This window comes from Apium graveolens, chromosome 6, assembly GCF_009905375.1.
Source record: "Apium graveolens cultivar Ventura chromosome 6, ASM990537v1, whole genome shotgun sequence".
Classification (NCBI taxonomy): Eukaryota; Viridiplantae; Streptophyta; class Magnoliopsida; order Apiales; family Apiaceae; genus Apium; species Apium graveolens.
The window spans coordinates 203,745,060-203,817,148 of record NC_133652.1 but is presented as its reverse complement, the minus strand read 5'-3'; the positions used below and the strand labels follow the sequence as shown (position 1 = coordinate 203,817,148).

The following is a 72,089-nucleotide window of genomic DNA, read 5'->3' as shown; positions in this document are numbered from 1 at the left end:
CTTGGAGGGGGTAGAGAAAAAGCAAGAGGGGTTTTGAATCACCATCAAAATCAGGTTTTTCATTTCTTCCTTTCTTGAATATTATTTGCATAACAAGACTATAGATACAGAGTGTACGTATGTATACATATCTTACTCAGTTTAATTGCAGAAGAAGATATGACAGATAAATAGCCGTGCTGGTTCGAGCCGTGATGGTTAGGCTAGTATACCGTTCGTTTGGTCGGCTCTACCTTTGAATATAAAGTCTTAGAAACCCCGGAAAGCTAGAAGTTGATATTATTAATACTCGCATACTAACATGTACCTTGATATTAAGCTGATGCACTCATTATTAGAATGAATATAGAAAAGACTTTAAGCGCCTCTTTATTCTACCAGATCTATTAGCCTCCTGCAACTAAACCCTAGGGATCTTTTTTTTTTACTACTAAACTAATAAACGAGGCTTGTATTTATAACAGTATACTAGCCCTAACCATGTGCAATACACACATTAATTATAACATAATATAATTAGTTATATAATAATTTTTGTAAAAATAAAAAAAATTAAAAGATAACTAAATAAAATATAATAATTATGTATTATTGAAATTCATGATACATATATTTTTTATATTCTACTTTTAATGGATTCAAATTTTGATATTTAAAATATTAAGATTTAGAATATTGTTATATAACGATTCTCATATCTTTATTTCAAAATTTTAATAATATCATCACATATCAATACTATATTATTAAAATCGAAAGATATTAAAAATATGACATGTCTACTAATATTTTAACATTTACACCAAAAATTCTTTATTTTATAACTAAAATTTTAGTGTATAAAACATAAATTCAAATTTTCCTTTTACTTCAAAACCATCCATTTTTTAGTTATTAGTGTTTCTTGAACATAAGGAATCTTATATCCAACATAAAGAATCATATATTATGTTGGCGAATGTAAGAAGGTATTTTTAATTTAATTTTTGAATATGATGTTCATTAGTTATTAACTATTAAGAATTAATTGATAATAAAATTATTTGGTCTCCGACTCGTAGAGAATTATAATTTGAATTAATTTTAGAAGAGTAATCGATATATGTTTTTTCTTATGTTTAATATTAATAATATTTTTTAAAGTTGTGCTAACTATTTTTTTATTTTTTAGGAAGGTATTAACCAAACAATCAATAATAACATATTATGTCTAAAATAACCTATTAGCTTAAATAAGATATAACCTGTGATGCATGGTTCAATTTTAATCTCTATAATGATATTATTGTTATTTTTATATTTAATTTTTATTATAAATAGTAAATTATGCAATAAAATAAATAAGTTTTTGAAATTTATGATATGAATTTTAATATTTATTTTTAAAATTTATTTATTAATTTTGGTACTTTGGCACGGTATAGCTTGTCTATATGATATTTTTTAAATTAATTATATATATTTTTGGTCCGCATGATGAACGAAAGAGATGAAAAATGATAAGCGTTAGCTTGTCTTTTGGAAAGTGTTAACCAATCAATTAACAAAATCATGATTTACTTATAATAGTATAATATAGATGGATAGATTGATATTATTATATATATATTTTTTTTTATTTTTTCTTGATTTATTAATTATATTATTATATTATAATTTGAATTAGTAAAATTAATTTTGAAAGTGTTTGGTTTCCTTCTACAAAAGAGATAAGAAAGAAGTTGACTGAAATTAGATATTAAGTTGGATAAGAATTCATAGAATTTGTAGTTATATTAGATACTTGATTTATTTTTTTAAATAAAATTATATTCGTTTAAACTTTATTTTGTGAGGTGTTGGACCGATTTTCGTCTTAAATATTGACATACATTAGATAAATATATTTTAGGTGAAATTATTGTTCTTATTATTTTAATAAGCTTTGATGGTGAGATTAAATACCATTTGCAGGAAGATGAGTTGTGGGAAACTGATAGTGTAAAGTAATATTATTTGTGTAGGGCACTCCAATGTTACATGATCATTACGTTTAAATGTTAAAATTGGATTATTAAAAATTTTAATTTGTAATTTTTGGAAAGTTCTAAAAAACTTTTTAGGCAGGTGTTAAAATTATCCTATATTTTGCTTATTATAGTAAAAGTAGTAATAATTTTTTTAGGCAGGTGTTAAGCAACCAACCAAACTATGCACAGACTAATTATACATTTATAATTTTAATATTTTATAAAAATAATTTATAAAAGACGGTAATTATATATTATTGAGATTAATGAAGTTAAAATATTTACGTATTATTTTATATGTATTATCAAAATTAAATAGTTAAAATTTTAATATGTCCTCCAACTATAGCTTATAGGTGGCTTCTCAGACATATAGAAAAATGTGAGAGTCTTGAATAACAGTGGTGTAAATGGATGATTTGGTATTATTTTTTTAATTTTATTTTTTTAATTTTTTCATTATTTATTAATAATTTTTGTTATATTATAATTTGAATTACTAAAACTAATTTTGGAAGGTTAGGAAAGAAGTTGAGTGCGATTATAAATTAAGTTGGATAATAATTCAAAGAGTTTGTAATTATATTATATACATGATTTAATTTTTTTAATAATTTATAAAAGATAATAATTATATATTATTGAGATTAATGAAGTTAAAATATTTACGTATTATCTTGTATGTATTATATAATTACTGAATGATTCAAAATTTAGATACAGTTTTGAATATTAATGACGTATCTGGATTACTTGCTACTGATTTTTTATAATATTATTTTTTTTTCATTTTTCTAGATTTATTAATTATTCTGAATTACAAAAAAAAATTGGAACGTTTTTTGTTTTCTTACAAAAGAGATAAAAAGAAGTTGAGTGCCATTAGAAATCAAGTTGGATAATAATTGATAGAGTTTGTAGTTATATCAAATACATGATTTAATTTTTTAACTAAATTATATTTGTTTAAATATTATTTTGGAAGGTGTTAACATATTTTTTAGGAAGGTGTTAACCGACTAACCAAATGAAACCATGTTTCGCTTATAATTTTGTAGTATCAAAGGTCAATGCGCACGACCCACAAAAAAATAATAAATAATATTTTTAAAATACAGAAAATTATTGCTAAAGTAGTCATTAATATATAATTTAATAATAACCGAAGACATTAGCAAGTCCGTGCACTAGCCAGAGGTTCCGAATAAATAAATAATTAATTGGAACCATATTGTAGTATTTAACAACTAAATGGACATAAATCAAATAAGATTTTGAAGGAGAAAAATAAATCTGGGATGTTATATAAAGTATCAGCACTTGGTGCATACGAGTTTATCTGAGGGACTACAGGTCGTGGATTAGCAACTGTTTCTTTTATACTCTGAGCACCTGCAATAGAAAGAAATGAACCACTTATATCTCTATATTCTTTTAAAATAATCTAATTACTTCTCACTGCACTCATCTCATGATTTTTAAAAGTCAGAGTTTCCTCACTAGGATATGTTAAATCCTGACTCTCACCTACCTCTCCTTTTATCACGTAAGGATCCTGCATATCTTGAATTTTGTTTTTTCTTTAGATCTTTTCTCTCAAATTCACTAGAAAAACTCAGAGATTTTTTTTACTACAGAAATAAGAGGTGGCTAAAAAAAGATATATGTGGTCACATGAACAGTGGTACCCACTTTTAGAGGACTAAACATGATGAAACCATCAGGATTTAAATTTACAATAATGCTGACAAGACACTATTAGTATTTAAATTAAATGCTGATAAAAAAGAGTTAGTTTTCGTACCTTGTTAGTTATTAAATCATCCTAATTTATAGGGAGTGCATCCAAAGGTTTAACTGAAAGAGCTTCAGCAAATGTTGGTGTATAATGCACTCTTCCTTCAAGATCCAAAGCCAGTATGACAGCATCAGGTGATAAGCCTGCCTTACCACTTTGAGGTAATGCTTCTTGTATGGATGAAGATAGTGGAGCTGCTAGATCACTTTGAGATTTAGGTTCTATGTAACGCCCTCCAGATCCGGGGTATAAGTCTAGGGGTTACCAGCTAATCTCCAAACCTGTACAATCTGAATAACAAATAATAAAGAAATGTATCTAAAACTCCTTAACACTAACCAGGATCTTTTTAGGTTGAAGTATGAAAATAATAACCACTAACTACTTTATTACAAACTAAATTTAAAATCTTACAACTCTCTTTATTACAAACCATTGGCTAACCAGTTTTAAACTAATTTTCATCATTTATTCAAACACACACACTAACTATCTACACTCCACCAGCTCGGGCGACTCAAAGCTTTCTTCCTGGATTTGGATCAACACTTTGGGTATAAGAGGATCCTGAGGCTTGACCCGCTTCTTTACCACTCGAGTCCTGATGGGTTTCATATTCATTCTTAACTGAAAACAATTAGGTGAATAACAACAAAAAAGGGTGAGCCAAAAATTGCTAAACAAGTCCGCAAAATATAAATAGTGTTAAAGCAGTTTAAATGAATCAGTAATCTCGGTATATCTGCAAAGATATAACCCCGCGAGAATAGAAATAAAGCCACTGCTGGCGAGTACAAATGAACTAAATTGGACACAAGTTCGCATCTATATCCTGCTGATCATGTGGCGCCCTCCAAACCCGGGTCAGAAGTTTGGGGTCCACACACACACACACCTTATTTATAACCTGATTATAACAATAATAAAGATAATAATAATATGCAGTGACCCTACTTACCAACTACCACGGACCGCAACAGGTTAAAGTATGCACACAAGCCGATCACACACTGATATTACATACTGTCCAAATCCTAACTATTCAAACTCAGAACTGAGTATTAAGCATTATTACAAACTTTTACAAACTTAAATTATCTCAAAAGATGCCTACTAGCTTAAGTCGATCAACCTGAACCCCTAGCTCTCGCGCTGGACTGGGGATCCTCGGTACCAACTGGTTCCTTCTTAACTGGAAAAGAACATAAACAACATTGCACAAATGAGCTAACTAGCTCAACAAGTCACAATGACAAAACTGAGAATAATGATCATCAAGTGAAAATGTTATGATATCAAGTGAATAATGAATTATGATTTAGAATTGGATATTATATTTTCATTTTGAAATCTAAGGTTAGGCGGCTGATCAGTCACGCACTAACCCCGAGCAAAGCACACAACACTGCTCTAACTACTGGATCTAAGGCACACACTGGCCTAACTTGACCATTAATATGGTCCGACCACGAATCTGGTCCACAATTTTATAAAAAAGCAATCCAATTCTATAATAACAGAATAAACAATGTAAAGCAATAAACAAAATCATAAACAACATTGAATGTTCGATAAGGAAATTGTTTCAATCTTTACAAGAGATCAGTATGGCAATTTCAAAGCTTGATTGTTAGGTAATGAAAGAATTGGATAACAAAGGAAACAATGTTTCAGGGTTACCAGGAATTGGCCTTTCAAAGCATAAGGTCCAATGGTTTAAGTATATAACTAATTCGATTCAGTGTTTGGTATTTAGTTTGTATGTATTTGTGGAGTAGTATCGTATATTTGTGGTTCGTATTTGGGTGTACAACAATCAATGGTTTAGAAAGAATAAGGTTTACGGCTCAAGATCAATAACTGGAATCAGGGTTTTAGGTTCAGTGCTTCAAAACACTTGCAATACAAAACAGGACTATCAACCAACTACAATATATCTCGAGAAAGTTCAGAACACCTTTCTGGTACTAGCTTGCAATACTGCACTAACTTCCAATCACAACCTCAAACAGTCAACGATATATCATTAATAAAGAAGCCTCGGGTTATAAACAGGCTTTCGGGTTTTTAAAAATGATTTTTAAAATATTTTTTGAAATTAAAATGGGTCGTTGGATCAATTTTAAAATAATAAACAGGGTTCGGTTGGCCAAATATGGCTTCAAAACAATTTTATAATAATTATCGAGTCTTGAAAACAATTTAAAATAATATTTTAAAGCTCGAAACTATTTTTCAGAATTTTTAAATCATTTTTAAATAATTAAATAAAATTAAATAATTAACTAAAATCAATTAATAATTAATTAAATCAATTAATCAATTAATTTTCGAATTAATTGACCAATTAATCAATTAAATATTAACTGAAATTAATTAACTAATTAATTCAGATTTAATTTTGAATTAAAAATAATTTTTGGAATTAAAATAATAATTTTTGGAATTTTCAGAAATTAAAAACGGATTTTTATAATTAAAATAAATAAAAAATATGATTTTTGAATATTTTTAAAACAGGAATCCTATTCTTGCAAACTCTGGAAAGTTCAGGGACTGAACTTCACCATCTTCAAAAGTACAGGGACTAAACTGAAATTTTTACAGGGGGTCGCTGGAAAACTTCGGGGATGGCCGGAGAACATGTTCCTGGCATCCTCACCCCACTACAAGCTCCAGATTTGATCTACAGACAACCAAGAATCTATTCATGCAATCAAAACACATTAATAACCCCTGAGCTGGCCGGAAAATGGCCGGGAAGTTCGCGGGTTTCCGGCGAGCTTGACGTAAACTTAAAAACACAACTCCCTTCGATTCATTAATCCTCTGTTAACGAGCTATACACCAATCGATTGCAAATTTCATAAGGAAAACAATCCACTATAATACAACAGCTAATAACCCCTAAATCAAAAAGCCCCAAATTTCAATTAAGAACATTCATACGGGTTATAAACCCTAATTTCAAAATTCGAGAATCAAACTCAATTTTGAACATGTTATTGAACTCCAAATCAGTCATTAATATATCAAAATCATCAGGAGAACAAGCTCTACAACATGCAATCATCAAATCATTCAAACAATCATCCGAACAAAAAATCATATTTTTAATCAAAATAATTCGAAAATAAATAAATTTACAGAAAATAAACCTTTGATTCTGCAGGTGTATAAATCACAGATTCTGATAGTACTCTTCAAGACCTTTGATTCGGTTACTCGAGCGTTGAAAACAAAGTTCACTAACACCTTCGAATTGTTGTTTGCTTCTTGGAAAGGTTTATGAATATATGAATTTTCTCTGGAAAATTATATAATTACTGTCTACAAATGATTTTTGATACGAAATAAAATACGGTAAAGGCTATTTATAATTACGGAAAATTAGTATCCCGTTGGATTATTCCGGATATAAAATGGTACGTTTATTTATAAAAACTAATCCAAACGGTACCGTTTTTCGTGATAATTATCCAAACTAGTACAATTTGTATTGCGGTCTTGGTCTCAGCGCCTGGTTACACGTATTACAAGGTGATAATTGTGATAGTTTAATAAAACGATCCAGTTTATCGAAAATACAGGTTTTATTGAATTACCGAAACGAATAATGTATCGAAAATGTTGCGCCGGGACCCGCGCAGGACAAACCGTACGCCAGATCGAAAAAGTTGAAACATGGAAAATGCTCAGAATATTGCAATTAGGTTAGGAAGGAGTTCTCGGAAGAGTTTCGGGTTTTAAAAACGTAAAAACGGATGACGTCGGTTGGTTCCCGTTTGTATAAAATAGTTTTTTAAATACTCGGAAAAAGATTTTATAAAATCCATATGTTTTCTATAAAATCATAAATCAACATAAAAATAATTAGGAAGATATGACAATTATCTATATTTTATTTTGGTCATATAAAAATTAAAATACTCAATTAATATTATTTTTAAACATCCAAACACATTTAACACTTAACAAATAATTCATAGAATAAACACAGAACATTCATAATAATTATTTATTATCAAAAATAATTACACGATATATCCCGGATATTACATCCTCCCCCCTTAAAAGGATTCTGTCCTCAGAAACTCCTAAGAAAATAAATGAGGGTACTTTGCTCTCATATCACTTTCTAACTCCCAGGTTGACTCTTCAACCTTTGGGTTTCTCCAAAATACCCTTACTAGCTTTACCACTTTATTTCTCAATACTTTCTCTCTTTCCTCTAGAATTTCTATCGGACTCTCTACATATGACAAGTCTGCCTGAAGCTCTATTAGCTCATATTCTATTACATTCCCGGAGTCTGGATTATACTTCTTAAGCATCGATACGTGAAAAACATTGTGAATGTGCTCCATGTGCGGAGGTAACGACAACTCGTAAGCTACTTTATCGACGCACTTTAAAATCTCAAAAGGCCCAACATATCTTGGGCTCAGCTTTCCTTTCTATCCAAATCTCGGTAATCCCTTCCACGGTGATACTTTTAGTAATACCAAATTCCCTTCTTCGAATTCCATGTCTTTCCTTGATTGATCTGCATATTTCCTTTGACGGTCTTGTGCTGCTATCAATCTCTCCTAGATAACTTCAACAACTTCTTTTGTCTGCTGTATTAATTTAGGTCCAAGTATTTTGCGTTCTCCTACCTCATCCCAATACACTGGAGATCTGCATTTGCGTCCGTAAAGAGCTTCGTAGGGTGGCATCCCAATACTGGCATGATAACTGTTGTTGTAAGCAAATTCTATCAGAGGTAAATGCTCGTCCCAACTTCCTTTGAAATCAATAGCACAAACACGTAACATGTCTTCGATTGTCTGGACCGTTCTTTCACTCTGGCCGTCTGTTTGTGGATGGTAAGCCGTACTCATATTCAGTCTCGTTCCCAGACTTTCTTGAAAACTCTTCCAAAATCTTGAATTAAATCTTGGATCTCGATCAGATACAATAGACATAGGAACTCCATGACGAACTATAATTTCCTTCAGGTACATATGGACCAACTTGTCGAGTGAAAATCTTTCATTTATAGGCAGAAAATGAGCTGACTTGGTAAGTCTATCCACTATAACCCAGATGGCATCATGATTAGCTTTTGTCCTTGGTAATCCAACTATGAAATCCATGGCAATATGCTCCCACTTCCATTCTGGAATCTCCAATGGCTGTAGCAATCCACTTGGTCTCTGACATGTATAATATCGGCTAACCCATTCCGCAATTTCCCTCTTCATATCTGGCCACCAATAAATTTCCTTTAAATCTCTGTACATTTTGTTACTCCCTGGATGGATTGAATACCTTGAATTATGAGCTTCCTGTAAAATTTCATTCTTCAACTCCGTTACTGGTGGAATCCAAATTCTAGAAGAAAACCTAAGAATACCTTGATCGTCCTTTTACATGCACAATTCTTCACCTACCAAATGATTTATGTCCTGATCCATTACTTCTTCTTGACACTTCTTTATCTTCTCTAACAACTCCGGCTGGAAAGTTATACTATACACTTTTGCTTCATCAGGCTTGCAAACTCTAATCTCCAATTCCAGTTTCTGAAATTCCTTATATATTTCTTCGGGTACTGATAACATATTTAACTTTTCCTTCCAACTCAACGCGTCTGCTACGATGTTTGCTTTACCGGGATGATAGTTAATTGTACAGTCGTAATCCTTGATCAATTCTAACCATCTCCTATGTCTCATATTAAGCTCCTTTTGTGTGAATATGTACTTCAAGCTTTTATGATCCGTGTAAATCTCGCACTTTTCTCCATATAGATAATGTCACCAAATTTTCAAAGCGAAAACTATGGCTGCTAGCTCCAAATCATGAGTAGGATATTTCTGTTTATGTGGTTTCAGTTGCCTTGACGCATACGCAATCACCTTATCGTGCTGCATCAGAACACATCCGAGTTCTTTATGAGAATCATCGCTATAAATTATGAAATTTCCTTGATCGTCGGGAAGTGACAAAACATGTGCGGTGATTAATCTTCGCTTCAATTCCTGAAAACTCTCTTCACATTTATCGTTCCATATAAACTTTTCATTCTTCCGTGTAAGCTTTGTCAATGGTGTGGCAATCCTAGAGAAATTTTGAACGAATCGACGATAATATCCCGCTAATCCCAAAAAACTTCTTACCTCTGTTGGTGTTCTCGGTCTTTCCCAATTTGTAATTGCTTCAATCTTTGTTGGGTCTACTTTGATCCCTTCATTACTGACTATGTGTCCTAAGAACTGAACCTCCTGTAGCCAAAATTCACACTTCGAGAATTTAGCATATAACTTCTTTTTCCTTAAAATCTCCAAATATGTTCCTAAATGTACTGCATGATCCTCTTCTGTCTTTGAATAAATTAAAATGTCATCTATAAACACAACAACAAACTTTTCCAAATATTCCTTAAAAATTCTGTTCATCAGGTCCATAAATGCTGCCGGGGCATTGGTTAATCCAAAAGACATCACTAAAAATTCATAATATCCATACCTCGTCCTGAAAGCTGTCTTTGGTATATCTTCTGGCTTAATTTTTAGTTGATGATATCCCGATCTTAAATCAATCTTGGAGAAGTACTTGGCTCCTTTCAATTGGTCAAACAAATCATCAATTCTGGGTAACGGATACTTGTTCTTGATTGTAAGTTTGTTGAGCTCCCGATAGTCGATGCACAGTCTCATGCTTCCATCCTTCTTCTTGACAAATAGTACCGGTGCACCCCACGGGGAAACACTGGGTCTGATTAATCCTTTCTCTAACAACTCTTACAATTGCTTCGCTAGTTCTTTCATCTCAACGTGCGCCATTCTATACGGGGGCCTGGATACTGGTTCTGTTCCAGGTGCTAAGTCGATTGCAAACTCAATTTCTCTATCTGGAGGAAGTCCTGGTAACTCATCGGGAAACACGTCTGGAAATTCATTAACTATTGGAATATCTTCAAGTTTTGCTGGCTCCTGACTTCTATCAATCACATATGCAATGAAATGTTCGCATCCTTGTCGTAGTAACTTCTTGGCTTGAATCATCATTCAGAACTTCTTTGCTTGCTTCTGGCCCTTGAACGTTACTATCTTTTCGTCTGGCGTTTTCACCATTACCTTCTTATTTCGACAATCTATCTGGGCATCGTGCTTAGATAGCCAATCCATTCCTAAGATAACGTCAAATTCTCCTAACTTAAATGGTATCAAATCTACACAAAACTTACTATCAGAAATCTCAATCTCACAATTCCCAAAAACTTGATTAACAGATACACGTTATTGATTTGCTAATTCCATAGTCATTATTTCATTTAAATACTCAACTGGGCAATTTAACTTACTAATAAAATCTTGTGAAATAAATGATCGAGTTGCTCCCGAATCTATTAACACTTTGGCACATAAAGAATTCACATTAAGCGTACCTGCCATGACATCAGTATCCTGGATAGCGTCCTTCACAGACATATCAAAAACTCTAGCCCTTGGAGTCTCATTCACTGCTGGGGTAGATCCCATAATCCTCAATCATTACTAATTGGGGTTGGTGTCTTGCAATCCCTGACTATATGTCCTGGCTTTCCACATTTAAAGCAGGTAAATCCAATGGCTGGAACCTTAACTACTGGATTCCGGATAGGCTGATCCTTGTTTGTTGGCTCTCTCACTGGCTGATTTCGGCACTCCCTCGAATAGTGCCCTTTCTGATTGCACTTGAAACAAACTACATTCAACTTATTACAAAATCCTCCATATTTCTTCCTACATACCTGACAATCTGGAAAAGTTAATCTCAACTGATTCGGCTGATTCACACTAATTGGACGGTTGCCCTGGCCTCAATCGCCTACATTTTGTCTCTTAAAATTAAAATTTCTCCCTGGCTGAAACTTGCCCTTCTTAAAATTTGGAAACTTCCCTGGTTGTGACTGACCTTCATTCCCTTCAAATTTCCTTTTCTTACTTTCTTTTTCCTTCTGTGACATCTCACTCTCTGTCTCTGCAATCATGGCCTTCTGTACAACTCCTGCATAGGTATCCAACTCAAAAATGGCTACCTTCCCTCTGATCCATGGCTTCAGACCTTGCTGGAATCTCTTAGCCTTCTTCCTGTCAGTATCCACATATGACGGCATATACCTTGACAACTCTTCAAACTTACTTTCATAATCCGCCACCGACATATTTCCTTGCTTTAACTCTAGAAACTTCAGCTCCATCTGATTCTGAACAAACTAGGGAAAATATTTTTCTAAAAACAATTCCTTGAACCTCTCCTAAGTAATAACATCCGTTCCTTCCAATGTCTTCACAGTCTCCCACCAATAGGTGGCCTCATTCTTCAAGTAATAACTCGCAAACTCAACCTTCTAATCTTCCTTCACCTTTACTAAGGCAAATGACTTCTCTATTTCCTTTAACCAAACATTTGCTTCAATCGGTTCTAAGGAAACCTTGAATTCTGGTGGGTTTACTGCCTGAAAAGTTTTGAAAGTTACCTGGGGATTGGTCTGTCTTTGTTGTTGTTGTGCCAGGTGAACTATTTGTTGGGCCAAGATTTGGAGAATCTGGGCTATTGCTGGGTCTATGGATCCTGGGTTCACATTCTGGTTTGTATCATCTTGGTTATTATTGTTGTTGTTGTTGGTTTCTTCATTCTGGGTGTTGGTGCGGGTATTTTTTCTGGGAGGCATTTTTCTGTAAAGAATCAAACAACTTATTTAGCTTTTAAATCAAATTCTTTGCATAAAAGAAAAGTTTTGTAGAACAAAAATATCTCTTTTTGAAAACAATTGTAACAGTTGAACTAAGTAAATTGCATGCTTCTTTACAGAATATAAACAATTATGGGAATAGGGTACATGGTATCACAGGGGTATAACTGGTGTAATAAATAAGGTAAAGTAAAACAGGTGCAGTAAAGTAAATGACAATACTGGAAAGGAAAAAGGTACTGATATATATAGATCAAAAGTTATAGGTAGTACAAGCGTAAAGACGCTTCGGAAGCAAAAGCAAAAGGGTACAACAAACCTACTCACTAGTCAACAGATCTAGTCTATAAATACAACCCAAAAGTCTACTGATACATACTACACACTACTGTATATACTATACAATCATAACAACTCTGATCAGCATCTCCATCTCTGGGTCTCTGGCTCATGGAAAGTCTGGACCTCCAATCTCCTCAAGCTCCTCTAGAACCCACTTAGCCCACTCCACTAGAAAATCAGGGGTGATGTCCACATGAGTAGCCTCAGCAATCCTCATAGCAGCTGCTTAACGAAACACCTGGAGCCTCTCTCTAAGTCGCCTCTTACGATGATATGGGACATGATAGGAAGAAAACTGGAAAGGTACTCCTGTAACTGAATGACCAGTGAAGCCTGAATCAGCAGGTTGGGGTCCTCTGATAGGTGGCCTCATGCCTGGGGGTGGTATAGCCTGCAATGGTACGGGCTGCAACACAGGTGGAGGTAGAATAGCCAACACTGGTGGAACAACAGGACGTGGATCTGAAGATGGTACTCCAACTGAAGGCTATATGTGATCTACTGATACGGGGATGAACGAGTCGGCCATCGCTGCTATCTGAAATTATATCGCAATATAAGAATCTCGATCCACGACGCGAATCATACTAATACCTATTATACCGTATCACCCAACCTCTCGACGTTCTATTTTTGTATTCCTTTCTTCTAATCCTAACCCTCTACCCATTCCCGTCAACCTAGGCTTGTGTTAGTAACTTATAACCTGTAGCTCTGATATCAAATCTGTGGCGCCCTCCAAACCCGGGTCAGAAGTTTGGGGTTCACACGCACACACACAAACCTTATTTATAACCTGCTTATAATAATAATAAAGATAATAATAATATGCAGTGACCCTACTTACCAACTATCACGGACCGCAACAGGTTAAAGTATGCACACAAGCCAATCACACACTTATATTACAAACCGTCCAAATCCCAACTATTCAAACTCAGAACTGAGTATTAAGCATTATTACAAACTTTTACAAACTTAAATTATCTTAAAAGATGCCTACTAGCTTAACTCGATCAACCTGAACCCCTAGCTCTCGCGCTGGACTGGGGATCCTCGCTACCAACCGGTTCCTTCTTAACTAGAAAAGAACATAAACAACATCGCACACATGAGCTAACTAGCTCAGCAAGTCACAATGACAAAATTGAGAATAATTATCGTCAAGTAAAAATGTTATGATATCAAGTGAACAATGAATTATGATTTAGAATTGGATATTATATTTTCATTTTAAAAACAAAGGTTAGGCTGCTGATCAGTCACGCACTAACCCCGAGCAAAGCACACAGCACTGCTCTAACTACTAGATCCAAGGCACACATCGGCCTAGACCATTAATATGGTCTGACCACGAATCCGGTCCACAATTTTATAAAAAAACAATCCAATTCTATAATAACGGAATAAACAATGTAAAGCAATAAATAGAATCATAAACAACATTGAATGTTCGATAAGGAAATGGTTTCAATCTTTATAAGGAATCAGTATGGCAATTTCAAAGCTTGACTGTTAGGTAATGAAAGAATTGGATAACAAAGGAATCAATGTTTCAAGGTTACCAGGAATTGGCCTTTCAAAGCATAAGGTACAATGGTTTAAGTATGTAAGTAATTCGATTCAGTGTTTGGTATTTAGTTTGTATGTATTTATGGAGTAGTATCGTATATTTGTGGTTCATATTTGGGTGTACAACAATCAATGGTTTAGAAAGAATAAGGTTTACGGCTCAAGATCAATAACTGGAATCGGGATTTTGAGTTCAGTGCTTCAAAGCACTTGCAATATAAAACATGACTATCAAGCAACTACAATATATCTCGAGAAAGTTCAGAACACTTTCCTGGTACTAGCTTGCTATACTGCACTAACTTCCAATCAAAACCGTCTACTCCTCGACTATCTGTTTCCCTTTCCTACGCCTTGCCTCTTCTGCTCACATATCATAAGCATCTATCAATATTCAACTCATATGATTCTATTCGACAAACACTTCTATCTACCCTTCGTTTTACCTAAATCCGATTAACGGATTGAAAGTTACGCTAATAACAAGTAAACATAGAACATATAGACCAACACTCAACCACCGAGTCACATATAGCACATAACACGTCAAACAGTCAATGATATATCATTTATAAAGAAGCCTCGGGTTATAAACAGGCTTTTGAGTATTTAAAATGATTTTTAAAACATTTTTCGGAATCAAAACAGGTCGTTGGATCAATTTTAAAATAATAAACAGGGTTCGGTTGACCAAATCTGGCTTCAAAACAATTTTATAATAATTATCGAGCCTTGAAAACAATTTAAAATAATATTTTAAAGCTCGAAACTATTTTTCGGAATTTTTAAATCATTTTTAAATAATTAAATCTAATTAAATAATTAATTAAAATATATTAATAATTAATTAAATCAATTAATCAATTAATTTTCGAATTAATTGACCAATTAATCAACTAAATATTAACTGAAATTAATTAACTAATTAATTCAGATTTATTTTTGAATTAAAAATAATTTTTGGAATTAAAATAATAATTTTTGGAATTTTCAGAAATTAAAAACGGATTTTTATAATTCAAATAAATAGAAAATATGATTTTTGAATATTTTTAAAACAGGAATCCTATTCTTGCAAACTCTGGAAAGTTCAGGGACTGAACTTCACCATCTTCAAAAGTACAGGGACTAAACTGAAATTTTTACAGGGGGTCGCTGGAAAACTTCGGGGATGGCCGGAGAACATGTTCCTGGCATCCTCACCCCACTACAAGCTCCAGATTTGATCTACAGACAACCAAGAATCTATTCATGCAATCAAAACACATTAATAACCCCTGAGTTGGCCGGAAAATGGCCGGGAAGTTCGCGGGTTTCCGGCGAGCTTGACGTAAACTTAAAAACACAACTCCCTTCGATTCATTAATCCTCTGTTAACGAGCTATACACCAATCGATTGCAAATTTCATAAGGAACACAACCCACTATAATACAACAGCTAATAACCCCTATATCAAAAAGCCCAAAATTTCAATTAAGAACATTCGTACGGGTTATAAACCCTAATTTCAAAATTCGAGAATCAAACTCAATTTTGAACATGTAATTGAACTCCAAATCAGTCATTAATATATCAAAATCATCAGGAGAACAAGCTCTACAACATGCAATCATCAAATCATTCAAACAATCATCTGAAAAAAAATTCATATTTTTAATCAAAATAATTCGAAAATAAATAAATATACAGAAAATAAACATTTGATTCTGCAGGTGTATGGATCACAGATTCTGATAGTACTCTTCAAGACATTTGATTCGGTTACTCGAGCGTTGAAAACAAAGATCACTAACACCTTCGAATTGTTGTTTGATTCTCAGAAAGGTTTATGAAAATATGAATTTTCTTTGGAAAATTATATAATTATTGTCTGAAAATGATTTTTGATACGGAATAAAATACGGTAAAGGCTATTTATAATTACGGAAAATTAGTATCCCGTTGGATCATTCCGGATATAAAATGGTACGTTTATTTATAAAAACTAATCCAAACGGTACCGGTTTTTGGGATAATTATCCAAACCAGTACAATTTGTACTGTGGTCTTGGTCTCAGCACCTTACACGTATTACGAGGTAATAATTGTGATAGTTTAATAAAAAGATCCCGTTTATCAAAAATACGAGTTTTATTGATTTACCGAAACGAATAATTTATCGAAAATGTTGCGCCGGGACCCGCGCAAGACAAACCGTACGCCGGATCGAAAAAGTCGAAACATGGAAAATGCTCGGAATATTGTAACTAGGTTAGGAAGGAGTTCTCGGAAGAGTTTTGGGTTTTAAAAATGTTCAAACGGATGACGTCGGTCAGTTCCCGTTTGTATAAAATAGTTTTTTAAATACTCGGAGAAAGATTTTATAAAATCCATATGTTTCCTATAAAATTATAAATCAACAAAAAATAATTAGAAAGATATGACAATTATCTATAATTTATTTTGGACATATAAAAATTAAAATACTCAATTAATATTATTTTTAAACATTAAAACATATTTAACACTTAACAAATAATTCACAGAATAAACACTGAACATTCATAATAATTATTTATTAGCAAAAATAATTACACGATATATTCCAGATTTTACAGATCAGCCAGGATACAATACAGATCTATATATCCCTATAAGGCACCGGTCATGTCCCGGTCCTTAGGATTAAGTAAAACTTAATCCCCAAAATATCATAATCAAGTCCATAACATAGCAACTGGAATAATCGTTATGCTTTGATATATTCTAATCACCAGAATATATCAATATATGTGAGTAACAATTGGAATATGAATAAGGAATTCAAAGAAAAGGAGAAATCAAGAATCGAAATGAAATATAAACAAGAGAATAACAAGTGTGTATCAGTGTTTATGAACAAGAATTAAAAGAGTGCAAACGTGATAAAAATCTGAAGAAACATCACTATTCTGAAATTAGACTAGGGGAAAAACTTTCCTTCTGCGCGACTCACTTCAATTAAATCACCTTCGTTTATCACTAGCTCAACCTGCCTTGCTGGCTTAACTTCTGTTTTAGTCATTTCGTACTTCAATTACGTCTTGAACCAACTTCACATTGTTCCTATTGTCTACCCCTGCGCTTATGATTGACTCGTATATTATATATTAACAAGCAAGACTCGATTAACCACATAATACACATAAGCACATAAGCCATATAATCATTTTTATAGTTAAAATAATTTTTAGAATCAAAGTCGACTCGCTAATCGCTTAACTGATCATTATCTGACTCGTTTCCTATTTTTCGGAATTTATCGGACTCCTCTCGGCACGCAATTTGGCTTATAATCAAATAAATAACAAGGTCAACAAATTTCTAGAAGAAATTAGGTTTTAATATTATTTTTAATGAAAAAAATTCATTTTTCTGAGTCAAAGGGCTTTCATTTCACTCGAATCGGACTAACGGTCTAATTAATATAATTTAAACACAAATAATTCAATTTATTATTCAATATAAATGATTATTACAAATTTTTAAACGCTAAAATAATTTTTAAATAATTATTTAATAAAAATCAGAACTAAAAATGATTTTTTATAATTTTTGGAATTAAAATAAATTTATTATGAATTATTGAAAATTATTTGATTAATTATCAAAATAATTAATCATTTTTAAATAATTAATAAATAATCTATAAATAAATAATAAATAGTTAAGAAATAAATAAATCTGATTTTAGAAAATTTCAGAATTATTTATAATATAAATCAATTAATTAAATAATTAATTAATCAATTTATAAAATAAATAAAACTGATTTTTATAATTATTAAAAATAAAATTAAATCCCAAAAACAGTTGTCAGATAATGGCTTCTGACAAAAACAGATCAAAACCGGGTTTTAATCCGGGTTTTGATTCGGGTAAACAGGTCACCAAGAACCCATAATCCGGTGACAATCCGGTCACCGAAAAATTTTCCGGCCACTTCAATTTAAGCCATTACAGGGATGGTTTGACATGATTTTTATAAGGTTTTCATTCCACATGAACACAACAACAAAATCCCCAAGGTTTCAGGCATTAATCGTCTCCCGGTGGTCTTCTCCGGCCAAAAACCCGAAGAACTCCAGCCACTGTGTATCAGTTCCAACGAGCTCAATTTCAGGCCAAATCACGAACCTTTTGTGCTTATTTTTACTGGAATTCCATTCTAAACTTAATTCTATACACCAATCAATTAACAAAGCACATCAACAACCCCTGAAACAGGATTCCGACCAAAACCGACTTAAAGTCCGGCCAAAATCTGGTCTTCCAAAATCGTACACCAAACTCCACGTTCGATATGTCAAAATAAAGCTCATAACATGTACAATCAAAGCCCCATACTCTACAAAACCTCAGTTATCTCTAAATTCAAACACGATCAAATAAAATTTTGCATAAACCCTAGATATAGTACCATCAATTCAAGCAATCGTCAGTAAAATTAATTAACAGAAATCGATCAGAAATCATTAGACAAAGCTATACATAACATCGATTTCAACAGATAACCCCAGAATCAAAAAGTACAAAAACGGGTATAAACCCTAGAAATTGAAAATCAAAAACTACGGATTAAAGCGTGAAATTGATATAAAAACAGAAAGAACGGATCAAAACCTGTGATTTGAGTACTCGAGCTGCTTGCTTTGGTATAAAAATCAGATCAAAATCATCGTTTTAATTCCTGACCCGACCCTGTTCTTCTCGACCCGGTTTGCAGAGAATTTGTGTATTTTTCTGATTTTTAATGATTAATAATAATTATTTAAATAAAAAATAGGCTATTTATAGTAGTAAAATTAATACTCCTAATTAAAATTAAGGCCCTAATTCTACATCTTTTATAATTAATAAGCCCCTAATTTTATAATTTTTGAGTATTAAAATTTAATTTATAGATATTTTATATATAAAATATATATGCCAAAATTTCCCAAAAATTGTGAATAATGCAAAAATACAAGGAAATGGTATAAATGAAAGTCCTATAATTTTGTAAAAATAAAAATGTGATTTTTGTGGGGTTTTAAACACCCAATGGGGCCCGGAAAAGTCATTTTTCGTGAAACGAGAAAATTGATAAAATGCCTAGATGTTTAGAATAATACGGTGGTAAAAGTCGTTTGATGAAAAATACGGCCCATTCTTTTATTTGAAATATCTGCTTTAAAATCATGATTTGGGTCGTATAACTTTTGAAATGAAAGTTATAAATGAAAAATAAAATATCTGAAAAATACCGGGACAACACAGAATGCACGTAACACACAACAATTAAGGTTTGACAATTAATTCCACATAAATGACACATTAACACACATAATTTATTATAAATATGATATAATACATACGTAAATTTCCCAGGCGTTACATCCTTCCCCCCTTAATAAGATTCTGTCCTCAGAATCTTGCTATGAAAACAAATGAGGATACTTCTCTAACATTTCACTCTCAAGTTCCCAGGTTGATTCTTCAACCATAGGGTTTCTCCACAATACTCGCACTAAAAATACAGACTTATTTCTCAAAACTTTCTCTTGCTGATCTAAAATTATTACCGGCTGTTCTATAAAAGACAAATCAGGTTGGATATCCACCGGTTCATACTTTATTACATGCCTAGAATCAGGATTATATCGCTTAAGCATCGATACGTGAAACACATTGTGAATATGTTGCATATAAGGCGATAAAGCTAATTCGTACGCAACTTCTCCTATTTTCTTTAAAATTTCAAATGGTCCAACGTATCATGGCTTCAATTTACCCTTGTTTCCAAATCTGGTTAATACTTTTCATGGCGATATTTTGAGTAATACGTGCTCTCCTTCCTGGTAGTTCATATCCTTTCTAGCTTGATCTGCATATTTGCGTTGTCTATTTTGTGCTGCATCCAATCGTTTTCGAATAAGTTCTATCCTTTCTTTAGTCTGTTGGATTAATTCTGGACCCAAAACTTTGCGTTCTCCAACTTCATCCCAATATACTGGTGATCTGCATTTTCTTCCATATAACGCTTCGTACGGTGGCATTCCAATGCTTGCATGATAGTTGTTGTTGTAGGAAAATTCAACCAAAGGTAAATGCTCATCCCAACTTCCTTTGAAATCAATCGCACAAACTCGTAGCATGTCCTCGATTGTTTGGATAGTTCTTTCACTCTGCCCATCGGTTTGCGGATGATAAGCGGTACTCATTTTAGTTTAGTCCCGAGACATTCTTGAAATTGTCTCCAAAATCTTGAATTGAAACGGGGATCTCGATCAGACACAATAGATATTGGAACTCCATGTCGCATCATAATTTCCTTGAGATACAAGTGTACTAGCTTGTCGAGCGAAAATCTTTCATTAATCGGTAGAAAATGTGCCGACTTTGTTAGTCTATCAATGATTACCCATATCGCATCATAATTTTCTTTAGTTCTCGGAAGTCCTACCATAAAATCCATCGCTAGATGTTCCCATTTCCATTCTGGAATATCCAATGGCTGCAGTAATCCACTCGGACGTTGATGTTCCGCTTTAACTCGCTGGCATGTGTAGCATTTACTTACCCATTCTCCTATCTCCTTCTTCATATTTGGCCACCAAAAGTTTTCCTTCAGACCGCGGTACATTTTTGTACTTCCTGGATGTATGGAATACTTCGAATTGTGCGCATTGCAGTATTTCTTCTTTCAGTTCTGCCACATTAGGGATCCAGATTCTTGATGCAAAGCGTAAGATTCCTTCGTTATACTTCTGGGTTGTAATTTTTTCTCCTGTTAAGTTGTCATCTTGACTCATCACTTCTTTTTGACAGCGTCGAATCTTCTCTAGTAATTCCAGTTGAAAAGTCATAGTGTAGATAGCTTCAGTAAATTCATTGGGAACACGAATTTCGATTTCCAACTTATGAAATTCCTTGGCTAATTTTTCACATGAAGTTAACATATTCAATCTTTTTTTTTCGGCTCAGCACATCTGCCACAACTTTCGCTTTTCCTGGATGATAACTGATTGTAACATCGTAATCTTTAATCAATTCTAGCCATCGACGTTGTCTCATGTTCAGTTCCTTCTGTGTAAAGATGTACTTCAGACTTTTATGATCCGTGTAGATTTCACATTTCTCATCGTAGAGATAGTGTCTCCAAAGTTTCAACGCAAATACGATCACTGCTAATTCCAGATCATGTGTAGGATATTTCTGTTCATGAGGTTTTAGCTGTGTTGAAGCATATGCAATGACGTTACCATGTTGCATCAGTACACATCCTAATCCGCGGTAGGAAGCATCGCTATAAATGATAAAATTTCCATGCTCGTCTGGCAATACGAGTACCGATACGATTACTAACCGATTCTTCAGCTCTTGGAAACTTTCTTCATATTTATCATCCCATACGAACTTTTCACTTTTTCGAGTTAACTTGGTCAGTGACGTTGCTATTTTCGCAAAATCTTTAACAAATTTCTTTAATATCATGCCAATCCCAAGAAACTTCGAATGTCTGTTGGTGTCTTCGGTCTTTCCCAACTCAACACAGCTTCAATCTTCACTGGATCGACTTGAATGCCTTCTCTACTGATAATGTGCCCTAGAAATTGTACTTCCTTCAACCAGAATTCACATTTCGAGAATTTCGCGTACAGTTGCCCCTTCCTTAGAATTTCCAAAGCAATCTTTAAGTGCTCATCATGCTCTTCTTCCGTCTTTGAATAAATCAAGATGTCATCGATAAACACAGTCACGAATTTATCCAAGTACCTCTTGAATACTCTGTTCATCAGATCCATGAATGTTGATGGCGCATTGGTCAAGCCGAATGCCATTACAAGAAACTCATAATATCCATATCTAGTACGGAATGCAGTCTTGGGGATATCTTCAGCTTTAATCTTTAATTGATGATATCCAGATCGTAAATCTATCTTCGAGAACCATGCGGCTCCTTTTAACTGGTCGAACAAATTGTCAATTCTCGGTAACGGATACTTATTCTTGATAGTGAGCTTATTAAATTCCCGATAGTCAATGCATTATCGCATGCTGCCATCTTTCTTCTTCATGAACAATACCGGTGCACCCCATGGGGATACATTGGGTCTTATGATGCCTCAGTCCAGAAGATCTTGTAATTGCGTTGACAATTCTTTCATCCCGACTGGTGTCATTCGATACGGAGCTTTTGAAACTGGTTCCGTACCTGGCCCTAAGTTAATCGTAAATTCAATTTCTCGATCTGGCGGTAACCCTGGAAGCTCGTCTAGAAAGACGTTAGAAATTCACATACAACTGGAATGTCTTTTATTTTGGGAATTCCCTTCTTGGTATCTAACACGTAGGCTATATACATCTCACATCCCTTTCGAAGCAATCGTTTGGTCTGCATTACTGTCAGAAATTTCTTCTGCTATTTTTTGCCTTTGAACATTACCGTTGCATTTTCCGCAGTTCACAATTTTACTTGTTCATGCAATTGATCTGAGCATTATGACAAGTTAACCAATCCATTCCAAAAATAACGTCAATCTCTCCTAGCTTAAAAGGGATCAAGTCTACGGAGAAATGATGTCTGGCTATTTTTATATCGCATGCAGGACTTACCCGATCTATTGGAACTTGGCCGTCATTCGCTAATTTTAAAATTAACGTCTCGCCCAACCATTCAATTTCGCAATTTAACTTATCAAGGAATTCTTCAAAAATAAATGAATGAGTAGCTCCAGAATTAATTAATATTTTTGAATTTACGGAATTCACCAAAAGCGTACCTGCAATTACACTAGGACTCTGCACTGCTTCTTTCATTGTCATGTTGAAAGTTCTTGCTCTGGGTTGATTAAGCGGCGATGGAGGAGGTAATGCCAATACTTTAGGTATGCTAGCTGTCATTGCTGGTCCTTTACAGTTCCTAGAGATATGTCCTTTCTTTCCACACTGGTAGCAAGTAACTTCTGTCTTTCGCGTTGAATATTCGTTAGAATAGTGCCCTTTTTATTTACATTTGAAACACGTCACATCCGCTTTGATACATACTCCGGTATGTTTTCGACTACACGTCTTGCAATATGGCACTGGGACTCTGTCAATTCCCTGTTGGCTGGGAGCTTGGAAACGATTACCTATTTTCTGGATACCTTGTCCTATCCTTTTAAAATTCAAATTTTTATGGGCTTGAAATCATCGCTTTCTGCTGGAGCGGTCTTGGAAACTTCCCTGTCCTCTTTCCTTTTGAGATCTTTCGCTCTCTCCCTCAAAAATCAGGGCTTTGTGGACTACGGCGGTAAACGTCGTTAATTTAAAAATTGCAACTTGTCCACGGATCCACGGTCGTAATCCTTCTTGAAACCTCTGGACTCGTTTTTCTTCAGTATCAACTTGCTCTGGGACAAACCTAGCCAACTCAGTAAATATTTCTTCATACTCCGTCACGGTCATATTTTCCTACTTCAGTTCCAAGAACTTAATCTGCATTTGATTCTTCACATTACGAGGAAAATGTTTCTCTAAGAACAATTCTTTAAACCTATCCCATGCTATAACATCTTCACCTTCTAAAGCCTTCTTAGATTCCCACCAATAATTTGCTTCTCCTTTTAACAATTAACTAGCAAAATCGGTCTTCTGGTCTTCACCTACCTTCACTAACACAAATTTTTTCTCTATTTCTTTTAACCAAGTGGTAGCCTTAATAGGGTCTGCTGTCCCATCAAATTCTGGAGGTTTAACCGACTGAAAGTGTTTGAAAGTAACAATAGGTATAGCTGGTACCATCTGGGGCTCAGGACGAGTTGGCTGTTGTAACATTTGCTGCTGAATCTGATGTTGCTCTTGCTGCATCTGTTGTTGCATCAGATGGAACATTTGTTCATGGTATTATTGGTTTGTTTTTCGGAGTTGCTGTTAGAAGTCTCAGTCCTAGTCTTTCTCTTGGTTGCCATTTGCTGATAATAAAATAAGTGATGACTTTTTAACAGTTTATTAAATAATTGATAATATGTAAGAAAACAATTAATCCTGTATTAATAAAATTTGGATAATAGTTCGGAAAAAGAAAAACAGTTTGCTTAATATAAAAACTGGAAGTATAAACAGTTAAATGAAATGATTGTTACAAGAAGTTGTAAAATAATAAAGTAAAGGTAAATGCTGTAAAACTTTAAAGACTGAAATTGAAATAAAAGAAATTTGAAAAAGTTCATTTTATATATGTGACACCAGCCTTAGGTATTAGTGCTTGGTACAAAAACTCTCGCTCTGCTGGTCCTGGCTACTACTACTAGTCAGACTACTGCTACAAGTCAAGCTGCTACTACACACATACACACTATACTAGCTGCATCTATGTACATCTATCATCTCCACTACGTTAGTCCTCTGTAATCAAAACCTCAGAATCCCGACGGTATACGCCTCAGCTCATCTCGAAGTATCTGAACCAACGTCTGTGCTAAACGAAAAATCCTATAAAACTCCGCAAAAGAAGGCGGCCCGTCATGTGTCAAAGTATCTAACTCCCATGTAGCACTCATCAACGCAGACTGTAATCCCTGTCTCATCATATAATATGGTTGTAATGCGGCTAAGGGTCTTCGGTCTCTCTGATCAAACAAGTGCATAATCTCCCTACACTGAGCTCTCCAGTACTCAGCGTCATCTCTTATCACACTGTACTCGTGATATGGTACCATGTGTGGCTGTGCAACATGTTCTACTGACTCCTGTAACTAAACCCTTGGCATCCATGCACCCTGTTGTGGAGCTCCCAACTGTAACTCTATCTCATGCTCACCCATACCCTCGACTGGAACCATCTGGAATATCTCTGGCTCTGGAGCCTATACTGGTATAGGAGGTAACACTAGTGGTGGTGGAAGCTCTGGATCAATCCCTGGTATGAACTGATGCTCTACTGGAAATAAAGGTGGAAGCATCGGCTCGAAGAACTCTAACGGATCAAACAACTCTACTGGATCATGAACTATCCCTGACACTGGTGGTGCTGGCTCCTGGGGCAATGGTGGAGGAGGTGGAAGAGGTAGAAATATATACTCTGACACTGGCAGAACCACTGGTGCAGCTGGTCATGTCACAGTCCTCTCGGATGAACCTGAATATCCTGATGATGCCATCTGATAATATACCAAAGAAAGAAGAAAGGTCACTAAATCATTTCTAGAACTAATACTTTCGCATCCTAATCTTACTTAAATCCTAACACTACTCTTCCAAGTTGACTATTCCAATCCTATGTGATCTCCCTATCCTATCTTAATCCTAATATTCTTGTTTTCAGGGACCAAACCTACAACTCTGATGCCAAACCTGTAATGCCCTCCAGACCAGGGGTATAAGTCTGGGGGTTACCAGCTAATCTCCAAAGCTGTAAAATCTGAATAAAAAATAATAAAGAAATATATCTAAACCCCTTTAACACCAACCATGATCTTTCTAGGTTGAAGTATGAAAACAAGAACCACTAACTACTTTATTATAAATAAAATTTAAAATCTTACAACTCTCTTTAATACAAACTATTGTCTAACCAGTTTTAAACTAATTTTCATCTTTTATTCAAACACACACACTAACTATCTACACTCCACCTGCTCGGGCAACTCAAAGCTTTCTTCCTGGATTGGGATCAACACTTTGGGTATGAGAGGATCCCGAGACTTAACCCGCTTCTTTACCACTCGCGTCCTGATGGGTTTCAAATTCATTCTTAACTGAAAACAATAAGGTGAATAATAACAAAAAGGGTTGAGCCAAAAATTGCTCAACAAGTCCGCAAAATATAAACAGTGTTAAAGTAATTTAAATGAATCGATAATCTGGGTATATCTGCAAAGATATAACCCCGCGAGAATAGAAAGAAGGCCACTGCTGGCGAGTACAAATGAACTAAACTGGACACAAGTTCGCATCTATATCCTGCTGATCAGCCAGGATACAATGCAAATCTATATCTCCCTATATAGATCCAGTCGGGTACCCAGGCTCTATGGCCCATCTCTAGGCACCGGTCATGTCCCGGTCCTTAGGATTAAGTAAAACTTAATCCCCAAAATATCACTATCCAGCACATAACATAGCAAACAGAACAATCGATATGCTTTGATATATTCTAATCACCAGAATATATCAATATATATGAGTAACAATTAGAATATGAATAAGGAATTCAAAGAAAAGGAGAAATCAAGAATAGAAATGAAATATGAACAAGAGAATAACAAGGACGTATCAGTGTTTATGAACAAGAATTAAAAGAGTGCAAGCGTGATAAGAATCTGAACAAATATCAATATTCTGAAATTAGAATAGGGGAAAACTTGCCTTCTGCGTGACTCACTTCAATTAAATAACCTTCGTCTATCACTGGCTCAACCTGCCTTGCTGGATTAGCTTCTGTTAGAGAAATAGACTGCTTTAGTCATTTTGTACTTCAATTGCGTCTTGAACCGACTTCACGTCATTCCTATTATCTACCCATGCGCTTATGATTGACTCGTATATTATATATTAACAAGTAAGACTCGATTAACCACATAATACACATAAGCACATAAGCCACATATTCATTTTTATAGTTAAAATAATTTTTAGAATCAATGTCGACTCGCTAATCGCTTAACTGATCATTATCAGACTCGTTTCCTATTTTTCAGAATTTATCCGACTCGTCTTGGCACGCAATTCAGCTTATAATAAAATAAATAACAAGGTCAACAAATTTCTAGAAGAAATTAGGTTCTAATATTATTTTTAATGAAAATAATTCATTTTTCTGAGTCAATGGGCTTTCGTTTCACTCGAATCGGACTAACGGTCTAGTTAATATCAATTAAACAAAGATAATTCAATTTATTATTCAATATAAATAATTATTACAAATTTGTAAACCCTAAAATAATTTATAAATAATTATTTATGAAAAATCAGAACTAAAAATGATTTTTCTATAATTTTTGGAATTAAAATCAATTTATTATGAATTATTGAAAATTATTTGATTAATTATCAAAATAAATAATCATTTTAAATAATTAATAGATAATTAATAAATAATAAATATTTAAGAAAATAATTAAATCTGATTTTTAGAAAATATTTTAGAATTATTTATAATATAAATCAATTAATTAAATAATTAATTAATCAATTTATAAAATAAATAAAACTGATTTTTATAATTAATAAATATAAAAATAAAATTAAATCCCAAAAACAGTTGTCAGATAATGGCTTCTGACAAAAACAGATCAAAACCGGGTTTTAATCCGGGTTTTAATTCGGGTAAACGGGTCACCAAGAACCCAGAGTTCGGTGACAATCCGGTCACCGGAAAATTTTCCGGCCACTTTAATTCAAGCCATTACAGGGATGGTTTGACATGATTTTTAGAGGGTTTTCATTCCAGATGAACACAACAACATAATCCCCAAGTTTTCAGGCATCAATCGTCTCCCGGTGGTCTTCTCTGGCCAAAAACCCGAAGAACTCCGGCCACTGTGTATCAGTTCCGAAGAGCTCAATTTCAGGTCAAATCACGAACCGTTATGTGCTTATTTTTACTAGGATCGATTCTAAACTTAATTCTAAACACCAATCAATTAACAAAACACATCAACACCCCCTGAAACAGGATTCCGACCAAAACTGACTTAAAGTCCGGCCAAAATTCGGTCTGCCTAAATCGTACACCAAACTTCACGTTCAATATGTCAAAATAAAGCTCATAACATGTACAATCAAAGCCCCATACTCTACAGAACCTCAGTTATCTCTAAATTCAAACACGATCAAATAAAATTTTGCATAAACCCTAGATATAGTACAATCAATTCAAGCAATCGTTAGTAAAATTCATTAACAGGAATTGATCAGAAATCATTAGACAAAGCTATACATAACATCAATTTCAACAAATAACCCCAGAATCAAAAAGTACCAAATCAGGTATAAACCCTAGAAATTGAAAATCAAAAACTACGGATTAAAACGTGAAATTGATATCAAAAACAGAAAGAACAAAACAAAACCTGTGATTTGAGTACTCGAACTGCTTGATTTGGTATAGAAATCAGATCAAAATCACTGTTTTAATTCCTGACCCGACCCTGTTCTTCTCGACCCGGTTTGCAGAGAATTTGTGTATTTTTCTGATTTTTAATGATTAATTATAATTTATTAAATAAAAATTAGGCTATTTATAATAGTAAAATTGATACTCCTAATTAAAATTAAGGCCCTAATTATACATCCTTTAAAATTAATAAGCCCCTAATTTTATAATTTTTGAGTATTAAAATTTAATTTATAGATATTTTATATATACAATGTATATGCCAAAATTTCCCAGAAATTGTGAATAATGCAAAAATACAAGGAAATGGTATAAATGAAATTCCTATAATTTTATAAAAATAAAAATGTGATTTTTATGGGGTTTTAAACACCCAATGGGGCCCGGAAAAGTCATTTTTTGTGAAACGAGAAAATTTATAAAATGCCTAGATGTTCAGAATAATGCGGTGGTAAAAGTCGTTCGATGAAAAATAAGGCCCATTGTTTTATTTGAAATATCTGCTTTAAAATCATTATTCGGGTCGTATAACTTTTAAAATGAAAGCTATAAATGAAAAATAAAATATCTGAAAAATATCTTAAAAATACCGGGACAACACAGAATGCACGTAACACATAGCAATTAAGGTTTGACAGTTAATTCCATATAAATGACACATTAACACACATAATTTATTATAAATATGATATAATACAGACGTAAATTTCACAGACGTTACATTCTTGTCGACTCCTCTCTTTATGGTCGGAATTATCCTCTTCATGTGCTTTGCTTAGACACACACCAGCTATTTGTTTAGAAGAATGAGATTTGATAGTTTTGTAGAATGCTTTAACCTTGGACACCTCATCTATGAGCTTGGTAGTGGCAGTATCATGCCATTCCTGGATAGACTTGGTTGCAATATGATCGGGATCTACCTATCTGCTACACCACTTCGAGGTGTTGGTTCTTGTGGGACTGAGCCTTTAAAAGTTGCTTCAAAATTTGAAGATGAAGGACTTTGTGCGCTTGGCGCATGCTTAATAAAAATTCTTGTTGACAAATCCCTTTTAGCATATGTTTTTTGAGCTATTCTCTGTATGATATAAACATGATCCTATGTATTTGCTCATAAGTAGCAAAAAGTTACCTCACCCTAGAATCAGTTTTATTTGTAAGTCAGAAATTGAGACTGGAATAGCTGCAGTATTGCCATCCTTAAGACTCCTAGAGATTGTGTGAGTGACTGCAGCCTGTTCTTCCTCAAATATCTCCTATTCGATCTTCAATGCTTTCTTAGCAAAGTAAGATTTGACCAGCTTCCTTTTCTTTCATTCAGGGCTTGAAGAATCAATGTTTACATCATCAATAATTGTTGTGCCATGTGCAGTTGGTAGTACAACTAGAGCTTTAGCAGAATCAACATCTATTTTCGTAACTTTGGATGAGAAGAGAGCAATGTCCTCATCGTCAGATTCTGACTCATCTAACATAAGTTTTCTCTTAACAATTTATGAAGGTTTAGAAGAATGAGAAACTTTTATTTTAGATCCACCCTGTACCGCATCAGTTTTTGAAGCTGGTGGTTTCTGAGAAGCCTAAGTCCTAATGCTTGAGGAGCATCAGACTTTGTTAGCCTCTTTCTATTTACAACAGGTTCCTGTTGGGAGACACCTGAGGTGGCTTGTGTTTGAGATTGTGTTTGTGTGGTTGATCTTGAGTTGTTTACAGGGAGATTCCCATTAGTAATTTCATGTAGCCTAGCTTTCTGCAGATCATACCTCTCAGGGAACCTTGCAATTAAAAATTCCCTCACATAAATTAGAATTCAAAAGGCACGAAGATTAATCCTTTCTTTATTTTTATTAATGAGATCAGGAAAAGCCCTTTTTTGTTATTTTCAAAATAGAGATGATCTCATTAGTAAGTATATGAGTGTTTGGAAAATAGTGGTTAAAAATTTGCTGACAAAAATGAGCATAATAAATAATATTTGGATCAACATTTAACCTATCTCCTATAAAATATAAGATAACTCTACCAAAATCAAAATAATGAGAATGTAGCAGAGATCACCCTATTTGTTGAGATATCATAGGTAAAGCATCAAAGTTGGAACTCTTGTTATTGAAAGCTTTTGTGATGCAATCAAAGAAGAAGTTCCACTCCCTTCTCAGACCTGGCCTCTCCAATTGGCTCAAATTCCTCATTTCTTTATCATACCCAAACTGAGTAAGAAACCTCCTTATCTTTTCATCGGCAATTGGAGCAGGATAATTGTCATGTAAAGGAATGTGAAGAGCATCCTTACAGTTTAAGGAGTGACCCCATTGAACTCAAAAGTGATGCTAGGAGTCCCTCCTCCCTGACCACCATCATTAAGCACACTAGTTCTCCATATAGAAAGAACTTGTGGACCAGAAATTGTTAGAGGATTTGTAAGAGAAAATCCAATTTCACTCACAGCTTGTAAATACTGAAAGATGTGATAATCAGAATTTATCCCATTTTGATCAAGAATGGCTGCATAATTCTTGTGCACAAACTTAGCCCCATCATAGTTGAATGGTTTAGTGACAACTGGAGAAGTAATTGTGAACTATTTATTAAAAAAATGTAAAAACTGATTAGGATATCGTACTTTAAACGAGAGAGAAGAAGAAGTAAGAGAGTGAAAAGAGCTTGATTAGAATAAAGTGATAATTTTAAAAACAAAAATTGATATTCTATAACTTAGTACTCTTTTACTCACATACAGTTCACTTTAGTGGGACACATAGCACAATTCTATTACTCAGTAAATAATCATGGAATAGATAGTTGGGAGCAGTAAAGACGTGCGCAGTTACACAAGGTAATGTGTTGTAATTACTGAAATATTTCCATGTACACATGCCACCAACTACACAATTTTAATCAATTGCATAAAATTACCCATTAAATCACAGTTACTATTTTAATGAAAATACTGACTTAGATATTTTTTGAATATATTCAAAAATCACCAGTGTTTAATAGTCAATCAGAGTTTGACCATTATTAGTATATAACCAACTACTGTTAGAGTTCTTCAGTCAACACATGTTTGACTGTTATCAGTACTTAATCATATTATCAGAGTTTATTCATGCACCTATTATAGAGAGAGTAAACTATCAGAATTAACACTCTATTTAAATAATATAAGGTAAATAGCATGAATACATGGCATCGTTGTTTAATATAGATATCATAATTTAAAAATATTAATACATAGAAGAAGATACCGAACTTTGATCACATATACATGTTATATAACATAATTTATTCATCAGTATTTGAGAAATATCCTGAGATCATTCTCAACTCATTCACCGGTCTTGTAAATGTAGCCTCACAAAGTGGTTTGGTGAAGATGTCTGATAATTCCTGACTTGTAGGCACAAAGTATAATTCTACTTTACCTTCCATTACATGGTCCCTTATGAGATAGTACCTTATACTGATGTGCTTTATCATTGAATGATGTATTGGATTTCCTGTCATTGCAATAGCACTTTCATTATCATAATATATAATAATTTTAGAATATTCTAACCCATAATCCAGTAACTGATTTTTCATCCAAATAATTTGTGCAAAACAGCTTCCCGCGGTAATGTACCCAGCTTCTCCTGTTAATGTTGAAATTGAATTTTGTTTCTTGCTAAACCAAGAAACTAATCTACTACCAAGAAATTGGAAGCTTCCTGAAGTGCTTTTTCGGTCTATTTTGCATCCAGCAAAGTCAGCATCTGAGTATCCAATTAGCTTAAATTTTGAATCTCTAGGATACCATAATCCAAGATTTATGGTGCCTTTGAGATATTTAAAAATTGTTTCACATCTAACCTATATGGTTCCCTTGGATCAACTTGGAACCTTGCACACAGACATGTAGCATACATAATATCATGCCTACTTGCAGTCAAATATAGAAGTGAGCCAATTATACCTCTGTAGTTAGTTATATCTACTGATGAACCAGTATTTAAATCTAACTTGGTTGCAATGGCCATAAGAGTTGTAGATGTTGAACTGTGTTGCATTCCAAACCTTTTAAGTAGATTTCTGGTATATTTAGTTTGGTTAATGAAGTTCCCATATTTAGTCTGCTTGACTTATAATTCCAGAAAATAACTTAGTTTTCCCATTATATTCACCTAATATCTAGACTGCATCAACTTGGCAAACCTCCCACAAAGTTTATCATTAGTTGAGCCAAAAATGATATCATCAACATAAATCTGAACCAACAACAAGTCCTTACCATGATACTTATAAAATAAAGTTTTATTAATGATACCTCTTTTGAACCCACTTTCGAATAAGAATTGTGCAAGTATTTCATACCAGACTCTAGGAGCTTGCTTTAATCCATAGAGTGCTTTATCCAACTTGTAGACATGATTTGGATATTTTGGATCAATGAACCCTGGAGGCTGTACAACATAAACTTCCTCATCAAGTTCACCGTTAAGAAATGCACTCTTTACATCTTGAATTTTATATGAGTAACATAGGCCAGAAAAATTCTGATGACCTCAAGTCTTGCAAGTGGAGAAAAAGTCTCATCATAGTCAATGCCTTCTTGCTGTGAATAACCCTTTGCAACCAACCTTGATTTATTCCTTGTGATAATACCCTCACTGTTAGTCTTGTTTCTGAACAGCCATTTAGTACCGACTACTGGTCTATCTTTTGGTCTTGGGATTAATTTCCATACTTTGTTTCTTTCATATTCATTCAATTCTTCTTGTATTGCTGTGATTCAGTCACAGTCTTAAAGAGCTTCATCCACTTTCTTAGGTTCAGTTTGAGATAGAGAAGAATGGTAGAGATATTCGTTCTGAGTGGCTGTTCTGGTTTTTACACCACTGTCAAGATTTCCAATGATTAAGTTAGAACTATGTGACTTAGTCCATTTTCTTGAGGAAGGAAGTTGAGTCCTTGAAGTAGATCATTACCCTTGATCGATGAAGTCTCTATATTTTTTTTGATGTGTACCATCATTATTTCCTAATGCTCCTGTTAGTCGTTAAACACACACTAAAATTACACGCAAGTATACACGTTCGCAAGTAGTATAAGATATAAATCAGGTTCGTTCCCATAGAGACTGGTTTAGGTTAACTTTATAATTTATGCACTTAAGAAACAATGTATGGTTATTATTCAATGCTAAGACGAATAACAAATTGAGGTTGTTTATAACTAAGAAATAAACTAACAATTATAACTAAGAGAATAAGAATGATTGAATTACTATATATAACAAAATGGGATTCTAACTTCATTAAATACTTCATTCAATAGCCTTTTCATTCTTAACCTTATCATGTAATGGTGATGACACTAATCAGACAACACGAAACTGATAAATGCCAACTTCCGTTGCACGAATACCATACTACCAGATATCTACAAAAGAGATAGAAGCTGAATAGACACCAATTATATTAAGACCCTATATGTCTATAAAATTTGACAACATAACGGTTTAAGCACAAGTTATCTATCTTGATTACAAAGGGCAAGTAAGATGGTTAAAATTACCTATGAATCATGCATAATAAATACATGAACCTATGCTAGCATGGCAAGTTCTAAATCCTTAAATTCACTTTCGCTTCATTAAAGATTAACACACTATCTTATAAGTTCACGACGCTCATAAGACGAATACGCATAACCAATACTAGGTTATCATACAATCACCACACACTAAGGTATCGAAACAAATCAACTAAAGAAATCCATAAATAAATCCGCTAGAACCCCACGATAATGATTTGCCCATAATCGGACTCATCATCAATGTGGGTTCCAATGAAAGCATGGTATAATAAATGTAGTCTTTATAACGAATAATAAAACAAAGTTAACACAAGAAAATAGGTTCAACAAAACAAGAAACGAGCATCCAAGATTACAACTCAAAATAAAGATTCACAAGAATAAAATAGATCGTCTTCGCCTTTGTTGAATTATGTTGTAGGTCTCTTGCCGTCTTCTCCTTAACTCTGATATGTCTCTACCTTGATATCTTATGAAAAATGAGCTTTAAATTGTTTATATAGCAGCCCCATGCAAAGTAGAAGTCTCTCTCTCAAAAGCCAAGTAGAATCAGGATTCTTCTATCCCGACACGGCACAGCCGCGCGCTGGGTTTCTGATGTTTGGGCGCGGGCGCGCGCTTTGACAGTGCGGGCGCGCTGGCTCACTGATCAAAACTTTGACTTCTTCTTTTTCCTTCTTGAGTTGAGCTCGTTTTCCAAGAGCTTTTATTCCAACACCTTCCGGACACCAAATTAACACTAAAACAATGCTAATTCACCATATTACCTGGAGAATGCCTGAAAATGCAAAAGCACTAAAAACACATTAAAACACTAATAACTTGAGTACAAATACACCGATTCAAAGCTTAACAGAGCGTAATAAAGTGTCATAAATGCCACTCAACATACCCCAAACTTGAATCGATGCTTGTCCTCAAGCATAAACAGACTCAAAGAACAAGAAATAAAAATGCATAAATGCAACTAAATGAATGCAACGATCCCCATAGAATAACTAAACCAATAAACAAGCAACACCTCAGCAAATGCAGTTATTCGCATAAAGATCAATCAAACCTCACAAATCAATCTACAAACTAAAGACGTGCGTGTGTGCAACTGCTTACATATATACTATCGCAATTAGATCAACAATCATGACTCGCTACTTATCAAAGCAATCGCAGGTTTATAAATAGAATAAAAGCTAGACTCAAAATAACTTATAACACTTCAATTCTTATATCGGAGTTTTACATGGATTCACGCGTTTATTCATAACAAAACAAAACAACTATGCTTATTTGACCGTGTAATGAGTGAGGTCCACAAAAGACTTATACAATAGTACCCATGTAGCGAGTGTTAGGTTAGCGGATCCCATACTATAAAAGCCTTAGGTCACTAGGAACAAAGTCCCCTAAGACCTTAATAACTCGAGTACTAAAGATCCCACTCGTGATCAATTATTCATAACACTCTTTTTTTCTTTCTTTTTTCAATTTCTGAACGAGTGTGTTTCGCTCCATCTCGCTCAACCCTAGACTACTCATATAAATATGAGCCGGCTACTAGCCATTTGACACCCAACCACAACAACTAGCAATGAAATCCAATTTTCTCCAATTTTTAAATATCCATGCTAATTTATTATTAAGAGAATATCAAAAATTTTAAATATAAACAGGTGATTAAACCTCGACAAACAAACAAACCATACCATGATCTAGCATTCTAGAAACCTATAAGACTTAGTGAAATACAATTATCTCTAGCATGCAAATTAATTCGATAAGCCTTAACATCACTAAATACGACATCACTACAATAACATCAATATCACAAACTAATCGGAAAATTCATCTAAGGGATCATGTTATTATACACATGCATGCAACTACATTAACAAACTATCATAAAAAACTACCAATAATAAAAAAACTACTACATGGCAAAAATATGCAAACTATAAGCACTAAACTATCATGAATATGCAACTATATGCGACTCACACAAAACATATTCCTTCAACTACTACCCCCAAACTTAAAATATTCACTGTCCTCGGTGAAGGTAATAGTAAGGAATCAGGCATACCTAATCCGAATTAGAAGCATCACCCTCAACGGGTGGAGTATTAGGTGTGTCTGAAGGCGGATACGCGGAGTCCTCACCAAATACTAGCCACTGGAATTCAACACCGATGGCTCTAAATGCAGTCCCAAGTGCCTGGGTCAGATCATGTGCAAACCGACTATGGATGTCGTGCATCGCATCCATCCTCCTCGCTAGACGCCTATACTGCGTCGAACTCAAACCAGCTCCAACCTCTGATCCTGCCGCTCCCTGCTGCTGCTGCGACGAACCAGCCTCCTCTCCTAACTGAGCTCTCCAAGCTGCTCGACGGGCCTGCGAAGAACCTCCCGCAAAAGTCTAATCTACTGGTACACCATATGGCAGATGATCATATGAATAACCAAGCCCCTTAGGATTGGGCTTCCCTCAATACCACTCTTGCATACTCAATAGTGTAGAACTGTCAATAGGAGCACTGGAAAGCTGAAGCTGCTCATGTGTGGGCCAATGAACACCAACTGCCATGCATAGCTTCATCATAACAAACGCATAAGGTATAGCACATGTGGTACCTCCTCTCAAGAATCTCAAAATCCACTGATAAATCACCATCCCCAAATCAATGTAATCGCCCTGAAGAATACCCCACAATAGACGAGCACGCTCCACAGTAATCTCATGCACATGAGAAGATGACATGATGTTAGCACAAATAAACGAGTTCCAAGCCCGTGCAAACCTATTCATGCACGCCGCAGGGAACATGGAGTAATCAGTAGTGCCCCTTTTGAACTTCCAGTGAGTCTCAGGCACACATAGAGTCGCAATGATTAGATCCAAGTTGAAGTCCTCTAGAGTCTTATCGTTCCAAGTGTCCTGGTCGGGCTTCTTCACCGGCTGCTCAATCACCCTCCTAATGGCATCAACACTATACTTTACAGTCATCCCCCTAACCACCGTGAAGCCATTCTTCTCCACCTTAGCGTTAGCATAGATCTCCCGCACAACACTCATGGGCATAACAGCGGGAGCCTCACAAAAAGGAACCCAACCCATCTCAAGAATCATCTCCAACAGCTACCATCCTTTCCTGATGGCAGAAAACCTCGCTCCTTAGCAATAGGCTTCAAGAGAAGCCTCATGTACTCCTCTTCAGCATGAGGAGTAAAAAACTTTGGCCTCACACCACCCACAGATGAAGAATCGGTGGTGTTATTGCCTATTTGCATTTTTTGTCTCTTCGGTGCCATTGGGATTAAATAAGAGAGAATAAAAACTAAGTGTTTGAGAGAGATTTGTGTTTGAGAATTTGTGAAGTGGTGGAGAAGTTTGTGTATAAGTGTGTGTAATTATAGGTGGTGAGATGACAATTAGATATGGAATAGAAGTGGGAATTGATTATGGGAATTGTGGGAATAATGGGTTTGATTGGGAGAGGGAAATTTGGGATGTGGAAGAGTAAAATTCGGTTTGGAATTGATTTTGTGGGAAAAATCCCGTTTTTTACTCTTCAAACTGTTGTTTTTTTTCTAAGTCGGGACCCCGGCGCGGGCGCGCACTTTGACAGCGTGAAGTTGGCCCTGAATTTTTTTCTTTTTCTGATTTTTTTTATGTTTTTCTTCTTTCTTCTTGCTTCCTCTAACTACTAATGTACAACAAACTTGGGTTGCCTCCTAAGAAGCGCTTCTTTTACATCGCTAGCTCGACGTAGAACCTTGAGCTCAAATGGACAATAGAACGACACTAACCACCTCGCAATTTGTTGTGTCACCATAGTAATGCTCCAATCTCTGACCATTTACCTTGAATGCTTGGCCCAGATCATTTTCAAAAATTTCCATCGCTCCATGCAGAAACACAGTTTTGATTATGAAGGGCCTTGACCATCTTCACTTCAACTTTCCAGGAAAAAGACGGACACGAGAGTTAAGCAAAAGAACTTGTTGACCCGGAACAAAGTATTTGAGTACTAGAACCCTATCATGCCACCTCTTGACTTTCTTCTTGTACATTTTGTTGTTCTCATAAGCTTAAAGTCAAAACTCGTCGAGTTCATTCAATTGAAGCATTATCTTCTTTTCAGCCGCATCCAAGTCAAGATTCAATTTCTTCAAAGCCCAATACGCCTTGTGCTCTAGCTCCACTGGAAAATGACACCCTTTACCATAAACCAACTGAAATGAAGACATTCCCAATGGAGTCTTGTATGTTGTTCTATACGCCCAAACAGTTCATCAAGCTTCAAATACCAATCTTTCCTCGATGGACACACAACTTTCTCTAAAATGCACTTGATCTCTCTGTTAGACACCTCATCTTGACCATTTGTTTGAGGATGATAAGCCTTACCAATGTGATGATTCACATTATACCTTCGCATCATAGCAGTGAACTTGCGATTGCAAAAATGCGACCCCTCATCACTGATTATGACTCTTGGAGTTCCAAACCTTATGAATATCTGCTTGTGAAGAAAATTAAGCACCACTTTCACATCGTTCATTGGCAATGCCTTAACTTCAACCCATTTTGACACATAATCAACCGCCAACAAGATGTACTGATTGTTACAAGATGAAACAAATGGCCCCATGAAGTCAATTCCCCAAATATTGAAGACCTCAACCTCGAGAAGCACATTAAGAGGCATCTCATCCCTCTTAGATATATTACCCACACGTTGACATCGATCATATTTTGAAACGAACTTGTGAGCATCTTTAAACAAGGTTGGCCAAAAGAAACCTGCTTGAAAAATATGAGATGCTGTCTTTTCTCCACCATAATGTCCTCCATAAGCCGTTGAGTGGCAATCTCGCAAGATCCCCCCCGTTTCCCTGTAAGGAATACATCTCCTGATGATTTGGTCAGCTCCTTGTCGAAAAAGATATGACTCATCCCACATATACCACTTCACTTGATATAGAAACTTCTTTCTTTGAGCATATGATAAGTCGGGAGGCATGATATTACTCACCAGGTAGTTCAAAATTTCTGCAAACCACGGTTCTTCTTCTTGCACTCCAAACAGTTGCTCGTCCGGAAAAGACTCATTTATGAATGTCTTATCCAATGAAGTAGCATAAGGGTTCTCTAAATGCGGGAGATGATCAGCGACTTGATTTTCAGTCCCCTTTATGTCCTTGATCTTTAGTTCAAATTCTTGAAGCAAAAGAACCAATCTAATCAATCTAGGCTTCGAGTCCTTCTTTGAGATGAGATATCAAATTGCAGCGTGATCAGTGAAAACTGTCACTTTAGTCCCAAGTAGATAAGATCAAAATTTCTCAAAACCATAGACAATAGCCAAAAGTTTTTTCTCCATAGTAGTATAATTCAGTTGAGCACCATTTAAGGTCTTACTAGCGTAATAGACCACATGAAATATGTTGTTCTTCATCTGCCCAAGAACTGCTCCAACTGCATAGTCACTTGTATCACACATCATCTCAAAAGGTTCATTCCAATCAGGTGCAGTTATGACGGGTGCCATGATTAAACTTTTCTTCAATATCTCAAAAGCTACAAGGCACTCGTCATCAAACTTGAAAGGGACATCTTTCTCTAGAAAACTGCACAATGGCTTCGAAATCTTAGAAAAGTCCTTGATGAAACGCCTATGGAAACCCGCATGAACAAGAAAACTGCGAATTCCCTTAACAGAAATAGGTGGAGGAAGATTCTCGATCACCCCCACTTTGGCTATGTCCACCTCAATACCCTTACTCGAAACCTTGCGCCCAAGAATAATGCCCTGTCGCACCATAAAGTGACATTTCTCCCAATTGAGAACTAGATTGGTCTCAACATACCTCTTGAGAACGTGTCCAAGATTTTGCAAGCATTCATCAAAAGAATCACCAAATACAGAGAAGTTGTCCATGAACACGTCCACATTAGGGCCAATCATATCAGAAAAGATGGCCATCATACATCTCTAAAATATGGTTGGTGCACCACACAGACCAAAAGAAACTCGTCTGAAGGGAAAATTACCAAATGGACAAGTGAAAGTAGTCTTTTCCTAATCTTCAGGAGCAATACAAATCTGATTGTAACCTGAATAACCATCCAGAAGATAGTAGTACTCATGATCAGCCAATCTGTCAAGCATCTGATCAATGAAGGGCAAAGGGAAGTGATCTTTTCTAGTGGCCTTGTTCAGCTTCCTGTAGTCCATACAAACTCTCCACCCGTGACTGTTCGTGTAGGAATAAGCTCATTCTTCTCATTTGCTACCATAGTAATTCCACCTTTCTTTAGCACACATTGAACTGGGCTCACCCATGAACTATCAGAAATAGGAGAAATGATCCCTGCATCTAGCCACTTAAGAATTTCCTTCTTCACTACTTCCTTCATGATTGGATTAAGTCTTCTTTGCTACTTGACCGTAGGCTTGCTACCTTCCTCCAGCAGAATTTTATGCATGCAGTAAGAATGGCTGATTCTCTTGATATTTGCTATAGTCCAACCTATTGCCATTTGAACTCTCTCAGAATCCTCAGAAGCTTTTCCTAATTACTACCTGAAAGGTCAGATGCAATAATCACAGGCGGAGTAGATGCATCACCTAAAAATGCATACCTCAAATGCTCAGATAAAGGCTTAGGCTCAAGAGTGGGAGCTTCCTCAATAGACAGCTTGAGGCATTTGGGAGCTTCGTTCAATTCCTCCATTCCAAGAGATTCCAAAGGCGTATCAATCTTCCTCTTCCAGGGAGAAGCATTCAAATATTGCAATTATTCTTCACCTTCGTCATCTTCACTATCTGAATTCCCCAATAAGGCCTTTTCTAAGGCATCAGATGTAACACCCCCAAATCCGGGGTCGGGGATCCGGGTTGTCACGAGTTCCATTTCCCTTAATAATACTTAATCTTACTAATCAACCAACTACCGCGTACTGTGACCCCACAATATATACACACACCACAAGTTATAGTCTCAGAGATGAATATCCAAAAATAACACAAGTCATTTTATTCCACAATTATAAGCCATGACACCTCAAAAGGGTTTCTGAATAAATTTACATATTCTTTACCATTATTACAATTCATAAGTATACATAAGTCTGGTACATCAAAAGTTGAAAGCCTAGCCTATTGGTGGTTCCTACCTCAGCTACAACGACATCAACGCCTACAGGAAACTGCGGAACGTTTCCTATCCGCTCACGAATTGGGAGCTTGGTCCTGTTCATCTTGTCTATCTGTTGTTGTGTGATGAAAGAAGAAATAAAGGGTGAGCAACAAGCCCACCAAAATAATATGTATAATGATTTACAATATATGAGCATTCTCATAGTACTCATTAAAGTCTTGGTCAAGCAGATATGAACCAAGTTTGATATCTTAACGCGACCAAGTCACAAAATATTCAGTATATATGTATATATACTTTTCGAAATTTTGGAAATCCTCTTCCATGCATAATATACACAGAGTTCCAGTCTATAACTGTATAAAGATATCGTTGCAAGGTGATCTCATATATATAACCTTGTCTCAACGTTTTTCTGAAAATATTTGTCATACATAAGATAATCATTTACTAGATATAAGTTAAAAAGATGAAGTTACAAGATACTCCAATATACTTATATCTTTTCCGAATACTACTTGAACTACCACCGTTCAAGGTATAGTCAGTTCAAAAGTTCATCACATAGATGAGATTACGAGATAAGACTTGAATATATTCAATCTTTGAAATATCATTCAAAAGAGATGAAGTTACGAGATACTTCATTAAGTCCCGATATATATATACCTATATATATATATCTCATACATTCCCTGAAAACCTCTGTCATGACAAGTATAAACAGAGTTGTTATATCCAATAAATTTGGAAAGAAGAGAATTTTTGCATAAACCTGATATCTTGCTGATCAGGCAAAGATACCATTAAGTAACCTTTTCTACTAGTAGATGGATGAATCCCCCACCGGTCATCACCCTGGCCGCATTAGGACCATGTGCCGGACCGCCACCCGGCCTCTTACGCATTGATGGACTGCCACCCAGCCACTTAGACTTTGATAGACCGTACCCCGGCCTGTCGCTTATGTCGACTCAATTAGATGGACTTACTTCCCGAACGTTGGGAAAGTAATCAAATTCTTTTATCAAAACAGCAACCTCGTTGCGAACATAAAATACACCATAGAGCCGGATCCCTCACATTTTTAAGCGAGTATTTAAATCTCCTTCGAAAGGAAGGTCTTAAATTTGAAAATGAGTTTTGGGATCCGCTCTAACCTTTAATATCATTTTGAAGACTCAAAAACATTTTAAAAAATGTTTAGAGAAATGATGATTTAGTAAAATAAATCCATCCCGATATATTAGGAAATATCCGAATAATATTATTTAAAAAATATTCCCATAAGGATAATCTTTATAAAAATATTTCAAGTAGAAGTTTTAAAACTCATACTAGAAATAAGTAATAAATAACAAAAGATATAGTTATACGAAAGTACGATCTTTATTTGAATAATTGAAAATAGTTTGATTATTATTCAAAACTATCGAATATACCTTATCCGATTCATTGTTATAGAAACTATATATATATATAAATATATATATATATATGTTATACTCGGGAATATTGACTCTCGGTTTAGAAAAATGTTCACCTTTGGGTCCCCTATACTAAGGGTATACGCAACTATTGCTTATCTCTAGCATAGGTATTATGCAGTTTATAAGCATTTAAATTGATAATAGAATATCAATATTTCACAACATGCATATATATACCATATCAACATGCTCCAATATATCGCAATATTTGCTAATAACAATCATGCACTTATCTCAAGATTATGCATCAATATATTTACATCACAACAACAGTATAACGAGTAGAAAACTTGCCTGAGCGTTCCGGGATAAACTTAATCTTAGAGTGGGTCCGGTAACCTATAAACAACAACATAAGCCGAAATTAGACCATGGTCTCTTAAAAAAACTAGTCAAAACTCACTCATACCCTAACGGTCGCTTACGGTCGTTTATACGCTTAACGATTTGCGTTAATCACTCGCGTACCCTCGGCTCCCCCAATTTTAATAAATTAACCGTTATAAATTTTAAGGCGACGCTTTCGCGAGAACTTTACTAACTGCCTTTTCACTTGACATAATTCTCTCATGTTTCGATCAATAATTTAAGGGTCTCAATTATGGTCTCAAAGTTACTCGAGGTTTCAGGGTTCGCTCGCGAAACGCCGTTACTTAAAATGGTCGTTTCTCATCGCTCGTAACTCGGATTTAGGCGAACTACATATCAAAACGAAGCTCGTAACATAAAATATCTAAACATGGCAAAGGTAAGAATCTTACAGTGAGTTAACGGGACCTAAAGTTAAGAACAAAAACAGTCTAAGGTAAATCGGGCATTACGACGACTATGTTTACATGATTCCCAAATTTTACCATTCCAAATCATATCAATCCAACTACCAATCAACAACTCAAGATACACATCTATGCTACTGATTTCAATCATAATAAGCCCAAGAATCTCAATTCAATCCAATATCATACTATCTTCAAATTCAACCAAACTACTAAATCAAACAAAGTTCAATTCATGCTTAAACATTTACACTACTACTCCTCCATTAACAATCATCAACACCTCAATTACAATCTAATCACACAAGCTTAAAACCTTATTACCTACTGATCTCTAAGGGCTTAAGAGTTTTATACCTTCCTTGGAGTTTTGAATCCATGCAAAGTCCTTTGAATGCCCATGGGAGCCTAGATCCATCCTTAATCCATCTTGATCTTACAAATAAAATCTTGAAATCAAAATTTGTTCTTCAAGTTACTATTCATCATCTTCTTTGATGAATTAAATAAAAATATAGGAACGGAATTAGAAGCTAAGATTGATAGGAAGTATGTATTTTACCTTGGAGAAGCTTAGATAAATGTCTTGCAAAATAAAAAGAAGTGGAGCTTGAACTTCATTTTTTCTTAAAAAGGGGCCGAAACTTTGAAGCTTGGAATGGGGGAGAGAAGATGAATGGTGCTTGGTTGATTTTTTTGGAAAGTGAAATGAATTTACTTGGTTGTAAATCAACCTTGCAAAATGTCTTGCTTTTGCTTTTTGATTACATCATTGCTTGCATCATCAATATACCACATGTCCACTTCTTGTGGTTTAAGGGTGTCTTAACCTTTAACCACATGTTTTAGCTTATCTTGGAAGCTTTCTTCCCATCCTACTTGCATGAGCTTGTCCCTTGGTCGCTTATTCATTTTTCAGTTCGCTTAACCCTTGTTCTCGTTAATCGGTTGACGGATCATATCAGGGATCTTATTACTTGGGCTTCTCTGAACCTTTGCAATCTTTTATATTCCTTTTATGATCCTCTCGTATAATCCTTGAATTTAAATCCTTTTAATCATGTTACCTTATATACAATTCTTTCGGTATCTGGTGGATTTTCAGGAAAAACCAAAGTTTTCGAATCTGAATTCTGACGACCTTTACATACACCCATTTACTTTGTGGAATACTAATACAATCTTAGAATTTCCATAACAGTACTCCTATATAGCGTGATCTGATAATTTTCCTTAATCAGCATCATCAGCAAAAGTTACTATTCATCCGTGTTTCAAAAATTCCAAAAATTGGGGTTATTACATCAGACCTCAGCAATTGATCAAGTTCCGAAGTCACCGCAGAATCGACCAACTCTACCTTTAAGCACTCCTCATTTTCCATAGGAAATTTCATAACATTGAACACATTAAAAGTTACATCCTGATCCAGCACTCGCATTGTAAGCTCACCCTTTTGCACATCTATCAAGGTTCGGCCAGTTGCCAAGAAAGGTCTTCCCAAAATTATGGGAATCTTCTTATCATCCTCGAAATCAAGAATTACGAAATCAGCAGGGAAGATGAGTTTATCAACCTTGACCAAGACATCCTCCACAATACCTCACGGATATGTAATAGAACGGTCGGCCAACTGCAAAGTCATATAACTCGGTTTTGGATCAGCTAAGTCCAACTGCTTGAATATTGACAAAGGCATTAGATTGATGTTAGCTCCCAAGTCACATAAGCATCTGTCAAAAGACACTTTTTCAATAGTACACGGAATAGTGAACCTTCCCGGATCTTTAAGCTTCGGAGGCAACTTATGTTGCAGTACAACACTGCATTCCTCCGTGAGAGCGACAGTCTCTAAATCATCTAACTTCACTTTCCGAGAGAGAGTACCTTTCATAAACTTTGCCTAACTAGGCATCTGCTCAAGAGCCTTAGCGAAAGGTTTGTTGATATGAATTTTCTTGAACACCTCCAGAAACTTCTCAAATTGCTTGTTAATCTTTTTCTTCTGTATCCGCTTAGGAAAAAGCGGTGGAGGATAGATCTGTTTCTCCCCTATATTACCCTCAGGAGGAGTGTGCTCAACAGTAGTCTTCCTTGGTTTCACTTCTGCTTCCTGCTGCTCTATTTCTTTTTCAGCCCCAACTTCTTTAGTCGACACTTTAGTTTGTTCGGGATTCGCAACCTTTCCAGACCTCAAAGTGATTGCCTTTACCTGCTCCTTAGCTTCCCTCTTTCCTGGCACTTCAGTGTCACTAGGGAGTGTACTAGGCTGACGATTTAGAAAGGCATTGGCAATTTGTCCAATTTGATTTTCTAAGGTCTTGACAGAAATAGCTTGGCTCTTGTACATAAGCTTCAACTCCTCTAATTCAGATTTTTCATTAGCTTGTTGCAGCTCGAGTTGCTGCCTTGGTGCATATTGTGGTTTCTGAAAATCAGGGGGTTGTACTGCTTAGCTGGATACTCCTGATAAGGCTGTTGAACCGCATTTTGAGCATTGCTCCAACTGAAATTAGGATGATTGTGGTTGCTGGGATGATAAGTGGCTGGCACAGGTTATTGCGAACACTGAAAGTTTCTCACGAACTGAGCTGATTCACTTGAAATAGCAAACTGATCAGTCTCATGGGCACCAGCACAAAGCTCACAGAACTCCATAATTAGCCAGAGTGTCCACCTTCATCGTCAAAGCCTTAAGTTGGGCAGTTATAGCAGTTGTTGCATCCAACTTCAAAATTCCGGCTACTTTTCCCTGAGTTAGTCTTTGGGAAGGATTCTGGTATTCATTAACAGCCATAAGTTCAATCAATTCATAAGCTTCATTGTAGCTCTTATCCCACAAGGCTCCTCCTGATGCTACATCGAGCATGGGTCTAGAAGTAGCACTCAATCTATTGTAGAAACAATTTATAATCATCCAATCAGGCATGCAATGGTGTGGGCACTTCCTTAGCATCTCCTTATATCAATCCCAAGCCTCACACAGAGATTCTCCAATTTGCTGAGCAAACTGAGTAAGAGCATTCTTGATTGCAGCAGTCTTCGCCATAGGGAAGAATTTAGTGAGAAACTTTTGAGCAAGATCTTCCCAAGTGGTGATAGACCCTGCTGGTAGAGAATGTAACCAGCACTTAGCTTTATCCCTCGGAGAGAATGGGAAGAGTCGCAGCTTGATAGCATCTTCAGTCACATCATTGAACTTGAAAGTGTCGCAGATCTCGATGAAATCCCTGATGTGCATGTTGGGTTCTTCAGTAGGAGAACCCCCAAACTGAACTGAGATATGTATCATCTGAATCGTGCTTGACTTGATCTCAAAAGTGTTAGCCCTGATGGCTGGCCTGATAATGCTTGACTAAATGTCATTGATTTAAGGTTGAGAATAGTCCATCAAAGCTTTAGGATTTTCTGCTTGATCTACCATCACTACTAAAATTGGCTCCTCGACTTTCTCTTCTTCTTCTACCTTCTTTTCTTCTGCAAAAACTTCCCTTCGAACCACCACAACTTCTTCCTCGGCTTTATCCAGAGTTCTCTTACGAGACCGCGAGCGCGTATGCATACACCCTCGCTAGAGTACCAGAAATAAGATAATGAAACAGATAAGTAACATTGTCCGAGTCAATGAACTTTACCGACCACTGATGGAAAGCACATAAACTAAAAATTAACACCGAGTCCCCGGCAGCAGCACCAAAAACTTGTTAGTCGCTAAACACGCGCTAAAATTACACGCAAGTATACCCGTTCACAAGTAGTATAAGATATAAATCAGATTCGTTCCCACAGAGACTGGTTTAGGTTAACTTTATAATTTATGCACTTAAGCAACAATGTATGGTTATGATTCAATGCTAAGATGAATAACAAATTGAGGTTGTTTATAACTAAGAATTAAACTGACAATTATAACTAACAGAATAAAAATGATTGAATTACTATATATAGAAACATGGGATTCTAACTTCATTAAATACTTCATTCAATAGCCTTTTCGTTCTTAACCTTAGCTTGTAATGGTGATGACACTAACTGTAACACCCCCAAATCCGGGGTCGGGGATCCAGGTTGTCACGAGTTCCATTTCCCTTAATAACACCCAATCTTAATAATTAATCAACTATTCTGTACTGTGACCCCACCATAAACACACACACCACAAGTTATAGTCTCAGAGATGAATATCCAAAAATAATCACAAGTCATTTTATTCCACAATTATGTGCCAATACACCTTAAAAGGGTTTCTGAATAAATTTACATTTCTTTGACATTATTATAATTCATAAATATACATAAATCTGGTTCATCAATAGTTGAAAACCTAGCCTATTGGTAGCTCCTACCTCAGCTACGGTGGCATCAACGCTTCCAGAAAACTGCGGGACATTTTCTAACCGCTTGCGAATTGGAAGCTTGGACCTGTTCATCTTGTCTAGCTGATGTTGTGTGATGAAAGAAGAAAGCAAGGGTGAGCAACAAGCCCACCAAAATAATATGTATAATAATTAACAATATATGAGCATTCTCATAGTACTCATGAAAGTCTTGATCAAGAAGAAATGAACCAAGTTGATATCTTAACGCGACCAAGCCGCAAAATATTCAGTATATATATACATACATACTTTTCACAATCTTTAAAATCCTCTGACATGTATAATATACACAGAGTTCCCGTTTATAACTGTATAAAATATCGTTGCAAGGTGATCTCATATATCTAACCTTGTCTCAACGTTTTTCCGAAAATCTTTGACATGCACAAGATAATCATTTACTAGATATAAGTTTAAAAGATGAAGTTACAAGATACTCCAATATACTTATATCCGAATACTACTTGAACTACCACCGTTCAAGGTATAATCAGTTTCAAAAGTTCATCACATAGATGAGACTACAAGATAAGACTTGAATAGATTCAATCCTTGAAATATCATTATAAATAATGAAGTTACGAGATACTTTATTAAGTCCCGATATATATATATATACCTATATATATATACATTTATACACTCCTTTAAAACCTCTGTTATTAAAATAATAAACAGAGTTGCAGTATCCAATGAATTTGGAAAGGAGAAAACCTTGGCATAAACTTGATATCTTGCTTATCAGGCAAAGATATCAATAAGTAACCTTTTTCTACTAGTAGATGGACGAATTCCCCACTGGTCATCACCCTGGCCGTAATAGGACCTTATGTTGGACTGCCACTCAGCCACTTACATATTTGATGGACTCCCACTGAGCCACTTACACTTTTATGGACGCCCACTGAGCCCATGTTGCTTATGCCAACTCAAATAGATGGACTTACTTCCCGAACGTTGGTTAAGTAATCAATTCATTTACCAAAACTGCAACCTTGTTGCGAATATAAAATACACCACAGAGCCGGATCCCTCTGGTTTTGAGCGAGTATTTAAATCCCCTTTAAAAGGAAGATCTTAAATATATAAAAAAATGAGTTTTGGGATCCGCTCTAACTTTTAAAAATCATTTTAAAGACTCGAAAACACTTTAAAGAGTGTTTGGAGTAATGCTGATTTAATAAAGTAAATCAGTCTCAATATATTAGAAAATATCTGAATATTATTATTTAAATAATATTCCCATAAAGAATAATCTTTATACAAATAATTGAAGTAGAAGTTGTAAAACTTATACTTGAAATGAGTATTAAATAACCAAAGATATACTTATACGAAAGTACTATCTTTATTTGAATAATAAAAAATAAGTTTGATTATCGACACCTTATTCTTTAATAAAATAAAGAATATATTTCAGTAAATTAATCGGAGTCATAGGTCTTCAAATGGATATTCAAATAATATTCATTAAATAATATAAACTGAGTCATAAGTCCCCGAATGAATATCCAAATAATATTCAATTAATAAAATATACTGAGTCATAAGCCCTCGAATGAATATTCGAAATAATATTCATTAAATAAAATAAAAGGAGTCATAAGCCCCCGAATGAATATTCGAATAACATTGATTAAATAATATAAAGTTATCGAATAAACCTTATTCGATTAATAGTTTTGAAAACTACCTCAATATATATATATAAATATATATAATATACTCGGGAACATCTACTCCCGGTTTTAGAAAAGGGTTCACCTTTGGGTCCCCTACATTCAGGGTATACGCAACTACTGCTTATCTCTAGCATAGGTATTATGCAACTAATAAGCATTTGAACCAGCAGATATATAAATCAAGAATACGAAACAGGCATGCATATATACCATATCACATGCTCCAATATATCGCAAGAATTTGCTAATAACAAATATGCATTTATCACAAGATCATGCATATACACATATATATCACAACAACAGTATAACGGGTAGAAAACTTGCCTGAGCGACTGGGGGTTACAAATGGCTCGGGACGAGTCTGGTAACCTATAAACAAAATATAAGTTGGAATTAAACCAAAGTCACTTGTAAATCTATACTTTAACCAAATTAGACTCTAACGCTCGCTTCGCACTTACTGGTTCTCTTAAGTCGCTCGAGTACCCTCGGTTCCACCATTTTTAATAAATTAACCATTACGAGTTTTAAGGCAATTCTTTCGCGAGTGTCTTACCAACTGCCTATTACACTTTACATAAATGTTTCATACTCCAATTAGTCCTTTAAGGTCTTTAACCTATGTTTCAAAGTAAGGCGAGGGGTAATGGTTCTTTCGCGAAATGTCGTTACTTAAAACGGCCGTTTCTCCTAAACCGTACATCGGAATCAAACGAACCACATATCAAAACGAAGCTCGTAACATGAACTATCTAATCATGGCAATGGTCTAAATCTAGCAGGGAGTTCTCGGGTCCTAATGTTAAGAAAAAAACAGCCTAGAGTAAATAGGACATTACGACGGCTATGTTTACGCGATTTTCCAAATTTAAAACACTCCAATTCACATCAATCCAACTACCAATCACTAACAACTCAAGATACACATCAAAGCTACTGATTTTAGTCATAATAAGATCAAGGATCTCAATCCAATCATATATTATAACATCTCCAAATTCAACTAATACTACTTAATAATTAAGCTCGAATCATGCTTATCATTCAATTTACTACTCATCCATCCAAACCATCTCCAAACTTAAACATTCAAACTTGTTACTAAAGGGTGTAAAGATTTATAACTTTCTTGAAGGGTGTAAAGTCACTAGGGAGCCTCAAAGAACCTTGATCTATCCTTATATAACCTTGATCTTGCAAATGAAATCAAGAAACACAAAGTTAAAATTTGAAAACACTATTCACCCTAATCTTTGGTGAATTAATTGGCTATGAATCCATTTGAATCAAGAGCTTAAAATCATACCCAAGCTAAGTATGAAATGTAGAATCCATAAAAACAAACCATGGAATTTATGCTTGAGTGGAGCTTGGACTTTGGATTTTCTTTCTTGCTTTTTCCTTGAAAGCCGAGAGCAAGATGAAAATGGGGAGAGCTTTTGTGTTTTTTGTAATTTGTTTTGATTTTGCCTTGGTTGGTTGATTTTGTTTTTGATTAATTACCTTTTTACCCATAAAAATTTGTGTGGTTATTAATCAACCACACCTCCTTCCCTTATGTCATGCTTATGTCACCTTTCCTATGTCATCTTGTTACACTTGTCTTCCTCTTGTTGGTGTGATGACATCATCATCCACTAACCCCTTGATTAACTCCTAACTACTTGGCTAATGACCGCTGATCTGTTATGCGGTTCGCTTAACTTTCGTTTTCGTTTATCGTTTGAGGGATCATACCCGGGATCTTATTACTTAGGTTTCCTTAACCTTTCTCAATACATTATATTCCTTTTATGATCCTCTCTTATAATCCTTGAATTTAAATCCTTTTTATCCTGTTACCTTATACTCAATTCTTTCGACATCTGGTGGATTTTTGGGAAAAAAATCAAAGTGTTCGGATTTGGATTCTGACGATATTTACATACACTTATATACCACATAGAGTACTAATAATATCCCAGAAGCTCAATAAAAGAACCCCTTCATAGTGTGGCATGAAAAGTTTTCTTAATCAGCATAATCAACAAAACACTATTCATAAGGGTTTCAAAAATTCCAAAAATTGGGGTTATTACACTAATCAGACAACACGAAACTGATAAACGCCAACCTTCACGAATACCATACTACCAGACATCCACAAAAGAGATAGAAGCTGAATAAACACCAATTATATTGAGACCCTATATGTCTATAGAATTTGACAATATAACACAATATCTTATAAGTTCGCGACGCTCGTAAGACGAATACGCATAACCAGTACTAGGTTATCATGCAATCACCACACACTAAGGTACGAAACAAATCAACTAAAGAAATCCATAAATAAATCCGCTAGAACCCCACGATAACGATTAGCCCATAATCGGACTCATAATCAACGTGGGTTCCGATGAAAGCATGGTATAATAAATGTAGTCTTTATAACGAATAATAAAACAAAGTTAACACAAGAGAATAGGTTCAATAAAACAAGAAACGAGTATCCAAGATTACAACTCAAAACAAAGATTCACAAGAATAAACTAGATCATCTTCGCCTTTGTTAAATTGTGCTATAGGTCTCTTGTCGTCTTCTCCTTAGCTCTGATATGTCTCTACCTTGATATCTCATGAAAAATGAGCGTTAAATTGTTTATATAGCAGCCCCATGCAAAGTAGAAGTCTCTCTCTCAAAAGCCAAATAGAATCAGGAATATTTTATCCCGACACGGCCCGACCGCGCGCTTGATCAGTGCGGGCGCGCTGGGTTTCTGATGTTTGGGCGCGAGCGCGCGCTTTGAAAGTGCGGGCATGCTTGCTCACTGATCAAAACTTTGACTTCTTCTTTTTCCTTCCTGAATTGAGCTGGTTTTCCAAGATCTTTTATTCCAACACCTTCATGACACCAAATTAGCACCAAAATAATGCTAATTCACCTGATTACCTGGAGAATGCCTGAAAATGCAAAAACACTAGAAAACACATTAAAATACCAATAGCTTGAGTACAAATACACCAATTCAAAGCTTAACGAAGCATAATAAAGTGTCATAAATGCCACTCAACAGCTCCCCCTGAATCTGTGCTCCAGAGTTATCAGTATTTGAGGAATTAGAGTCTGATAAAGTATTTATTGATGTTTCTTGATTTGAATCACTTGAATTTCACTTTTGATGTGAATCATGTTACTCTGCCTCAACATGTGCTTCAGTACTTGTATTATTTCCATTGAAAAATGGCTTATCAAAGTTTAAAGTGATATCAGGATTTGTAATATCAGAGTTTGTCAGTCCATCAGGATTTAGTTGTTCTCAGATTATAAATTCTGAAGGCTTTTGTTGACATGAATAGATTCCATGATCACTTTTGTTCTCGGATTTAAAACTCTGAAGGCTTTTGTTGATAGTGGATATCCAACAAAACTACCTTCATCAACTTTTAGATCAATTTGGTAAGTTGTTCAGGATGATTTTTGAGAACAAAGCATTTACAGCGAAAAATGTGAAAGTACTTCAAATTTGCCTTTTTCCCTTTCACCATCTCAAATGGTGTTTTCCCATGCTTGTTTATTGAAGTTGCATGTTGTGTAAAACAAGCAGTTTTCCAGCCTCAGCCCATAAATAGATTGGCAATTTTGCTTCCTCAAACATGGTTCTTGCAGCTTCTATAAGAGTCATTTTCTTACTTTCAACAACTTCATTTTGTTGTGGAGTTCCATGGGCAAAAAATTCTTGTTTGATCCCCTTGTATTTACAGAATTCTTCCACAGTGTTGTTCTTGAATTCAGTTTCATTGTCACTTCTAATTTTCTTTACTTTGTCTGTTGATCATTTTTCCAGTTCCCTCACATGATCAAGAAGAATGGATGGAGATTCATCCTTTGTATGCAGAAAATATACAATATATATATCTTGTGTACTCATCAACAATCACAAGTGCATACCACTACTTAGATATAGACATTACATTAACTGGACCAAAAAGATCAATTTGTAACAAGTTATATGGTTCAAGAATCAAGGATTCAATCTTACTCTTGAAAGATGATTTTTTAAATTGGCCTTCTGGCAAGAATCGCATAGGCCATCAGGAGTAAACATTGCATTGGGCAATCCTTTTACAAGATCTTTCTTCACAAGTTCATTAATATTATTGAAGTTCAAGTGAAAAAGTCTCATATGCCAGTTCCAGCTGTCTTCCATAGTTGGTCTACTTAATAAACAAATTGCAGAACCATCAGTATTTGTGGAGACCCTGGCTTCATATAAGTTCCTATATCTGTAACCAATCATTGCAACTTTGCCATTTGAATTATTGACAATATCATAATGTTCTTCATAAAAATCCACATGGAAACCTCTGTCACATATTTGACTCACACTGATCAAATTATGTTTGAGTCCTGCAACAAGAGCTATATTTTTAATGATGACATTCCCAAGTTTGATGTTGCCATATCCCAATATCTTTCCTAAGTTGCCATCTCCATAAGAAACACTTGGGCAAGCTTTCTCCTTAAACTCTGATAGCAAGGCTTTATTTCCAGTAATATGTCATGAATATCCACTATCCAAGACTAAAGAGTTTACCCTGTTACCCTGCAATAAGATAAGCCATTAGTTAGAATTTTCAAGGACCCGGACTTGCTTCGATCTTTTGTCCTTTTTAAGTTTGTTAAAATTTGCGGTGGAAGTCTTTACATAAAAGTTTATGCTAACATTTTTAACATCATATTTTACACATGCAGAAATAACTTTTGTCTTATTTAAAGATGGTTTCAATTCATAATAATCATAATACAAACTGTGATACTCTTGACATGTGTAAATGGAATGCCAAAAACCATCACAATGAAAACAAGAATTATGTGGTTTATATCTAACTATTATATTCCTAAACTCTGATTTAGGAGGAACAATATTTATCCCTTTATTCTTTCTAAAAGCTACAACGAGATAATTAGCACCATCACATTTTAAACAAGCCTTTCTAGGTGCATTTGGAATAGGTTTGTATTTGTTTTCCTTATTGACGCCTACTTTTCCATTTATGTTCTTTCAAGGTTATTTTTCCTCGTTTCTCATTTTTACTTCCTTTAGCTTTTTCTTAAGCTGTTTTTGATTCAATAAACCAATATATACTGACTTGATGTGATGTTCATACTTATCAGTATTTAATCTTGACTTAGGTGCTGATATTGAACCTCTTTTATTTACTGACTTAACACCATCAGCACTTAAATTAAACCTAACAGGTCTTAACTGAGACTTGTTCAGTTTTACTTTCTTATCAGTACTTATTGGTTTGATCTCCTCAGTTTCTTTTTCATTTAATTCATCAGTATTAGATTTATTTGCATAACCTAATCATGATCCCCAACAATCACATTCAATTAAACAATGAGTTAATTTTCCTGAACTAGTCCAAATCTTTATAACTTCTCTTTCTCTACCTAATTCATTTTCAAGGTAAGCATGCTTTTCTAATAATTTATCACTAACATACACAACATCATCCCTTTCTTTTTGAGTTTCTAGCATGAAAACTAACTCAGCTTCTAAATGATCATTTCTTTTCTTTGAGTCGGAGTTTTCAATTCTGATCCGAGCATTTTTAAGTGTTTGATCCCTATAACTAACATGCAGAGATTTAAGAAATAGCCTTAGTACACATATATCATCAGTATCAAAAGCAAGAGTAGTTAGAGGTACCTTTATCTCAGTAGCCTAAAGTTCATTATCAGCATTTGCCATGAGAGCATAGTTTGTACCTTCATCAGATTCTGATGTATTATCCCAATTCTTCTTTTTTGTAATCAAGGCCAATTTCTTTTTAGCTTTTGGCTTCCTGCAATCAGCTGCAAAGTGTCCAACTCCATCACATTTGTAGCACTTGATCTTTAACTTGTCAATTTTCCCAGACCTTGACTCTTTTTCATCATTCTTCCTGTAACTTCTTATATCATAGTTTGAGGAACTTGAGCCTTTTCTGGAAAACCTTTTTCCTTTTTTAATGTCTTTGTAGGCCATCTTCTTAAAGCTTTTAACTAAGAGAGCGGTCATCTGTAGAATATTCTCATCATCATCATAATCACTTTTAGAGTCTGAGTAATCACCACAGTTTGAGTCTTCATCGGTATTTTATGACTCAGTATCAGACTTTGTAATCATAACCTTTTCTTTAGAATGGCTCTTTCTTCTAGACTTCTCCCTTGGTTTTGTTTTCAATCCTGAGTGCAACTTGTCTTATTCTTGGCCCTTTCCTCTTGCTCATTTGCTCCATCTCTAGTTCATGAGTTTTCAGCATCCCATAAATCTCATCCAAAGATGTGTCCTTAAGATCATAATTATACCTTATTGATGTGACTTTCAAGTCCCACTTTTCAGGGAGTGCAAGAAGAAACTTCAAGTTTGAATCTTCTGGATCATACTCTTTGTCAACGAGTAACATATTATTCAGAAATATCTGAAATCTATCATAGATTTTAGTCAAAGACTCATCAACTTCTGAGTTAAAGTGTTCATACTCCTGAGTGAGTATTATTCTTCTATTATTCTTGATAGCAGTTGTGGCCTGACACTTAACATCCAAAGTGTCCCAAACTTATTTGGTTGTTTTGCATTCAAATAACCCTATTGGACATCACACTGTCTAAACTGTTATGCAAAAGATATATGACTTTTGCGTCTTTCATAATATATGAAAGATCCTCAGGAGTATAGTCCTTTTTATCCTTATCAATCATCCTTTCCTCTTGACTAGGAACTGCAACAGTTAGTTTCATGGGCCTGTGAGGAACATCATAAATCATGCTCAAATATTCAAGATATGTTGCTTCCAAATACATAGCCATCTTAACTTTCCAGATAGGATATTCATTAATCTTCAATATTAGAACCTTGATAAAGAGGAGTGCTTTAAAGTAGAGTGGGTCGACTCTATCATGAATTCAGAGCCTGAGCGATTGCCAAAGTCAGATACCTTAGAGAGATCCTTAATAGGGGAATCAGTTATTGAAGATGAAGAAGGAGCATAACAACCGTAGGTTTTGAATGCACCTCCATGGAAGAGGAAGTTAGATATGCCATTAGATTCTTTTGGGTTAGCAGAGCTGAAAATTTCTCAAGAGCATTTTGAACCAACTATTGAAGAAGCTTCCACACTTGAGCTCAACCGACTTTCAGATCACTTGAGTTATTTATTCTTAGGTACACCCCATGATAAGGGGTTGGGATCTTTCCATGCCTACAGAGGGTTCTTCTCATGTACAGCAGGTAGTTGATAGGACTGATATTGGTGATGAGCAGTACATGCGAGTGACTAGGCGTATGGAGGCCATGCACGACATTCACCGTCATTTTGCTACAGATTTGACACAGGCTTTGGGCACTATTTTCTGAGCCACTGGTGTCGAGGTTGATTGGCCACCTGATCCTCCACCCGAGGAGGGTGATCTTTCTGACGACTAGGTATGCCTGAAATCCTTATTATTGCCTTCAATGAGGACATTGAAAATTTTAAGTTTGGGGGTGATAATGTAAGGATTAGTTTGTATGTGTCTATATAGTTCATATAGATTCATATTGCATATAGTTGTATTTCATTCGTGGTGTTGCATGATTGTTCATATAGGACATATTTGTTTTTTTATGTGATTTCATATAGTTGCATTTGCATGCATATTTAGCATGATCCCTTAAGATGAACTATGCTATTTGATAAGTTGATGTTGATTTGAGTGTGGTGATGACGAATGGAGGGATGTTTAAGTCTTAAAAAAATTGATTTGCATGCCAGAAGAAAAAATTTCAAAAAGTCTTATAGGATTGCTTTTGATCTAGATCATAATTATGCTTATTTGTTGTTGAGATTTAATCACTGGTTTATATTTAGAATTTTTGTTATTCTCGTAATGACAAAAAATATTAATTTTTAAACTAGAGAAAAACTTGGATTTCATTGCTAGTTATTGTAAGGCTAGGCGTCAAATGGCTAGTAGCCGGCTCATATTTTTATGAGTAGTCTAGGGTTGAATGAGATGGAGCGAAACACACTCATTCAGAAATTGTTGAAAAAAAAAGAAAAAGAGACAAAAAAGTATGTGTTCATGTATAATTGATCAAGAGTGAGCTCTTTAATACTCGAGTTATTAAATTCTAGGGGACTTTGTGTCTAGTGACCTAAGGCTTTTCATAGTTTGGGATCTGCTAACCTAACGCTCGCTACATGGGTATTATTGCATAAGTCCTTTGGGACCTCATTCATTGCACGGTCAAGTAAGCATCTTTGTTATGTGTTCAATAATAACATGAATCCTTGTAAAACTCTAGTAGAATGAGGTGTTGTGAGTCATTATGTGTTTAACATCAATTCTAGTTATAAACTTGTTATTGTTTTGATGATAGATAAGCTATGAATACTGATCTAGTATAAAGAGTATTTCAGGTAAGCATCCACACACGCACATTTCTGGTTTGTAAGTTGGTTTGTGGGGTTTATTCGAACTCTATTTTGAGTCATTGCATTCTTAGAGATATTGGCTTATTCATTTGGTTATGGTGAATCTGAGGGGATCGATTACATTATCATTTAGTTGCATTCACGTAGTTGCATTCATGCATTGGGATTATTTTATAGATTTGAGTATGTTTATGCTTGAGGACAAGCATCGATTCAAGTTTGGGGATGTGATAAGTGGATTTTATATCTACTTGGAACGCTTCATTACAGGCTTAAGTTGGTGCTTGGACTCAAGTTTTTGGTATTTTTAATGTGTTTTTGTGTTATTGCATTTCAGGCATCAATTAAATGAAGAAAGGACCTTTTCAAAGAAATATGCTTAAAAAAGATCAGAATTGGAAGCCTAGGTCATTCTAAAGTTGTACAGAATCTCATTAGCTTCGCGTGGGCAGTTAATCGCCTAATTCTGATGAGTAGAACTCAAGATACGGCCAAAAGAAGAAATGTCTTAATTTTTCCAGAATGTCAGCGCAGCCGCGCCGAGATCAGCGCGCCCGCGCCGCTGAAAACACTATTCCAGCACGGCCACGCCCTCTAGCAGCGCGCCCGGTTTCTGCCCCAGAATCCTGATTTTAGTAGAAATTGAAGATTTTGAGAGTCCTGGTCATCCTAAAGCCTATACATACCAATAAAAAGACATTTTTAACAGCAAGGAGACCTGAGAGAGCAATATGAAGACCTAGAGAGCACGAGAAGGCTACAGAGAAGAAGACTTTTGTTTTCTTTGATTTTGGCGATACTTGGATGCTTATTTTCGATTTGTCTTTGAACCCTAGTATTCTTATATGGTTTATTATCATGCTTTCATTGGAACCCATGGTGACGATGAGTTCAATTATGTACTAATCGTTATCGTGGGGTTCTAACGGATTTATTTATGGATTTCTTTAGTTAATTTATTTCAATATCTTGGTTGTGCTTATTCATCTTATGTGAGTAGCTAATATATAAGATAGCGTACTAATCTCTATTGAAGCTACAGTGAATATATAGATTTAGAACTTGCCATGCTAGCATAGGTTCATGTATTTGTTATGCATGATTTGTAGGTAATTTTAACCATCTTACTTGCCCTATGTAATCACGATAGATAACTTGCGCATTAAACTATTATGTTTTCAATTCTTATAGACATATAAGGACTAAGCATAATTGGTATCTATTCAACTTCTATCTCTTTTATGGATGCTTGGTAGTAGGGTATTCGTACAACGAAAGTTGGCATTTACTAGTTTCATGTTATCTGATTAGTGTCATCACCATTACATGCTAAGGTTAAGAACAAAAAGGCTATTGAATAAAGTATTTAATGAAGTTAGGATCCCATGTTTATCATATATATTAATTCAACCATTCTTGTTCTCTTAGTTATAATTGTTAGTTTAATTCTTAGTTATAAAAAATCTCAACTTGGTATTTGTCTTAGCATTGGATAGTAACCATATTATTGTTGCATAAGTACATATTATTAAATTAACCAAAGAGTCTCTATGGAAACGAATTTGATCTAAATCTTATACTACTTGCGAGCGCGTATACTTTCGTGTAATTTAGCGCGTGTTTTCGCCCTAACAGTACTAAGTAGGTTTTTAAAAATAATCTTGATGAAGATGGAATTTTTACAAGGAATAGGGTGAGAATGGTTGCTAAGGGATATTCTCAAGAAAAAGGGTTTGACTATGATAAAACCTTACAGTTGCTAGACTTGAAGCCATCATGATGTTATTAGCATTTACAGCACATTCAAACTTCAAGGTATATCAAATGGATGTGAAAAGTGCTTTTTTGAATGGTGAGCTTGAAGAAGAGGTCTACATGGAGCAAACCCTTGTCTTTGTAGGTCCCGAGTTTGAAGATTTTGTTTATTTACTCTTTAAAGCTCTTTATGGTCTTAAGCAAGCGCCAAGAACATGGTATGATACTCTCTCAAAATTTCTTCTTGAAAATGGTTTCACTAGAGGTGTCATAGATAAGACTCTGTTTCATAAAACTCATAAAAAATGATATCATGCTCGTGCAAGTCTATGTTGATGACATTATATTTGGTTATACGAATGATGCACTTTTGTTCAAAGTTTGCTAAGCTTATGCAGAGTAGGTTTGAGATGAGTATGATGGGTGAACTGAATTTCTTCCTTGGACTTCAAGTAAGCTAGAAGCCATATGGTATCTTCATTTGTCAAACAAAATACATCAGGGATCTTCTGAAGAAATGTAATCTAGAAAAATCACCTGCAAAGACTGCAATGGAAACTGCCATAAAACTTGATCAAGACAAGTCTGGTAAGAAGGTGGATATGACTAAGTACTGAGGCCTGATTGGATCACTACTCTACCTGACTATGAATCATTCAGATATCACGTTTGCAGGATGCTTGTGTGTACAGTTCCAAGATGATCCGAAGGAATCACATCCGATAGCCATCAAAAGAATTTTTAGATATGTGAAGGGCAAATATATTTTAGGTATTTGGTATCCTGAATATACAATCTTTGATCTCATTGGATATACATATTATGATTATGTTGGCTGTAAGATTGATCAGAAGAGTACTTCAGGAAGCTATAAGTTTTTTGGAAGAAGATTGCTTTTCTGGTTTAGCAAGAAGCAGCATTAAGTTTCTACATCTGCTACTGAAGTGAATACATTATTGCTGGAAGCTGCTCCTCTTAACTTCTCTTGATGAGAAACCAACTCCGAGACTATGAACGTGGCTTCAAGAATATTCCTACCTATTGCGACAACACAAGCGGCATAAAAATCTCAAACAATCATCTTCAGCACTTTAGGATCAAACACATTGATATAAGGTATTTTCGGAATCAAGCCTAAATTATGATGATAAACAAAACCACATTTGCATAATTCTGTTAAAATTAAATGTAACATCCAACTGCTAACCGTCCTAAAGATTAGCCATTCGAGGAGTAACTATTAGATATTAAGTGCAACACAGAGGGAGAGTGAATATGTTTTGGATATTTTATGCCTTTTTCAATTTGTTTGATTATGTGAACAAAGCAGATAAGAAATGCATTTATATTATGTTAGCAAAAATAAAAAATCAAACACAATATTTCAAAACTCAGTTAATTTTGTATTAAAATCAAGTTGGGTTTTGCTACAAATCCTGGGTTCTTTGTAAGTAAAGAACTCAACTTCTTTCTTCAGAGAATACAAAAGTGTTGAATCTATTTATTACTTCTAAACTAAGGACCAGTGCATGCTTTATACACTACCAACACGGGTTTATAAAACTTGCACTAAAATGTACTTAACTTTTTTCTAAATCAACTTTTTTCTATTTCCATTTCTAGCTTAGCAAGTAAGTGTAAAATCTTGCAGGTTTATGACCATCATTTGTCTAGTTAATCTTGGACCTTGATATTTTATTCTCCCCAGCTACTTAGTAGACTTTTCAATCTAGTTGATAGATCATTTGTTGACTGATAATCTGGAATCTTCATTTGTTTGCATTCTGTATTTGAGAGGCATGTCGAGATCTCCAGTTTGTTCTATAGATAAGTGACATCTTGATAAGTATAATGACTTATCGAGATCTCTGAGTTCTCTATAGGTATATTTGACTTGTCGAGGTCTCTTAATATTTGCATGCTGAATGACTTGTCAATATGTCTTAGATCTCTACATGTAGAATTGACTTTTCGATATCTCAGAGATCTCTATATACATTTTAACTTGTCGATATCTCTGAGATCTCTAATGATAATTTGACTTGTCGATATCTCCAATCTTCACATCTTCATTTTGACTTGTCGATATCTTTGAGACTTCTCTATAAGCCATTTGGACTTCTCGATAACTCATTCTAGAGTTCTCGAATGACTTCTCTATATTGCTTGATCTATGACTTGTCGATATCTTGACTTAGAACATTGTTCATAAAACAGATTTATTCAACTCCAAGCTTCTGTATTATTTCTTTGAGGCATGATCTATCTTGATCTTCTTCCAGAGTTTATTCCTTAGGATTGAACTGTTTACAGAAAAATACTCCAGTCTAATATTCTAAACATTTCACAGACTCAAGTAATATAATACAAAATATAAATTAATTATCAACCAACTAAATCTTAGGGCTATCAATTTGACTTAGTCTTGTTATTGTATAGGCATGTCTTGCATAAGAATATCCCCAATTTATGAGAAGAATGCTTATCACAAATTCATACTTGATAACAAGACTAACCCTAAGTTACAAGAAAAAATAAAATGATTACATAAACCTGACAGAATAACAAATACAGCTTTTATACACTGAGTGATTACATGAGTTCAAAAAGAACATTTATCACATGAAATTCTCATAGTATGATTCTTTTCTAATGAGGTCCTTTAGATTTAAAAGTACTTAAAGTTCTTCTATGGTTTCAGTCCCTCTTAGAGCTTCCAGAAGCTTGAGCCAATCATCTAATGAATAACCATTCAAGTAACCAACTCTGAGTCTTGAGAACATGCCAGCTTGTATGTTTAGAAAGCGTCCATCCTTTGAAATTCTACTCATCCCCTTTGCCATTTGATCATTTGATCTTTGTTTAAACCTAACAACTTCTTCTGCATACTTTCTACCCCTTTCTTTCTTTTCATCCCTTATTTTTGGTTTTCTTTCATCTCTTACTCTCAGCCATACACACATCACAGCCCTCCACGCCCTTGTGCTTGTGTTCTTGTCCTTCATTAAGGTAATTATCCTCTTCAATTTTGTGGTTAAAAGTGTATCCATTAATTCCTTTCTAAGTAGAGTGAAAGAGCCATCCTAATAATAGATTCTGACTTCTCTCAATGATACAACCCAAACTTTGACTATTTCTTCAGCTATTTGTTGAAAGTAGTCATCATCTGTGATGCGCCAGTTTAAAGGTAGAAAATCAGTCTGATTAAAGTAGTTCCAGATAAACCCCTTACCAACTTACAGCTTCTTTGGTTTTCTCCCAACAGTCCTGAAATGAGTCTTGATTGGTGGCTTAAATGAAGGTAGGTTTGAGATTTTCTTTAAGGTAGTTTGGCTAGAAGTGATTGGTATTTTGAGTAAGGTGTTGGCAGTTTGTATGTACAAAAGTTTAGGCTTTGAGGTTAAAGGTGGTTGAGTGTTTGAGGTTGCATGCTTAGTGGTTTGAGTTTGTGATATTTGAATTGGTACGACATTTTTCTTGGTACCTTCACCATCTTCCCTCTTCTTTCTTCTTCTTTCATCTCCCCTCTTCATATCATCCATTTTCTTCTCTTCTATTTTTCTAAAAGTTGCCTTTGTAGATTGACTTGGATTTCATCCAGAAGGTTTTTCCTCATCATTCTTCTATTCATCATCATCCGTGTCATCTTTTGTGTCGAATTTAGTGGATGGCAACATGGTCTCAGCATTTTGTAGGTATATCCCCAATATTTTGATCTTCTCCTCATCTTCAACTTTCTTGTTCTTCTTGGACTTGAGATCAGTCTCCAGAGTCATAATCAATCTCAGATTCCCTCACACACAATTTTTTGGAACTGTGAAGTACTTGCACTTTTTAGTCTGTGAATATATGTGGGCCACCCCTTGCTTGGATAGAAATATGCTTCAGGAAAGGCAGCTATCTGAGCTTTATTGAGTTCATTTAGCAGTTGGGTATCCTCTGGAATTACTGGATTAACTATGTCAATAATTACATCCAGCGCAGATGCTCTCATGATTTGAAGATTTGAGAGAGACACCTGTAGACATCTGTCGAAGCCACATTTATTGGACAAGGCTCTTTTGTAAGTTATGTAGTTGTTATGAAGAGACATCCTTAGGACTGTTAATAGCTCATTGAACTCCTTGTCTTGACAGGGTCCTTCTGTAACTTTTTGTAGTCTGTTTTTTCAACACTTTGAGAGATTTGTATATGTGAAGAGCTTTGACCAGAGTGAGTTGTCAATTTTCCAGCCTCTTTAGTTTATGTAGATTTACCAGCTTCCTTGGGCTGTTAAATCCTAGCTTCTATCTCCCCTTAGTCTTGTTGGCAGGCATGAGTAGTAGATTTGGAATTTCCGGCCTCACAGCTTCAGGTAGAGCAGGTAGTGGAACATTCAAGGGTCCCATGATAGCTCCTAAAGAAACTTAAGATGTTTGTGTGAGAATACCAGGGTCCTGATGTCATTTTGTTTGCTCTACACTAGAAAAGTGAGAGCATTGACCTGAGCTGTGAGTGAGTCATTGGAGGCTTGGAGATTGGAAACTTGTTGTTGAAGAGATTGAATCTGAAGATTTGTTGATGTAGAGATTGGTTGTTGTGAGCTTGAAGAGATAGATGCACCAAATCTGGCTTGAATGGATTCCTTAATTCTGTCCATAAATAATGTTGACGGTTCATATCTAGCTTGATGAAGTTGATCCAGTTTGACCATTGTGTCATTGTTAATTATAATGTGATTCTGAACAACTTCATTCAAGTCCACAAATGATTGCCTTAAATTTTTTATGCTCTTCTCCATAGTGGACATATCATACCTTGCCATTTGATCAGCATATTTCTGAAATTTATTTTTGATCTCAACTTGAGTAGGCACAAGGTCATCCAGCTTATCCTTAACCAATCTTCTAATTCTGTCCTGATGGTTGTCCAGAGTGTGTAGAAGTGCTTTACTGATGAGATGAATAGCTTTAAGTTAAGCTTTGTAAAATTCTGTCATAGCATCATAGAATTTGAGATCCTTGGCATTGCTTCCGAAGATAGTGATATATTCTTCTCTAAATCTTGTCAAGACCTCATCCATACTGAAGCTAAAATCCCTTTCTAACCATACATCCACATTGCCATCTTGTTCAGCTTCATTGACAATTTTCTGCTGTTGTTCTTCAACATTTGTTTTGTAGGAAATCAAGATGGCCTGATAATCTTGATTGGGTATATCAGTTGTGAGCAATTTTTGTGTGATGTTGGCAAGACCGAATAGTTGATCCACCAAAAGGTCATTCATTGTTAGTGGTTGAGCCTGAGCATCTTGTATCCACTGGGATATTAGGTTTGAGGGTTGTTGAGAAGGGTTTGATGTAGATGGTATGTCTTCTTGAGTTGAGGTAGAGGGGTGGGATTCATGAACATCACCTGTGACAGATGCTATAGTTTGACTCACAGTTGGAACTGTGGTTATGACAGTGTGTTGTTCACCAAAAATGGGAACTTCCAAGTGAATTAGAGGAGATATAATCAGGTTATTGTCATGTATCATGGCCTTAAACCCTTACTCTTCTTGCAAAGAGTTGGCACTTGAATGTGCTAAGCTTGCCTCCCCTATAATTGGATCATGGGCAATTGGACTCCTAGCTTCAATTGCCAAAGCAATTTCAGCCAGGGTTTTGAGGGGAGTTGTTCCTATATGAGGAACCTGCAATTGAATTGGAGAGGATTTAGATAGCTCTCCCTCAGGAGTACTACCCTCAAACTTTTCAATTTGTGAAGATTGATTTGCACATAAAGGTGTATTTGTAACAACCACAGGGTGTTCAGTTAAAACTGATGAAACCCCTGTGTTTTTGTTGGAGTCATCAAGGTCTACCCCGCAGTGTAGCCTCTTACCAACTATATGTGGTTCCTGGGTGGTGAGAACAGTTTCATGAACCATGTCACTTGAGAAGTGGGTTCAATTGTCTTATTATATGAAGGAGAAATTTTAGAAATAAGATTTGTAATTTCAAAATTGAGTGTTGGAAGCTCCCCCTGAATAGATGAGGGATCAAAAGATGTGCTCTCAGAGTGTGTGTCATCCTTATTTCTTCTTTCATACACTTAAATGTGTTCAAGTGATTGTGCAGACTCTTTACATGATGCACTAGGGAGAGTGCTCTTTTCAATAGAGACACCCTGTTGAGAGGATGCCCCTAGAGTATATTTTATTCCCTCTTTTTCATATACATCCTTTTGAGAGGATGCAGAGGTAGCCAAATGAGTGGTCAACTCAGATTTCTTTGCCTTCTTTGGTTTCTTGACCAGGATGGACTCTATTTGTGTTTGGTCCTCACTACTCCCATTTATCACAGTTAGGGGTGCCTGCTTTTTCTTCTTTTTACCCACTTCACCCTTTTGAGAGGATGAAGTGGTTGGTTACCTAGCTTCTAATCGTAAAGAATGAGTGGTTTCAGTTTGGGAAGGCCCATGTTGGTGTTCATGTGTTTGTTCTTCCACAGGTACCAGAGCCATTATTGTACTAGTTGTGACTTTAGGCCTCATGTTAGGCATAGGGTAAGGGTAAATCCTTAATCTCTCCAACATAAATGAAGTGATTCTAAGACTTAAAGGTACCTTATTTTAAGTAATAAGTGAGCCAAATAGAACTTTGGACACTTGTTTATAGTTGCCTATTTGTGTCCTATCTATACCATTAAGTAAATGAATGTCTTGCACTTTATGGTTTAAAGCAGACATGATAAATCTAGGAAGAAATATTTCCTTACCTCTTGATGCCAAAGGCATTGTGAGCCTAATGCTGAGCTCCTCCATAATCAAAAGTCCTACATTGAGCTGTCTGTTGTGAGCCATGGAGAAAACCAGCTTCTGAACAACACTTGAAATTTTCTCATGCCCTGTCTTCCTGCAGGTGAAGGCCCTCACAATTGAGTCAAACAGGAAAGACCATTCCCTCCTCAAATCCTTTTTGTTCAAGCTTGCCAAGTTGATCTTTTCACTGTAGTTGAGGAAGCCCATGAACTCAGCTAGCTCACCTTGAGTTGGGACCCCCATCAGGTTGTCAGTAGGGATGCCCAAAGGCGCATTAACATCATTCTAAGAAAACTCCAATTGTTGGCCTTGAATGGAGCAGTTAACCATCATGAAAGCTTGGTTCTCATGAACTACTGTCCTCATTACAACTGAGTTCCAGAAAACATTGAGAACATCCAAATACACAATTGGATTTGCAGTTAGAGCACCTGTAAAGTATGTCTCAGATAGGAACTTCACAAAGCTCTTGAAGCTATTAGGAGCTTGGTTTGCATCTGTAAATACAAGATAGTTGGTGCCCTCTTTTGGGATAAAAGCTCTAACGGTGTTTGATGCCATTTTAAGTGTTTGAATTTGAGTGGGTAAGAAAAAAAATTAGAAAGAAAGAGTTTGAAATGAGAGAAAATGGTTTGGATTTGCAGAAATTAGGTCACTTAGAGATCTCGAAGGCGTAAAAAGGTGTTTGTCGAGATTTCTTGGTATTTATAGTAAAAGGTAAATGATTTATCAAGAAGTAGAAATAAACGGTTGAGATTTGCTTATCATAAAGTCACATGTGAGAATAGATACATATCGATATGTCAGTTTCCTAACTCTTATCGAGAACTAGATAGTGACTTATCGAGATGTCAAATAAATACCCAGTTTGTCCTGAATGGACTGAATTTTCCAATTTTTATTTGAAGAAATCAAAATAAAATCATAATGATTTTATATCAAAAGTATTTTATTGATTTAAATTATTTCTATTTTGAGTTATTGAGAAGTCTAAGAATTATACTTGTAGAGAACTCTACCGAGAAGTCTCAAAGTGACTTATCGAGATCTCTACAAAGACTTATCGAGAAGTCATAATGAAGCTTGTCGAGAAGTAATTCGAGAAGTCTAGAAAAAGACTTATAGAGAACTCCATTGAGAAGTCTCAAAATGATTTGTCGAGAAGTCAATTAGACTTATCGAGAACTCAGTTCTCTATATAATTTTGTTTGCTTTTGATTTTGCCTTATGCCAATTTTACATATTAAGAAATGTAAATTAACAGTTAGGCAGTTTCCTTAGAATTTGAAAAATTCCAAGCTAAATTTTGAATTTTGAAAAATAAATATACAAAGAATTCTGAAATATTTATAACTCACCTTCCAGCTAATTTCCCGTTAAATCAAAATAATTTTGATTTACTAAAAATTAATCTGCTGCAACATATTAGCCGAGTTCTTGCCTTTAGGATGAAGAATTAACATTCCAATTTCACCAAAAAGTCTAATGAAAGTTGCTTCATCTAAAGGTTTAGTGAAAATTCCAGCTAATTATTTTTCTGTTCGAACAAAAAAAAGCTCAATGGTACCATTTACAGCATGTTCTCTAATGAAAATGGTACCTTACATCAATGTACTTTGTTTTAGAATGATTAACTGGATTAGCCATAATTGAAATAGCACTAATATTGTCACAGAAAATTGGAATCTTGTGTAACACTAGGCCATAGACCATTAGCTGATTTCTAATCCCAAGCACTTGAGCACAACAACTTCCAGCAGCTATGTATTCATCCTCAGCTGTGGAACTTGACACATACTATTTTTCATGCTATACCACGATACAAGTCTTTTTCCAGGAAATTGACAGCTTCCACTAGTACTTTCATGTCAACCCTGTTTCCAGCAAAATCTGCATCTGTGTATCTAACAGCTTCAAATCCTGTTCCCTTAGGATACCATAATCCCAAGTTTGGTGTCCCTTTCAAGTATATGAATTTTTTTTTCACAGCCATCAAATGTGATTCCTTTGGATTGGCTTGAAATCTTGCACACAGACATATTGCAAACATAATGTTTGGTCAACTAGCAGTCAAATACAACAAAGATCCAATCATTCCTCTATAACCTGAAATGTCAACACTTTTTCCTTTCTTATCTCCATCCAACTTTGTAGTTGTAGACATAGGTGTGGATGCAGGTGAACAGTCAACCATTCCAAACTTTTTTAATAAATCCTTAACATACTTGGTTTGGCTGATGAAAATACCATCAATTCTTTGACTGACTTGAAGTCCAAGAGTGTAACTTAATTCTCCCATCATACTTATTTCATATTCATTCTGCATGAGTTTTGAGAATCTTGGACACAACTTTTCATCAATAGAGCCAAAAATGATATCATCCACATAGATCTTTACTAGGATCATATCACCACCAAGATGCTTGTAGAAGAGAGTCTTGTCAATTGTTCCTCTAGTGAATCAATGTTTAAGCAAAAATTCTGACAGTGTGTCATACAAAGCTCTAGGTGCTTGATTTAATCCTTATATAGCCTTGAGTAGTTTGTATACAAAGTTTGGAAATTCTGGATCTTCAAAGCCAGGTTGCTGTTGCACATAAACTTCTTCTTCCAACTCACCATTAAGGAATGCATTCTTTACATCCATTTGATACACTTTAAAGTTTGAGTGTGCCTTATTGCTTCAAGTCATGCAACTGGAGCAAAAGTTTCATCGTAATCAATTCCTTCGTCCTATGAGTAGCCTTTTTCAACCAACCTTGCTTTGTTTCTTGTCATAATTCCATTTTCATCCATCTTGTTCCTGTACACCCACTTTGTTCCAATTATACTTTTGTTCTCTAGTCCAGGAACTAACTTCCAAACTTTGTTTCTTTCAAACTAATTTAGCTCATCTTGCATAAAAGATATCCAATCAGGATCAAGTAGAGCTTCCTTAGTTTTTTTAGGCTCTATTTATGAAAGAAAGCATGCATGTAGACATTCATTAACAATTGCACTTCTAGTCCTCATACCAGCATTAGGATCACCAATAATTGCATCTCTAGTATGACTTCTATCCCACTTTCTAGTATCATTTTGTTGACTTGAATTTTCTGCATTTTATTTACCATTGGCATGACTTGCAGAACTTTCTTCTCTTTCTCCCCCTAAGTTTGTGCTATCAAATTCAGGTGTTTTAGATGAGCTTCCAGTCTCATGATTCACTTGCTCAGTTGACTCTTCATTCATTCTTTTGCTTTTGTTGATTTCAGCTTCATCTTTAGAATCACTATCAATGTTCAAATTTTCAAATTTAAGGGCTTGAGCTTCACTTTCATCAAGGCACTCCAAGCCTGGACACTTGTCATAATCAAAAGTCACATATGTGCTTCCCATAATCTTCTTTTGTTCAAGAACATAAACTTTGTAGGCAGTTATTTCCAATGAATATCCCATAAAAATTGCTTCGAAAAATTTAGAGTCAAATTTTCCCACATATTCAAAGTTGTCTTTAAAACAAAACACTTGCTTCCAAACACATGCAGATGCTTTACAGTAGGCTTCCTTTTTGATAAAATTGAGTAGGGTGACTTTCCAAGATTTTTGTTGATGAGATATCTGTTTTGAGTGTAGCATGCAATGTTGACAGCTGCTTACCAAAAAATTATTGGCAACTTGGCATCTTGCAGCATTGTTCTAGCCGCTTCTACTAGTGTTCTATTCTTTTTCTTAACTACCCCACTTTGCTTAGGTGTTCTTGCAGATGAGAACTCTTGAATAATACTCTTATCTTTACAGAATTCATGCAGAATTGCATTTCTGAATTTTGTGTCATTGTCACTCCTCAATCTTTTTACACAATTCTGACTTTCATCATGCTTCTCAATCTTCTTGATGTGTTTAATTATGATGTGTGGAGTTTCATCCTTAGAATGCTTTAACTCTATCCATGTGTACCTAGAGTAGTCATTCACCATCACAAGTGCATATTTCTTTCTAGAAATAGATAAGACATTAACTGGTCCAAACAGATTCATGTGAATAATTTGAAAAGGTGTACTTATAGAATTCACGGTTTTGCTCTTGTGACTTGATCTCTTCATTTTTCCTTTTTGACAAGCCTAACAAACTTCATTTTGAGCAAACTCCGAGTTTGGAATATCTCTCACTAACTCCTTTTTCTCAAGGGTATTGATTGCCTTGTATTTCAGGTGAGAGAGTTTTTTATGTCATAACTTGCTTTTCTCAATAGATGACTTGATGTAGAAGCAACATATTTCATCAGTTTTTTTGTTGATTATAGAATAATCTCCTTTGTCAAATGAAACATTAAATCCTTTATCTGTGAATTGACTAACAATTAGGAGATTCACTTCTAAACCAGCCACCAATGCTACATCTTCAATGACAACATTTCCAGAAACTAAATTGCCATATCCCATTGTGAATCCTTTGTTGTTGTCTCCAAAAGTCACTAATGGGCCAACCATCTCCTCAAATTCTAATAGCAGGGCCTTATCACCTTTCATATGTCTTGAGCATCCACTTTATATGATCAATATGACTCTCTTCATTTTTCCCTGCACACAATAAGGATTAAGTGTGTTTAGATACACAAATAGTGTTGGGTACTTTCTTCTTGTTAACAGATTTAGTAGAAGAAGAGTTTGATGATTCAGAAAAAATAGTGTTCATTGATTGATTTACATGTTCCTTTTTAGTTGCAGACCCAATGTTAACTTCTTTGATCTCTACTCCCAGCTTGTCGCAACTTGTCATCACTTTCATGTTGGAAGGAATGCAATCAAACTTGTCACAGGATGAGTAGGGATCTTCAGCCTTTGCTTCATTATATTTGTATGCTCCCACTCATGTCTTACTAACAACCTTTTTACAAAGGTGAGCTAGATAATTCACAGAGCCACACTGTTGAAATTATTTCTTGGGAGCATCTGCAACAAATGCAAAGTTATTGTTTTTTTTTACTCCAACCTTCCCATTTATGTTCCTCCTTTTATTTCAGGCATTCTCAGTCTTAATTTCCTTGAACGGTGTCTTAGAACTTTGGTTGACCATGGGCTTCTTTTTAATTTCATCAACATGAGTGTTATCATCATTTTCTTTTCAGCATCCTCATCTGCAAGCTCCTGCTTAATTACTAACTCATTCTCACCAAAATTAACCTCACATGCCTTGAACAAAGGTGACTCAACTCTAGTAATCAAAACAAAGGTCTCGAGGAGTACTATCAGATTCAATAGCTTATTTCACTACAGAATCATCTGGTATTTTTCTATTATTTTATTTATTTTCGAATTAAATGGGGTTTAAATATGAATTTTTGATTTTGATGTTGTTTGTGTCATTTGATGCTTGCATGTTTTAAATAATTTGATTATGATCATTTTGGTATATTATATGTCGAATTTGGAGTTCAATAACATACATAAAATTGTGTTTGATTCTTGAATTAATAAAATTAGGGTTTATATGAGTATG

At 35.1% G+C, this 72,089-nt stretch overlaps 1 non-coding gene across 1 annotated transcript; it reads left to right on the top strand.

The window, feature by feature from the left end:
- Window positions 1–46,485: 46,485 nt before the first annotated feature.
- Window positions 46,486–46,592, top strand: LOC141669214 (small nucleolar RNA R71). The gene has a single exon (XR_012553505.1). It is a non-coding gene; the product is annotated as a small nucleolar RNA R71 (small nucleolar RNA).
- Window positions 46,593–72,089: the final 25,497 nt, after the last annotated feature.